The sequence below is a fragment of the Gossypium arboreum genome, chromosome 10, assembly GCF_025698485.1.
Source record: "Gossypium arboreum isolate Shixiya-1 chromosome 10, ASM2569848v2, whole genome shotgun sequence".
Classification (NCBI taxonomy): domain Eukaryota; kingdom Viridiplantae; phylum Streptophyta; class Magnoliopsida; order Malvales; family Malvaceae; genus Gossypium; species Gossypium arboreum.
Window position 1 is genome coordinate 49,151,061 of NC_069079.1, and position 72,089 is coordinate 49,223,149.

The 72,089-nt window shown below is 34.2% G+C and overlaps 1 protein-coding gene and 1 long non-coding RNA gene across 3 annotated transcripts; one reads left to right on the top strand and one right to left on the bottom strand.

The window, feature by feature from the left end:
* The first annotated feature begins 28,124 nt into the window (after positions 1 to 28,124).
* On the top strand, positions 28,125 to 29,997 carry LOC108456521 (uncharacterized). The gene is made up of 3 exons (XR_001866950.2): positions 28,125 to 28,252; positions 28,726 to 28,810; positions 29,653 to 29,997. It is a non-coding gene; the product is annotated as an uncharacterized LOC108456521 (long non-coding RNA).
* A 2,378-nt stretch (positions 29,998 to 32,375) lies between these two features.
* On the bottom strand, positions 32,376 to 36,692 carry LOC108454761 (protein PHR1-LIKE 3). Of its 2 annotated transcripts, none has more exons than XM_017753328.2 (6): positions 36,226 to 36,692; positions 34,104 to 34,180; positions 33,774 to 33,828; positions 33,294 to 33,357; positions 33,143 to 33,212; positions 32,376 to 32,975 (listed from the first exon to the last, which is right to left on the bottom strand). In XM_017753328.2, exons 1-6 carry the CDS (start codon positions 36,413 to 36,415, stop codon positions 32,538 to 32,540), a joined length of 894 nt encoding a protein of 297 aa, XP_017608817.1. In that variant the 5' UTR covers positions 36,416 to 36,692; the 3' UTR covers positions 32,376 to 32,537. The 2 variants fall into 2 exon arrangements, with proteins under 2 accessions (XP_017608817.1, XP_017608816.1); XM_017753327.2 differs by having other exon boundaries at positions 33,294 to 33,372; positions 36,226 to 36,691.
* Positions 36,693 to 72,089: the final 35,397 nt, after the last annotated feature.

A 72,089-nucleotide genomic window follows, 5' to 3' on the forward strand; every position in this document is an offset into this window, starting at 1 on the left:
ATCAGCAGTAGTATAACTTTGAAAAATCACCAAAAATTTTGAAAATCAAATTAGAGGTTGAATAAATATTAAATTAAATCCTATTGAGTCTATTTTTACATAGAAGAAACGGTGCAAGTAAAAGAATTTCATTTTATGAGATATTTGAATTTTTATGAGATAAGGTTAGAATGATATTAGGTTCCCCTATTATGACTTTGGAAAATCATAAAAAATTGTATAAAAATATTTGTGGGTTAAAATTTATATGTTCAAATTCTTATTGAGTCTATTTTCAAGAGAAACAGACAAGAACATCATCTGAATCCCGTAGTAAGAGAAATTAATTTTTAGTGAAGAAAGGTCGAAACTGTCAAATAGCAGAACAGGGATGAATTTGAAGAATTAACTGTACTTATTGGCTAAACCATAAATTCTAAAAATTTTATGGTAGGAATATATTTTAGTCTAGTTTCAGGAAAATTAAGCGGATCTTAATTTATAGTTCTGTAGCTCAAGATATAAATAATTTAGTGACTATGACTCAAGTGGACAGTTTTGTTATGAACAGTAAATAATTGTTTTGATATGTTTAAGCCTTGATTATGGTTGTGTTGGTAGCTTAATTGGCCCATGTTAAGTGCAATTGAAAGTGTGTATGTGAGTGTGCAAATGAGGGTGGCAAATGGCTTGGTAAATAGCCATTTTCTTGGCCATAGGATCAGAGACACGGCCATGTGTCTCAGTTGTCTGAATGACATGGCCTTGGGACACGGGCGTGTGACTTGGCCATGTGACCTTAAATTGTGCATGATGTCATAAACAAAGAGTTACACGGGCTGAAGACGAGGGCATGTGTGACCACACGGCCGTGTCCCAAGCCACACAGGCGTGTGACCCCTATTTTGATGAATTTTTTTGAGTTTTCCAAAGTTTTTGGTTTAGTCCTGAACCACACCCAACATATGTTTTGGGACTCGTGGGCCTGTATAAGGGACGATATGCATGTGATTGGATGAATTTGATTTGGTCCAAATATTACGGCCCGATTTTGTATGAATGTTTATGTTTAAGTTCGGTAATGCCTCGAACCCTATCCCGAGGTCGGATACGGGTAAGGGGTGTTACAGTGAAAAAGGCATAATCTCCTTCCATCTTATCTCCTAGAGATGCCTTATTACCATTAGGGGTGAGTGTTTGATTGAATGGTGTAACGCCCTAAAATTTGTCAATTTCGGCTTTTGTAAATTGGACATAAATGTGTATCTACTTCAGTGGGGTCACAAGTTCAAGCCATGACTTTGGCTAAATTTTGGTATTTTTCTAAATCAAGCCCTATCTCTGGTCAGAAGGCTTTTTGTTAATTGTTTGTAAGTATATAAGAAAATAGGCCTGCTAGTCTGGTGGTTAGGTTGAGTGTTGGGATGTTGGAGGACTTGTGTTCAAATCCCTGCATAAGCAAGGAGGTTGATTTTTGCTCGGTGGACTATAGGAGTTTCAGTTTAGCCGAAATACTAAGGTGGTTGTGAGTAGTGGGGATTGTGGGAGTGAAAGTAGGAGAGAATTTAGGGATTTGTGATTAGAATGTTAGTTTCCTGATAATCTTTCTTTCTTTTTCAAAATTTTGGGTGACTCTTGGGGAAAAGTCATGATTTTTTCTTCATTTCTTCCCTTCTTCCATATTCGACATTTATTCTTTTTTATCCCATATTCTCTTTGATTCCGTTTCTTTTTTGCTTACTTTCACCGTCACCTTCGCTAGTTGGATTTTCGTCACACATTTTGGTAAGTAGGTTCTCGTGGTTTGTAAGTATGAATATTAAGTTATTTATTAGGGTTATTGTCGCTTTGGCAGCAGTATATTATGAGGATCTAGGTTCTCCTCGTGCTGTTTTGTGATCGATTGATTCGAGGTGGTTGGGGTAAGTTTCATCGCTTTAAGGATGAGTATCTCGATTTTCGTTTAGTTTTAGTTCGATTTCTAAGTGTTTAATTCAGTGCTTTATTGGTCGATTATAGGTTCTGGAGTGGTCGGAAGTGGTTCTACATTGAAATCGTACCAGTGTATACTCGAAAATACAGAAAGTAAGGTTTCGACGAAAGCCAAAAACCTCACTGTCGATGCCACATGGGAGTCTGGTCGTCAGTGTGGTAGGTCGTGTGACATAACACGAGCGCGTAATCAATGAGGCCAGGCTTTGCACACAAGACACGGTCATGTGATTGCTAGGTAGGCCGTGTGCGACGCACCGGCTAGACTAATTTGTGTCGTGTAGGCCACACGACCGTATGGGCCCACATAGGTAGTCTACACGAGCGTGTGGTAATTTTTGTAAGGCTATGTGATCCACATGGGCCAAGGCCAATCTGGACGTGTGGCCACATAGGCCACATGTGCGTGTGATCCCATTTTTACTGAACTGATTTCAAAGGTTGCACGGGTCGCCCAAGTCGACTGTGAACCTACTGTAGGGTCGGTAAGCACTACTTAGACCTCAAAAAGTGTGATACTGATTGTATGATATCTATATTGAGCATGTTAATAATTTTCATGTAAATTCAATTAAGTGTATATACTGATAATCACCTAATAGCATGTCATCTATTGTATGTTGCATTGCATTGGTTTGGGATAATATTATTTGGAGGAAGTGTACTAAAAGGCTCTTAAGCCTAATATACTGGCAGCTCAGTTGCAAACTACTATTTGTGCCGCATTCGATACTACCTGGAGTGTAGGGATGGGTGGGTTGATTTAATCCCCACATAGAGTGTAGGGTTGGACGGAGATGGTGTGTAGAGGCTGGTTGGGTAGGACTTTGTTACTGAATACTGTATATCTATTACTGATACTGTGATGGGCTAAGACCCTTGTGCATACTGATACTGATATTGAAAGGGGCTTAGGCCCAAAACTATTTTTCACTGTGCACTATGTTTACTGTTGTTCGGTTTCTATGGGATTACGCACTAAGTTTACGTAAACTCACCCCTCTCTGTTTAACGCGCACAGGTAATCCCCAGACTTGACAAATTGGTGCAGCGAAGGACTCGACGGTGACAACACGTATTTTATGTTGTTTTAAATTTCAGTTTTGGTAATTATTTCTTAATTATTTTCTGGGTTATTTTTTATGTAAATTGGACTTTTTTGGACTGGCTGCTTTTATTTCAGATTTTAGACTGCTTTCATCGATTTAATAACTGCACAAACTCAATGAACTAACGGTTTTCTCTAAAACAAAGGGGTTTTCCTAAGATGGACGAATTTAACTAATTAAATCTTTTTTCATAAAATAAATGATTTCCAAAGCTTCTGCAATGAATTTTGTTTTAAAACAGTCGATTATAAGAAAGCAATTATGGAATCAACAAGAGTAAATAAATGAAAACAGTTTTATCGTAACAACTTAGTTTCAACACGCTATCATGTGACATCACCAGATTCAGCCATAACCTCTAGACTGGGTTTGGGGTGTTACATTTAGTGGTATCAAAGCTAGGTTGCAAAACTCGACTGTGGATTTGGGTTTTAAACATTGGATTTTAAGAACTAATTTTCAAATGATTTGAAGTGATTTGCCTGAAAATATGGTACATCGAGTCTCCGGCACTGATCCTGTAAGTATTCTGATAAACTGTTATCAATAGTCTGTTCTGAAACACTCTAGTTAAGTGTATACTAAAACTGTAGTAAACTGATACTGTATTAAAACTGATAGAGACTGCGATTTACGAAAATCACTCTGAATTACTGAAACTGTTTACATAAAATATCTGTTAATATATACTAAAATTATAACAGATTCATAAAATTCGTAATACAGATAAATTCAACTAGACATGAATACACGAGGTATCCACGAACGAGGTGCTAGAGGCCATGGAAGAGGCCATAGCGGGGCTTGAGCTGAGTCCTTGTCATCTAGTAGCATGTCTAATTTCGACACGAGTGAGACGCCAGTATCGTCTGCTACTGAGACTGGGTCTCAAGATTGCATGGTTAGGGAAGACACATTGTCCCAAGCTATGCTAAGGATATTAGAGAGGGTCGTTGGACCCAATACTGGATTTGGGGGCCGAGAGTTGGTTACGAAACGACTCTGATCCAATGGAGCTGAGCTCTTAAAGGTGTCACTAGGGTCGCCCCTAATGTGGCCGAATACTGGATTGAGGCCATCGAGAGGATCATAGATGATCTAGATTGCACCCCTTAGCAGAAATTAAAGGGTGCAGTCTTACTGCTGTAGGATGAGGCTTACCGGTGGTGGCCGACTATTAAAAAAGGCACTCAGTTCAAACGTCTGACCTGGGAATTCTTTAAGATTGCCTTCTAGGGGAAATATGTGGGGGCGAGCTACATGGATGCCTGTAGGAGGGAGTTCCTGAACCTTACTCAGGGAGATCGATCTGTGGCCGAGTATGAGGCTGAATTCCTGCGACTGAGCCTCTATGCCCGAGGTATGGTGGCGACTGAGTAAAAATGATGTGTCCGCTTTAAGGATGGCCTCAAGGATAATTTGAGAGTCCTAATAGCTCCGCAAAGGGAGATTGATTTTTCTTCACTGGTTGAGAAGGCAAAGATCACCGAGGAAGTTAAGTGTGCTAAGTGCCAAAACCATAACAGAGAGAGGTAAGAACAAAAGGGATTCAGAGCCCTCGAGTTCTATACTGAGGCCTAAGAAAAAGGCCAAACCTGATGGGCTAGTAAGAGCTGGACCTCCTTGTTAGTGCTTCTGGATTACAGCCATGTGTTGATTGTGGTAGACGCCATCAGAGCGAGTGTTGGACGAAGACTGGGGCATGTTTAAGGTGTGGAGCATTGGACCACCGTATTAGAGAGTGTCCGTTGAGGGCTGATCAGATGCAAGCTTAGGGTACTAGTACTGCATAGCCATAGAGGATGGTACAGCAGCCACCGATAGGCCGTGGTTAGGCTAAAGGTGGTAATGGTATGGGTCATGGACAGAGAGCACCGGCCAGAGGTGCTGGATAGACTGAGGCGAGGCAGCATGCTTTAGTTTATGCTGCACATCGCCGAAAGGACAAAGATGCTCCAGACGTCATTATGGGTAGGTTTCTAATTCTTGAGGTACCATATCTTACATTGATAGATATAGGGTCTACTCATGCATACATAGCTAGTAACATATCTAAAAATTTGGGGCTTTCAGTTGAGAGCACTACGAGTGAGGTTACTATACTGAGTCTGTTGGGACAGTCTGTAAGGGTTAACAAGCTATTCAGAGATGTACCATTAGAGGTTTAAGGGGCGATCTTCTTGGCTGACTTAATGAAGCTTCCGTTTAGGGAGTTTGACCTAATATTGGGAATGGACTAGTTGGTCAAGCGTCGTTTCAGCTTGAACTGTGTGACTAAGAGGGTTGTATTGAGAACTAAGGAAGGTAATGAGGTGGTCATGATTGGAGAGCATCGAGATTATCTGTTGAATGTGATTTCTGCACTGATAGTTAAGAAACTGGTTCGTAAGGGATGTGAAGCGTTCTTGGCCTATGTTAGTGTTTCCACTTTGGGGAACTCTACTGTAAAGGATATCTGCACTGTAAGGGATTTTCCAGACATCTTTCCTAATGAGCTATCGGGTTTACCTCCAAATCGAGAAGTGGAGATTGGGATTGAGCTTTTCCATGGTACAGCTCCGGTGTCTATCGCCCCCTATCGAATGGCACTGAATGAGCTTACAGAGCTTAAGGCTCAGATTCAAGAGTTGTTGGATCGTGGGTTCATCTGCCCTAGTGTGTCTCTGTGGGGAGCACCGGTACTGTTTGTTAAGAAAAAGGATGGATCCATGAGTATGTGTATTGACTATCGGCAACTGAATAAGTTGACTATTAAGAAAAAGTATCCACTTCCAAGGATTGATGATTTGTTTGACTAGTTTCAAAAGGCGTCTGTGTTCTCCAAGATTTACTTGTGTTTTGGGTATTATCAATTGAGGGTTAAAGAGACCGATATACATAAGACGGCATTTAGGACTCGTTATGGTCACTACAAGTTCCTAGTGATACCATTTGGACTGACTAGTGCAACGGCAACTTTCATGGATCTAATGAACCGAGTGTTTCAGCCCGACCTAGATCGGTTGGTAGTGGTGTTCATCGATGACATATTGGTTTATTCTAAGACTGAGGATGAGCATGACGAGCACCTTAGAATTGTTCTTCAGATTTTCAGGGAGAAGCAATTCTATCCTAATTTCAGCAAGTGCAAGTTCTGGTTAAGTGAAGTAACATTTCTAGGCCATGTGGTGTCTGCTGAGGGGATTCGAGTTGATCGTCCAAATATTGAGGCTGTACTAGATTGGAAATAGCCGAAGAATGTGTCTGAAATTCGTAGTTTTCTGGGACAGATGGGTTATTATCGATGGTTTGTGGAAGGTTTCTCACTGATTGCAGCGCCCTTAACTAAGCTGCTACGTAAGGGTTTACTGTTTGTCTGGACTGCTGCGCAGCAAGACAGCTTCGAGAAGCTCAAGACTATACTAACTGAGGCTCTTGTTTTGATACAGCCAGAAACTGGAAACGATTTCACTATTTATAGTGATGCATCACATGTTGGTTTGGGATGTGTGTTGATGCAGGATTGTAAGGTGGTAACATATACGTCTCGTCAGCTCAAGACGCACGAGGCAAACTATTCGACGTAGGATTTGCAATTGGCCATCGTAGTTTTTGCTTTAAAAATCTAGAGACACTATCTGTATGGTGAGAAGTGTGTCATCTACATTGATCACAAGAGCCTCAAGTACCTTCTTACTTAGAAGGAGCTAAATCTTAGGCAGTGTAGATGGATTGAGCTGCTTAAGGACTATGATTGTACTATTGAGTACCATCCTGGCAAGGCCAATATGGTGGCCGATGCACTGAGCCGTAGGGCTATGACTGATCTGAGAGCGATCTTCGCTCGACTTAACTTGTTCGACGTTGGGAGTTTGTTGGCTGAGCTGTAAGTCAAACCAACTTGGATCGAGCAAATTAAGGGTAAACAACTGGAGGATGAGTCTTTGGGTCTTCGGTTATGACAGATTGAGAGTGGTAACACTATGGACTTTGGGTTGAATTTTGAGGGTGTGTTTTGGTTCCGAGGCCGGATATGTGTGCCGAATGATTCTAATTTGAGACAGTCTATACTGAGAGAGGAACATAGTAGCGTTACACTATGCACCCTGGTGGGAATAAGATGTATCGAGATCTTCGAGAGTTGTACTGGTGGCCAGGATTGAAGCAAGAGGTTACTGATTTTGTGGCTAGATGTCTGACATGTCAGTAGGTTAAGGATGAGCATCAGTTACCTTCGGATTTGCTGCAGCTGATTAAGATTCTGTTATTAAAATGGGAGTAAGTAACGATGGATTTCATTAGTGGGTTACATTTAACACCCACTAAGAAGGATTCAATGTGGGTCATCACGGATCGATTGGCCAAGTCTGCACACTTTATACCGATTAGGACAGATTATTCTCTGCAAAAGCTGGCGAGACTATATATTTCTGAGATAGTGAGACTGCATGGGGTACCGGTTTCAATTATCTCTAATAGGGATCCTCACTTCACGTCTCAGTTTTGGAAAAAACTACATAAGGCTCTGGGTTCAAGGTTGGACTTCAGTACTGCGTTCCATCCTCAGACTGATGGTCAATCGGAGAGGGTGATTCAGATACTGAAGGATATGTTGAGGAGTTGTGCTATCAATTTCTGAGGTAGTTGGGAGGAGTATCTGCCGCTAGCAGAGTTTGCTTATAATAATAGTTTCCAGTCTAGCATTTAGATGGCACCTTACGAGGCTCTGTATGGTCGTAAGTGTCGCACTCCCTTGTGCTGGATTGAGTTGGGTGAATGACGTATTTTGGGTCCTGAGTTAGTTTCTGAGACTGAGGATAAGGTCAAATTGATTCGAGATCGTCTGAAAGCAGCACTGGGCAGAAAGAACTCTTATGTGGATTTGAAGAGACGTGAGATGATTATTCTATGGGGGACTTCGTATTTCTCAAGGTCTCGCCATGGAAAAAGATTCTGAGGTTCGTTCGTAAGGGCAAGCTAAGCCTAAGTTTATTGGGCCGTACCGGATTATGAAATAAGTGGGACCGGTCGCTTATCAATTAGAGCTACCTCCAAAGATAGACCGTATGCATGATGTGTTTCAAGTCTCAATATTGAGGCGCTACCGCTCTGATTCCTCGTACATCATCCCTGTGGAGGAGATTTGTAACGCCCCCACGCCCGAGACCATCGTCGGAGTCGAGTATGAGGTGTTACTAAGCTTAATTTAACATATTTAGAACTTTGGATTATTTATTTCTACATTCGCAGCTTTTAAGCTACTTGCATCACAGTCACAAGAAAAATCATATCTCAAGTTACGAAACTCGAAATCAAGATCCGTAAATTTTCCCTGAATCTAGACTCATATACCTATCTACTAATTTTTTTCTAGAATTTTTGGCTGGGCCATTTAGTACAGTTTATTAGTTAAATTTACCCCTGTTTCAGGACTTGACTGGTCTGACCTCTGTTTACTACGAACCATATTTCTCTCTGTAAAAACTTCATATGAATATGAGATTTATTTCTCCTGAAACTAGACTCAATAAGGATTCTGAGAATATAAAATACACTACCTAATTATATCTTTAAAATTTATGGTGAATTTCTAAAGTTGGAACAGGGGATTCAGAAACTGCTATGACCCTATTTCACTAAAATTATAATATCTTCTAACATATAATTCCTTTTCTTGTTTCATTTATTTCATGTGAAACTAGACATAATAAGCTTCAATTTGATATGTATTCCATCACCAAATTCAATTTCTATGATTTTTAGTAAATTTTCAAACTCGCGTCAGTGTTGCTGCAGTATCCTGTTTATGGCAAATTTCATCCCTTTTGATGAGTTTTTATACACTAAGTATCTTATTAATTTTTCCTTATCATCAAACATAATCTAAACTAACCATTTTCATAATTTATCATTATCAAACATTTCCTCAACCATTCCATTACCATACCATAAGATCATTTACACAAAATAGATATATTGCTATACATGCCATACTTAAATTTACAAGCCTTTACCAAAAGTCTTCCGGATAGTGTGACTGAGCCTTCGACCTATCCCGACTCCTGAGCTGGCTTGGCCAAAACTACAATGAGTAAGAAGGAGGGAGTAAGCATAAATGCTTAGTAAGTTCATATGCAAATAATAAGTAACATAACAAACAGTCATACCAATCAACATTAGCATGCATCACTAAAACACATGTCACATTTCTAATCATTTTTCATCATCTTATTACCTTATCGTGGTTGTATCAATACTGTGGGCTATACAGCCGTGTGGGCCCACATGGGCAGGCCACATGGGCGTGTGATCCCATTTTTACTGAATTGATTTCTAAGGTTGCACGGGTTGCCCAAGTCGACTGTGAACCTATTGTAGGGTCGATAAGTACTACTTAGACCTCTAAAAGTGTGATACTGGTTGTATGATATCTATATTGAGCATGTTAATAATTTGCATGTAAATTGAATTGAGTGTATGTACTGATAATCACCTAATAGCATGTCATCTATTGTATGTTGCATTGCATTGGGTTGGGATGATATTATTTGGAGGAAGTGTACTGAAATGCTCTTAAGCCTAATATATTGGCAGCTCAGTTGCAAACTACTATTTGTGCCGCATTCGGTACTACCTGGAGTGTAGGGATTGGTGGGTTGATTTAATCTGTACATGGAGTGTAGGGTTGGACGGAGATGGTGTGTAGAGGTTGGTTGGGTAGGACTTTGTTACTGAATACTGTATATCTGTTACTGATACTATGATGGGTTAAAACCCTTGTGCATACTGATACTGATACTGAAAGGGGCTTAGGCCCAAGACTATTTGTGATTGTGCACTGTGTTTACTGTTGTTCGGTTTCTGTGGGATTACACACTGAGTTTAGTTAAACTCAACCCTCTCTATTTAACCTGCACAGGTAATCCCCAGACTTGACAAATCGGTGCAGTAGAGGACTTAACAGTGGCCACACGTATTTTATACTATTTTAAATTTCAATTTTGGTAATTATTTCTTAATTATTTTCTAGGTTATTTTTTATGTAAATTGGACTTTTTTGGACTGGTTGCTTTTATTTCAAATTTTAGACTGTTTTCTTGGATTTAATAACTGTACAAACTCAACGAACAAACGGTTTTCTCTAAACAAAGGGGTTTTCTTAATATGGACGAATTTACCTAATTAACTCAGTTTTTCATAAAATAAATGATTTCTAAAGCTTTCGTAACGAATTGTGTTTTAAAATAGTTGATTATAAGTAAGCAATTATGGAATCAACAAGAGTAAATAAATGAAAACGGTTTTATCGTAACAACTTAGTTTCAACACGTTATCATGTGACATCAGCAGATTCGACCATAACGTCTAGGTTGGGTTTGGGGTGTTACAAATGGAGTGAAAAACAATTTAAGTTAATCGAGTTTACGAGTCCTTTTTTTATCATCTTAACTCAATTTGAATTTTTTTCGAATCAAGTCTAGTAAAATGAAATTTAAGTTGAGTCAAATTGAGTGAAATTGTTTGAGTTAAATTTAAAAAAAAAATTAAATATGTTAAATAAAAATATTGTTACAGTATGACTAATTCCATGTTATAGTACATAAATTTGAAACCATATATACTTGAAAAAAATTCAAAGAAAAACAAAAAATACTTGAGTACGATAAATTTGAATAATTAATTAGATCCCGAAAATTATTGTTTTAGAAAATTTTAAAATTTTAACTTTTATATATATATATATTAGAATTTTTAGAATTTTTATAATTTTAAAATATAAAATTTGAATTTTTATAAATATTTTGAATTTTAAAATTTATTTTGAATCTTTGGAAATTATTTTGAATTATTTTGAATTTTTGGAAATTATTTTGAATTATTTTGTAATTTTTGTTGAGAGAGACCAATTTGCTTATTTTCAAAGTTGATGGGACCAAAAGGGTATTTACACCAATTTGTTATTCGAATTGTCAAATTCAACTCAACTTACCCCACACCCGTACCCTACGCCAGAACGGAATACGAGGCGTTACCTAACTTGAACACATACATTCACATGTTTCCGAGTCACCAAGAATTGGTCAAATTTAAAAATTTTCCAAACTTTACCATAAACTCTTTAATATGGACCTACAAGGCTCAAAACATTCATTGAAAATCATTCGGGACCAATTCGAGTCATTTACAGAACTCTGAAAAATAACACGTGACACAGGGGCACACACGCCCGTGTAACCTTTTCATCATAGTCGTGCTGATGGCCCATATGATTCACATGGCCTAAGCATTTAGGGACACGCCGGTGTCCTTTACCCGTGTGGAATTAATTTCAATTCGAACCTATAGGGGTTTTCACACAGCCTGACACACGCCTGTGTCCTGGGCTCGTGTTCCTCACACAGCCATGACACGCAGGTGTCCTAGCCCATGTGCAAAAATCTACACATTCTGTTTATGACATCAGCAATTTTTAAGGGCCATACGGCTAAGGCACAAGCCTGTGTGCTAAGCCATGCCCTTCACACGGCTGAGACACATGGCCGTGTCTCTGCCTGTGTGTTTACTACCATGCATACTGACTTGTAAATTTTACGTACAGTGGACACACGGCCAAATTGCACACCCGTGTGGCGGACCGTGTGTCACACACGGCCTAGATACATGCTCGTGTGTCTACCTGTGTAGACAAAAAAAGGCTATTTACCAAGCCTCCTTGCCACCCTTACTTACACAACCTACACAAGATCAACCTATACCAATTCAAGAATAACTCAAATAACCAAAACAGTCACAATAATCAACATTTCATTTGTGCAATATACTAATCCATGAAAATAACATCTTTTATATATATATAACAAAATGAATATTAGCCCTCATTCAAGGCTTTATACAAAATAAAGGGTTTTAATCCAAGCCAACACATTTGGCCACTTTCCAGTGACACAAAACATTAAAGTCTAAGCCCTATACATGCCATAGTAAAAAATAAATGATTTAACTATACTGAGTGCTTCAGATGATAGTGTGACTGGATTCTCTGACGTAAGCAATTATCCTCGAACTATTTTGGCGGCACTATAAGAAAATGGAAAGGAGAGGGAGTAGGCATAAAGCTTAGTAAGTTGCATGCAAATAAATATAACAACAACTCTACCATTCATCAACATGCTCAAAATACAAAAAAAGGTATAATCACAACTTACTCATCACTATCCATCACAAATCATATGGAAAATATTGAGCTCACATCTCATACATACTAAATAGGTACCTGTACCACTCATAACAAGGTTATACTTTTCTCATTAACTTAAACCATAACTCTTACCGTTGAACAATTTGGAACACTACCGGATATTCAATAAGCCTCAAACGTGGGATAGAAAGTCGATGCCATGTCCCAGACATGGTCTTACACTGACTATCTCATAGCCGATGCATGTCCCAGACATGTCTTACACTAGCTTACATCTCGAGGTTGATGCCATGTCCCAAACATGGTCTTACATCAGCTCTCATAATGTGGCCGATGCATGTCCCAGACATGTCTTACACTAGCTCACGATAACCCATACGTCAGGGCATGAATATCTGATTTATTTCCTATGGTTCAAACAGGAATTCTACTATCTCAATTATCATTATGCATTATCACTTCCACAATCAAGCATTTCATGCTATATCCATTCAGTACAAATAATAACAATGTAGTCGTATTATTTACATACAACTTACCTCGGATTACAAAATGTGGCGACTCGTTGGTCTAATCTACTTGCTTGGCCTTCCCTCGGTCTAGGTTCGAATTTTGAATTTCTTGATCTATAATAACAAAATTCACTCGTTTTATCAGTACATTAATCTAAACACTCGAAAATTCATAATTGGGCAAAATGACCATTTTGCCCTTATGTTCGAAAATCTATTTTTATCAAATTTCTTCATGTATTAAGCTTACCCGAACCCTTTTTAATCTTATAGTAACCCCAAATTTCCACTAGTTCACACATTTATCACTTATTTTACAACTTATGCAAAATGGTCCTTAGTTAGGGTTTCCATGAAAACTTCTTTACAAAAGTTGTTTATTACACATCTAATACTCATATTCTTCCATAAAATTTCAGAAAACTACATGAACACTCTCATGGTACAACCCTATACTTTCAACCATTTGCAAAATAGTCCCCTCATTTGAAAGCTCATGTTTTAATAGGTCCAAAAATATAAGAAAATCATCAAGGAAACTATCAAAATCACTTACTTGAGAGAGGGATAAGTTGTTGGCATTTTCCAACTTCCCAAGCCCCTCTAATGGTTTATATTTTGGTGGGAATAAAGAAAGAGTAAAGAAGATGCAATTTTTATTTTATTCAATCTATCCACTTAAGACACCAACCCACCTAATTTCTTTGACTTTTTTATTTCCTTGTCCCTATGGCCGGTCATGCTCTTTTAAAAGGGTCTAATTGCCCTTTAAAGAGCCCCAATTTATGATTCATGAAAATTTAACACCCTTAGCTATCAAAATAAGACTTCTGCACTTTATGGGATTTAGTCATTTTTCTCAATTAAGCATGCAATCGCTGAAATTAATTCACCGAAATTTTTATGCACCTTCATAATCATACTATAACCCATAAAGTAATATTAAAAATAAATTTTCTAACCTCGGGTTAGCGGTTCCAAAACCATTGTTTCGACTAGGCCCAAATTTGGGTTGTTACACAACTTGAATTCGAAACTTGAATCGAGTTATTCGAGTTGACTCAAATAATTCAAATAACTCGATTCGATTAACTTGAAATTCAATTTTTTTTCAATTTTTTCAAATCGAATACCATTAATACTTTCCAAAGTATTAATTCAAGATTTCCCCATCAAAGCTCCCAGATTTGTGGCTTCGATCTTGTGAGAACCACTGAAATTTTGCCTCTTCCTAAATTCCACCAATATCCATGGATCATAGGGTTCTATCTCACCAACACTGCCATCAACCACCATCATGGTATCTGTCGTATTGTTTCCTCCATCAATCAAAGATACGCCTACTATTGATCCCAGAGTGCTTTTCTTTGTTTTGTAGAACTCTTTAGCATGGCCGTAACAACCACATGAGAAGCATACCGTAGGTAAGTATTCATATTCAATTTTTTGAATAACTCCATTAATTAAAACATGCGACACCAATGGCTTTTCAAGATTGACATAGACTGCCATATGCACGAATCGACCCCGAGCTTTGTTACCTATATTCAAATCTAATTTAGCTACTTTTCCAATCATCCTACCAATTTCTCACAAAATTTTTCGCTTATACATGTTCCCTCCCCATAAGCTCTAGAAGATGGATCCACAACATGACTACACAAGCGAACGACTTAACAAGATCAAATTCAATGGACCGTGGTTGCACCGTTAAGTATTGCCCATAAATGATCCAGGGTCCTTGAGATAAAACTCACTCAAAATACACTGAACTCTGAAAGTTAGCCAAAAAATACCAATTCTCTATGTTCATCAGATAAAAAGGCTTAGAAGGCTTCCACAGAGAATACACTTTATTTTGAAGCATAGCATACCCAATGTTTCGGCCTAAGAGCTTGATCACCACGGTATTAGTCATATCCTTGGTTAATATATAACTTAATCTCGACCATAAAAAATTACTGGCTTTGTAACACCCCTCACCCGTATTCATCACCGGAATAGGGATACGGAGCATTACCGGACTTATAACACATATAACTGTACTTTTCTTTTGCATTCAATCAAAACCATAATTCAATCTAAATCAGTTTGTCCCTTATAATAGCCTATGAAGCCTTAAACATACTTTAGGAGCAGTTCGGGACTAAACCGATAACTCATAAAACTTTTACGAGACTTGAAAATTTTTTCTCAAAATAGAGGACACACACCCGTTAGGGGAGGCCGTGTCTCTCGCACAGCCACCAGACTGACTTGGGTCACACGGCCAACCACACGCCCGTGTGTCTAGCCCGTGTGCCTTTCGAAGTGGCCACAGACGCCTGTGTGCTAGGCCATGTACTAGGCCGAGCCAAACCTGTAGGGTATACTGGCTTATGCAACACGGCCAAGTCACACGCCCATGTCCTAGGACATGTGCCAAATAAGGGATATACTGACTTGTACCACACGGCCAATCACACGCCCGTGTGTGAGACTGTATGGAGTATACTAACTTCATTTAATTTCAACACTAGGGGACACACGGCAGTGTAACATGACCGCTGCCCGTGTGGAAAAAAATAGGTTATTTACAAAACCATTTTGCCACCCTATTTTTACATACCTGCACAAGCATAAATTGCAACTCAATAGGCAGCCAATCCATAACATTTCATACACAATTTAAACCAATTCAAGTACAATCATTTTCCATTCATATGCCTATCACATATCAAGACAACATTGCATATTTCTAATTCATTTACTACTTGCCAAAACATACCATATTGAATACTTATACACAACCAAAACATTATACCAAGTTAAGTCAACTCACATAGCTTTAACTTATACTACCAAAGTCACTATCTCAAGTAACCATAACTGTCATCTTTATATCTAACCTATACATGTCATATTTACAAATATCCATGAGTTAAAAGGTACCAATCGGCAACTGGATAATGTGGTGCGTAACTCTGACTTATCCGAATCGAGTGAGCTATCGAACCTCTATAAAACATGGAAAAGAAACAAAGTAAGCTTTATAGCTTAGTAAGCCCATATAATTCAGAATTTAACTTACCATTTATACATAATCAAACAATTAAACAAAGTATATCAAATTCACTTGTCAAATGCCTATACACAAGCATTCATCAACAATTTAGTCACATAAGTGCATGTAATCATCCATTATCTCAATTTAATACTCAATATATTGTATCATATCAAATTCATATATCACATACATCATTTGTAACAATTCACTCTCAATCGTATAAACAATAATTCATTTGATAACAGTAATTCATTTGTATAAACAATACTTCATCCATATAACAGTAATTCATCCATGTAACACATAATTTTTTCCACATAACCAATAATAGAATTTACGCCCGTTGAACCTATTAGAGCATCGAGGGATACTCGAGTGATACACATAACATATAAATCAGTAATCCGTCAATTCATTATCATTTCCGCTCTTTCGAGCTATGATCAGTAAGATCCTCCTAAGCTGATGGACAGTAAGCTCTATTGAGCTAAAACGGTAAGCTTTGACGAGCTGAAAACAGTAAGCTCTTATAAGCTGATATATTGGTAAGCTCATACGATCTGCGGTGAGTCCGCAACACATGTAGGATCTCAACCTAAACGATAACCCTAGTGACATGTCACTCGTATCCTACAATTTCCTACGGTTCAAACGGGGCTCGGTAACCATCAGACTATATCAATAAGGCATTTGTATTTCAAGTAGATCAAATACTCAATTACATAGATTTATTTCAAATAATTACAAGTATTTAAAAGTTCGATTCTAATTATACGAACTTACCTCGAGTTGCTCAAATGGAAATTATTGACTATTCATCCATTTTTCCTTTTCCCCGATCTAATCCCAATCTCGACTTATCTTGATCTATATATTATAAAAATCAGTTTATTTAATCAACTATTTATTCAATTTAGTCTAAAACACACATTAGGGCTATTTTACACATTTTCCCCTAAACTTTCACATTTTTACAATTTAGTCCTTATCACAAAAAATTGCTAATTCATGCAATTTAGTACAATTTCATGCTAGCCGGATATACTACATGTTACTAGCAGCCCATATTTTCAATTTATTCACACTTTTACCCACATAATTTTACATTTTCACAAATTAATCCATTTTTGACATTTTTGTCAAAAATCACTTTACAAAACTAGTAAATCTATCAATAAACCTTCATAAGCTATCATCAATATCAAATTACTCAAACATTCAACAATGGCAACGTGTTAAATCTTTAATAGTTTCAAAAATTAAGGTATGGGCTAGCTAGAATACGAAGCAAGGATCTCAAAATCATAGAAATCATTAAAAACTGAGCAAAAATGGACTTATAATTGAAGATCAAAGTGACCGAACCCTAAATAGCTTCCATGGTTTCTTCTTCCTTCGTATTTTCGGTGATGAAAAGAAAAATGAAAGCTTTTTCTTTTGTTTAACATATTTTATCTTAATTATTAACCAATTTACTATAATAACCTTTTTATTAATAAACATAAATCACTTAAAAATTACCCATATTGTCCACTCACTATTATACTGGTTTAATTACCATTTAAGGCTATCATATTTAAAAGTCAAAGCTATTTGACACCTTTAACTAATAGAACAGCACTTTTATATTTTACATGATTTAGTCATTTTTACTGAATTAGGCATTCAAACAGTAAAATTTCTTTACGAAACTTTCATACAACAATTCTATCATGCTTTATATTTTAATAAAATAAATATTTTGACTTCGATTTTGTGTCCCGAAACCACTGTTCCGATTTGACCAAAACTAACTGTTACAGGCTTTACTCCTACTTATTAACTTATTTTCAATACAAAATTTAAAAACTTCATACTAAATTAAGTTACAATACTTTTTCGTTGTTCCAACATTAATGATTTATATTCACATAAAAATATTATTATAATTAATTATATCTTTCACAAATTTCTGAAGCTTTATTTATGACATATTTCATTATAATATTATTGGTTATGACATTAATCATTATCAATTTTGTTAATAGAGTCTTAATTTAATTGGCATTATTATTGTTGTTCGTATGCGAAAATATGAGTTCGAACTTGTTAAAGTATGCTTATCAAAATTGGAAAGAGATTATAAGTAATTATAAATTTTGTATAATAAAATAACTTACCATTTTATGTTTTTAATTTTATATTATTTTATTAGCCGAATTAATTTCATTAAATGTTTTCATGTTTAAATATAATATATTTTAATTAAAACTTACAACAAAATCCGTTCATCCCATGGAATAATATATTTATGCAGTTTTTAATTAGGAAACTTAATATATATTGTTTTGAAAGTTTTAATTGTTTATTTATTACTTTATAATCATATTTGCATATTTAGTGTTGCTTACTATTACACTGCATAATTACGAATTTACGATGGTTTATTTATTTATTTTACAAAAGGGTAAATGTCAATACAAAAGATAAACGATAACAAGGCAGAAGAAGTTCTAATGAGATTGGGTATAATAAGTGATGAGGCTTATCTAATATACCCGATTCAGCACTTTTTCCTTTTTAATAGATTCTTTATCTATTTTTTATATTATGTTCTAAAATTATCTCCAACCTATTCCTAATTCATAAATAGGGGATAATGCGCTTCAATACACTCAAACTCACGTTCTCCTGCATTGGCAACAATATCATGCCTATTAGTCACTTGATTGTTTTTATTTTGATCACTCATAAAAATTATTAATTTAATCACCACCGTTAAAAAATTGACCAAATTAATCGTTCCATTGTTAAATTTAACAAAATGTTTTCATTATTTATTTATTTATTATTTAATTCTTTTTCTTCCTTAATATTTCGCATCTTCTCACTTCTAACCTAAATGACATCTTGTTACAATATTATTAATTTCATATTAGAGCACACAAATTTGAAACTATATATATATATATATATAACTATATATATATATATATATTTAAAACTCTTTCAAAGCAAAGTAAGAGAAAAAATACGATACTAGTATGATAAACTTGAATTTATAATTTCTTTATTTAGGTCTTTAAAATTATTATTTTAAAATTTTTAAAAATTAAACAATTTTATATATTCTTTAGATTTTTAGAATTTCTAATTTTCTAAATTTTAAAAATTATGATTTTTTTTTGCAATTTGAAGATTTTTAAAATTTTTATAATTTTTTATTGAGAAATCAATTTGTTTGTTTTAAAATTACTAGGAACTAAAAATGTATTTACACCAATATATTATTTTAGTCATTCAATTTAACTCGACTCGGACTCGAAAAACCGAACAATTTAAATAATTTAATTTAATTAACTCAAAATTCAAAAAAATTCTAGAGAAGATAAAAGAAAAAGAAATTTAAGAAAATATATAAAAAAAAAAGAATTCAACAGTAAGAGAGATGAATTCAAAGGCTAAATGATGAAATTTTAGGAAAAACCAAATTAATAAAAAAAATCAACCTAATTTTAAACCGACTACCAGACTTTCAAATTTTCCAAACTTGAATACATAATAACAAAGTACCAATTACAGAACGTCGTCAGAAAAACTTCTAAAAAACCTTTGCAAGGATATTTTTCTATATATTTGATCAATATACATAATTACATGCAGAAAATTATGTTGTAAATATACCAATTACAAGAGATACGGGAGACAGTAGATAATATTACGAGTTTACAGCATAAAACTAGTAGAAAGGAAAAAGTTTTTTTTTTTTTTTAAAGAGAAAGAGAGGCTGGTGGATAAAAATAGATATGAAGAGAGGTTGGTGGATAATAAGTGGATAGAAAAAGGTTTTCTAAACTTTTTTCGATGCCCCCTTGGGCTTCCTTCATCTCCCTTTTATAGGAGAATTCTTGAATTCTATTTAATTTCCTTTGAATCTTGTACAATTTTTCTGATAAGGATAATGTCTCATCATTTATTTGACATGGTTACTTTCACATTGCTTCCTTTTTTGTCTGGATGTCGTTTTTTCAAGTTGCTTTCGTGAATGTCATTTTCCCACGTAGCTTCCTTTTTCGTTTTCAATTGGATGTCGTTTTTCCAAGTTACTTCCTTGACATTTTAATTAGTTTTTTCCAATTGGCTTTTATCCTTCCTGAATATTAACTAGATTCATTTCCTCCATTTCATCTAGCTGTAATGAATTTATTAAAAGTCTTGGTGAGTTCCAATTTTCCCACATATTCTTGATTTCTTCTATTATGTGTGATGGAAAATCATCAATTTCCATGTCAGCTATCTTTTTTAATAGTTGCATGGATTCTTCATCTCTATCATCCTGAGTGTTTCCAGTATCATATGCCAATATTCTTCTTCCATCAATCCATAGGCTATAAGTTTTTTGTTGAAGTAAATATCGAGCTTTGGTCATTAAATCTATTCCTGTTTGGATCTGATAATAACTTGGATTATTATAACACTTGTCAATATTTTTTTGTCAAGTGTCTTTTTTCTTCTTTAACTGCTGAAAGGTTGGGACCTCCAATCATTTTTTTTAATGATCCAAATTTGCTATGGCTGATAAAATTTTTCTTTTTCAACTATACCAATAAGACTATTGATTTTAAGATGAAAATAATGATAAAAATCATCTTCATATATCATTCGTAATAATATAGATTTAAAAATGCAAAAAAATCTTTTAATAAATGGAAAGAAAAATTTTGAATTGTTATTTCTTTAACAAAACCCCATTCAATACTACTTATATCAAACGGTTCATGATCAAGTCTAAATTTTGTACTAGGAAATTTTTCATTTAAATCATTTGTAAAAACATAGGCTTGTAAAAAATATTCTGAAAAAGCTTTTTGAAATTGAACTTGCTGAATCGCAGATAGCTCTTCCATTGGTAAAATTTTTCTAGCGTTATTATATAAACTTAACCTAAACATTTTATTCATAATAGGGCTATTTGTTCCTTTATTAATAAAAATTGAAATATATCAAGAAGATTGTTTATCTCTTTAATATCTATATAACTGATTTCTAGTTCTTCCCAATCTCGATATAAAATGGATTTTAATAATAAATCATGAGCTTCTTGTTCTTTAATTGTTTTTTCAACTAAAAATTGTGAAAGATTAGTAAGAGCTCTCTTGAAATTAGCTCTTTGTTCAGTAATATGGGTTTTCCATATATCATTAATAAAATTATATAATTCTGACGGTAAGCTTGGATTTTAAAAAGCATTTATTTCTTGATTTTGTTGTGGTTTCAACAAATTTTCTGATGCACAAAATTTTTCTGCTCCTTTAATGATTTCAACATAGCTAACTTGGTTTGCTGAATTTGGATCTTGAGACCAAGGAAATTGATTTACCAATTGTAGTGTAAATAATAAATGAGTTCCAACTGGTTGTTTTACCATTGGATATAGAATATAATATCCTTGGTTAGGATAAAAAGATACTTGAGAAGGTATTGTCACAAATCCTTGATTAGGATTTGTCGATTTGAATGTTTTCCCTTTGTTGGGCCTTTTATAAACAGTTGTCCATTCATCGACTTTTTCTAGAGGTTTTTTACCTCTATCCATATGGCTTGCTAAAATAATCAGCAATAATATTGTTAGTTCCTTTTACATATAAAACTTCAAAATTAAAAGTACATAATTCATTACACCATTTAATTCTTCTAGGTACTGTTTCCAAACTTTTATTAGTAAGGAAATGTTTAACTACCTGATTATCGGTTTGTATAATAAATTTTTCAGGTGCTAAATATATAAAAAGTTTTTTATTTCTCTCTTTATTGCTAATAATTCTTTTCATATATGACATAATTAATTTCATTTGGTTTAAATTTTCCAAACTATATCCACATATTAATTCTTCTTTATTTATTGTTCTAGCTTTTAAAACACAACCCCAATAATTTTGTGAGGCTTCTGTTTCTAAAATTAATTTATGACCTTGTTTAGGTAAATAAACTTTTGGAATTTGATTTATTTCTGATTTTAAATTTTTTTATGATTATCAAGTCTGTTTTAGACCAGATAAAGGGTAACACCCAAAACCTAGCCTAAACGTTATGGCCGAATCTGATGATGTCACAAGGAATGGGTTTTGAAAACGGCGCTGACTTTAAAAACCTTTCAAGTTTAATACCACGAGTTTGTTCACGAATAAACTGATAATGTTATTTAGTTAATTAATTTTGTCAAAACACTTATTAAAGCAGAAGTTTAATAAATTCGCCATATTTTAGAAACCCAATTTGTTATTTTTAGGAAAACCTCTTTTTGCGTAAAAACCGTCAATTTCATAAAATAATTTACCAAGCATGCAGAAAATCAGCAAACCGGAATCAACAATTTAAAACTCAAAATAAAAGTCTAGAGAGTCCTAAAAATTACAACTCTCAAAATGACTACCTAAAACCTAAATAAACCATAAATTGCAAAGTTTAAACCATTTACAGTCGAGTGGTAACCGTTGAGTCTCTACCGCACCGATCTGCCTAAGTCTGTGGATTACCTGATAAAACAGACAACAGATGTGAGTTTACGAAAACTCAATGTGTAACCCAACAGAATTAAGCACGCAAATATATAGAATTAAATGCACAGTCAGATACAGATACAGATTTAGTTTCAAATTCAGATCCAAATAACAGATTCAGTTTCAGATATGCAGAATCCAACCCCCAACCTCTACACACCAACTCTGACCAGCCCATCACACCATGTAGGGTTAAAACACCTACTCATCCCTACACACCACATTGTGCCATTAAGACACATATCATATAATATGCAGCCAAGCTGTCAGAATAAAGACAATTAACGCTGAACAGAATACTTCCTCCTCATATACAAATCCCAACCCAATAACAGATACAGAAATTCAGATACAGATATAACAAACTAAACATGCTCAACATGCTTTATACAAATAATAGATACACATATATCAGCATAGTCAGGCATACATCTAGTATCCTACTCAGATCAGTCTATGAAAATATCATAGCATAAGAATCAGGGTTTATTTAGCCCTTACCGACCCTACAATAGGCCCACAGTTGATTGAAGCGACCCGTGCGACCCTAGGAAAAGTTTCAGAATTATGGGCCCACATGTCCGTATGGCCCACAAGCCCAGATTAGCCTAGCCCGTGTGGCTCACATGGCCACACTCATGCCATCACACGGCCATGTGCTGCTCACGGCCAGACCTTCTTCGACCACACAGTCGTGTCTCGCATACAGCCATCCACATGGGTGACCACACGGACCAACAGGCTAATTCTGATATGATTTTACAGAAATTTTAATATAAGCCCACTGAACAATGATAAGGCTTGGATCCAAAAATAACAAAATTTAACAAAGATGAGGCTTGAACCCAAGACTTCTCACACACACTCATAACACTTAACCATTGAAGCAAATACACATTTTGTGTCTGGTTTTATAGAAGCAGAAATAAATTAATTGGGGCATTACAATTTATCGTTTTTAAAATTTTCATATAACCTACCTATTTTTTCAAATAAGTTAGGAAAGAAATTTCTTCCATAATTAATAATTCCTAAAAATTGTTGAAACTGCTTTTTATCTTCAATTTTTTCAGGAAATACTTTTATTTTCACTATAATATGATCTTGTAGTTTAAGACCATTTGCAGATAATTTTAATCCTAAGAATTCTATTTCTGTTTTTCTAGCTTTATTTTCTTAGGACTTAGTATAATTTCATGTTTTATGAATTCTTGAGAAATAATATTTAAATGTTTTCTATGTGATTCTAATGTGTCTAAAAATATTAAAATATCATCTATATAAACTACATAAATTTTTTTATATTTATTAAATATAGAATCCATCCATCTTTCAAAGATTTGTGGTGCATTACATAATCCAAATGGCATTACTTTTCATTAATAATGTCCATTAGGTGCATTAAAAGCTGTCAAAAGGTTGGACTCTTCTGTTAACATGATTTTCCAGAATCCTGATTTACTGTCAAATTCACTAAAATATTTTGTTTGTTTAGCTTGATTAATTAAAATATCCTTTCTTGGAATAAAATATCCATCAAAAATAATATTTTGATTTAATCTTTTATAATTAATAACCATTCTAGCTTTTCCTCTTTTTATTTCGGCATGATTTCTAACCATAAAGGTTGGACTAGCATGTGGACTATTAATTGTTTCTATTAATCCTTTTCTAGTAATTCTTTAATTTGTATATCAAATTGATCTATATCTTGTTTAGTATAGATCATTGGTTTAACTCTAATAATTTTATTTGGATTTTCTAATTTAATTTCACAATATCTAGGGCTATTTCTATATTACATGCAGAAAATTTATGTTGTAAATATACCAAATTCCAATTAGAAGAAAAACTTCTAAAAACATAAAAAACAAATATGTAAATGTTTTATATGTGATGAAGAAGAACATACAACATCAAATTGTCCTAATAAAGGAAAAAGTGCAAGAAAAATGATTAAAACACTTGAAGAACAAAATTTAGAAATATGTTCGAAGAGGAAATAAATCTGAGGAAATATTATACAATTAATATCGAAATGATTCTAATAAAGAAGAATATATATTTATGTTTAATATAGGAAGTAATTCTAATAATCAATTAGAAGAAATTCCTAAAATGAACAACAAGATATAAAATTAGGAAATATAATCGAGAAGAAAAGGACTTTTCTAATGAAATGATAAAAATTAATAAAAATCATATTTCTAAAGAAGAAATTTATAAAATATCTAAATATAAGATATGGAGTCAAAGACGGAGAAAAATAAGTGGTAATACAGTTGTTAAAGATACTAGAAGTGGATTAACAGAAATCCCACTATTTAATAAATATAAAATTAAGAGGATTAAAAAATATATCCTTAATTTAGATATATACATTTAGGAATAATAATGATAACTATAAGAGCTTTGTTTAGAAAAGGTCATGATATACCAATAATAGCAGTTTTATTAGATAAAAGATTTGAAAATCCAATAAAAGCACTTGTTGGAGGAATTCAATCAAATTTACACGCAGGAGTAATTAGATTTAAAGTTAAACCAAATTACTTTATATCTGTTACAGATCCTTTGATAGAAGAATGTTTATGTGTTAGAATTTAAACAAAAATTTTGAAATTAATGATTTAGCAAAAGATCTAGCAATCAGTTGGACTTCTATTAATGAATATACTAATACAAGAGAAGTAGAAATCAAAGAAATTAATAACAAAATTATTAAACTCTTTGAACCCAATAAAATCACTACTAAAATACAACCAAAATTATTACATTTAAGAGATTTATCAATACTAAGAGATTGGATGATAGAAAGGATAAGTAGTGCCAATACTTATAAACTTGTAAGTACAATAGAATATATGTCATCCGGTAATAAATTATATTTTAAAAATACAGCTATAACAGATGCAAATGATAATTTGGTTTTACCCTCAAATGCTCAAGTAAAGGAAGATGAGGAAAATCTAAGTAGAAGTTCTATATCTTCAACACCGATAGGAATGAAAACAGTTCATATTCCTATTTTTCCCACAGAACAAAGTAAAAATTATGTATCTTCTAGAAACACTAGAATGAAAGAAATACAAACTTCGATAATAATCCAACAAATGAAACTTGGAACAAGTGATGTAATTACATTTTCAAATTTCGAATCCAGGAAATATTATACATATATTGAAATGTAATTTCAATTTAGAGAATATAAAACATAATCTTTACATGCTTTATTAGATACTGGAGCTACAACTAGTAGTTGCAGAAAGAATGTCATTCCTTTAGAAAAATGGGAACCTATGAAACATCCAATAAAAGCCATAGGAATAGATGGTAATGAAACCATAATTCAACATAAAGCTAGAAATATACCAATCTATATAAATAATGTAAGATTTGTAATACCTAAAATATTATGTTTTCCAACAATACATGGAGATATATTATTAGGTAATAATTTTATATATCAACATTTATCATTTTCTATTGATAAAAATTTAATTATGTTATTTATAATAAAAAAAACTTCTTTAAAAATATCATTGGTAGAAAATCATAAATTTGTTTGTGATTAAAATTTTACACCACCAAAAAGAACAAATTAAACAACTTGAAATAATTCATTGGTTGTTTAAAATATTAGAAAATAATTTTAGTGAAGAACCATTAAAATTAGGGCAAAATAGCCCTAGATATTATGAAATTAAATTAGAAAATCCCAATAAAATTATTAGAGCTAAATCAATTATCTAAACTAAACAAGATATAGATGAATTTGATATACAAATTAAAGAATTATTAGAAAAGGATTAATAGAAACAACTAATAGTCTACATTCTAGTCCAACCTTTAGGGTTAGAAATCATGCTAAAATAAAAGAGGAAAAGCTAGAATGGTTATTAATTATAAAAGATTAAATCAAAATATTATTTTTGATGGATATTTTATTCCAAGAAAGGATGTTTTAATTAATCAAGCTAAACAAGCAAATTGTTTCAGTAAATTTGACAGTAAATCAGGATTCTGGCAAATCGTGCTAACAGAAGAGTCCAAGCTTTTGACAGCTTTAAGTGCACCTAATGGAATGGAAAGTAATGCCATTTGGGTTATGTAATGCACCATAAATCTTTCAAAGATGGATGGATTCTACATTTAATAAATATAAAATTTTTTGTGTAGTTTATATAGATGAAAATTTAATATTTTCAGGCACATTAAAATCACATGGAAAACATTTAAATATCATTTCTCAAGAATTCATAAAACATGGAATTATACTAAGTCCTAAGAAAATAGAGCTAGAAAAAACAGAAATAGAATTCTTAGGATTAAAATTATCTGCAGATGGTCTTAAACTACAAGATCATAATATAGTAAAAATAAAAGAATTTCTTGAAAAATTGAAGATAAAAAGAAGCTTCAACAATTTTAGGAATTATTAATTATGGAAGAAATTTCTTTCCTAACTTATCTGAAAAATAGGTAGGTTATATGCAAAATTAAAAAGGATAAACCCTTTATCCGGTCTAAAATAGACTCGAAATCATAAAAAATTAAAATAAAAATAATCAAATTCCAAAATTTTATTTACCTAAACAAGTTGATAAATTAATTTTAGAAACAAGAGCCTCACAAATTTATTGGGGTTGTATTTTAAAAGCTAGAACAATAAATAAAGAAGAATTAATATGTGGATATAATTTGATAAAATTTAAAGCAAATGAAATTAATTATGTCATATCTGAAAAGTAATTATTAGCAATAAAGAGAGGAATAAAAACTTTCTAATATATTTAACACCTGAAAAATTTATTATAAAATTGATAATCGGTAGTTAAACATCTCCTTAGTAATAAAAGTTTGGAAATGATACCTAGAAGAATAAATGGTATAATGAATTATGTACTTTTAATTTTGAAGTTTTATATGTAAAAGGAACTAATAATATTATTTCTGATTATCTTAGCAGGCCATATGGATAGAGGTAAAAAACCTCTAAAAAAAGTCAGTGAATGGACAACTTTTCATAAAAGGCCCAACAAAGGGAAAACATTCAAATCAACAAATCCTAATCAACTATTTGTGACAATACCTTCTCAAGTATCTTTTTATCATAACCAAGGATATTATATTCCATATCCAATGGTAAAACAACCAGTTGGAACTCATTTATCATTTACACCACAACCGGTAAGTCAATTCTCTTGGTCTCAAAATCCAAATTCAACATATCAAGCCAATTATGTTGAAATCATTAAAGGAGCAAAAAAATTTTGTGCATCAGAAAATTTGTTGAAACCACAACAAATTCAGGAAATAAAGGATTTTTATAATCTAGTCTTCCCATCAGAATTATATAATTTTATTAATAATATATGGAAAACCCATATTACTAAACAAAGAGCTAATTTCAGGACAGTTCTGTAACAGCTCGATTTAGACCCTATTCGGAACGCTGGTTTTGGGACCACGAATCCGAGTCACAAAAAATATTTAAAAATTATTTTCAGTGTTTATTATGTGTGAATTAATATCTGTGAAATTTTTGTGATTTAATTTTTGTCGGTTGAGTGTCCGATTAAATAAAAGGACTTAATCGCATAAAATAAAATTTGATGGTTAATTGTAAAAGGATCAAATTGTTGTTGTTCTTTTACTATGGAGGTTTTATGTTGCAAATAGACCATAATATTGGTGTTGGACGGTTGTAGACAACCATTATAAAGAATCCATATTGTATATTAAAGGTTAAATAAATAATTAAATAATATGATAATATAAGTTATAATATAACATAATTAAAAAGCCATGGTCATACGTTTCTCTTTCACCGAATATGAAAATAGAAAGAAAAATAAAAAGAAGCTAGGTTTCGGTTATATTCAAGCTTGATTAAGGTATGATTTTAACTCGGTTTTTGATAATTTTTACGTTTTTGATATCGTTGCTTCGAATACTATCCGACCCATGCTAGGATTTCTGATTTTGATGAATGTTTTGAGTTGTGTCATTGATGAATATTTGTGTTTTGTGATGTTTGATGATGAAATAGTAAAGATATGTTTTAGATTAACATGTTTTGTATTGAAATTTTTGATGATTTTGAGTAATTAGGACTAAATTGTAAAAATAATAAACTGAAGGAATAAAATGTGAAATAAATGAAATATATGGACTATTATGAGTATAAGGAATATTCGGCCTAACTATGTTGTTGTGAGATTGTGCATATTTTGTGTTTTATGCAATAGGGACTAAATTGTGAAAAATGTGAAATATCAGGGGTAAAAGTGTAATTTTTTCATTTGTATGTTTTTGGATGAATTTGGTTGAATAATTGATTTAATAAGTTTAATTTATACGAATATAGATCAAGAACAAAAGAAATCAGACTTGGATCGGGGAAAAACAAAAATAGTCGAATAGTAGATTTACATCGTTCGTCGATATCCGTGGTAAGTTTATAAGCAATAAACGTTGTTAAATTTGAATGTATATGATCTTTATATGCTGAATTTAATTGTGTGAATTTCTATAGTTATAGCCGAATGTAAAAATGTTTATGAGATTTGAGAATAAGTTCGGTTCAATTGAGATATGATGTTTGAAAGGCTTCGTATGAACTTTAAGGAATAATTAGGATTTCCGAAATATGAATTATGTGTAAGATCGACTTTGTAACTGTGATATATCAGTCTTATTGCCTAGCAGGATTTGATACCGGTGTATAATATCAAGCTTATTGCCTAGCAAGCTTTATGCCGGTGTATTAAATCAGGCTTATTGCCTAGTAGGCTCTGTGCCGGTGTGTTATACTAGGCTTTATGCCTGACAAATTTTATGAGAGCAACACTAAAAGTAATGAATTGTATTAAATGAGCTAAAGTGACTAGGTACGTGAATGTAATGTGGTTTACTTATTTGAAATGAAGGTAAATTGACTAAAAGATGTGTTATAAAAATGTAATGTGATGCTATTGAAAATGTATGAAATTATGAGTAGTGTATTCGTTTTTATGATAAGTATAAGTATGTTATTTAAAACTGATTCATGAGTACGTATATATATGAATACATATGTATAATTGATTATCTATGATATTATGACTTTGAAATTGGAGAATATATTGATAGTTTATATATGTGTATATTCAGCCATGGTATATTTTGTGTATAAATATATGTTTGATTCGGGTTATTTTATTAATCTATCGAGGTTGTTAATTTGCTTAAATTGCTTATAACTTACTAAGATACAATAGCTTACTGTGGGTATGTTTATTCTTTGTTCTTATAGATTTTGGAAGTTAGCATAGGCTCGGGGATCGTCAATGAAGTCATCCACACTATCACCAACTTTTGGTACTATTAAAAGTCTTATTTCGAACTTATGGCATGTATAAGCTAATATGTATTTTGTCCGATCTTGGATATGTATAAATTGAGCCATACGAATATGGCTTGACTCCTATGCTTGAATTTGGTTTTGCTTGATTATAGTTTAAGTTCATCTTTGGTTAAAATGCTATGTGTCTTGGTTGACTTATGATATGTGTTTGGGATTTATTTTGGTATATGTGTTGTATGATATGTTTTGTATTTGAGATTGGTTTACTAAATTTAGATTAGTATTGAAGTGAAATGATTATGATATGTGTGTATATATATATATATATATATATTTGTATGAGTATATATATTTATATGTGCATCAGTCATGAATATTAATGTAATGAATCGGCCAAGTAGAGTCAAGTTGAATATGTTATTTAAACTTATTAATATGCTATATATGTGGTTCGCAAACGTGATTAAAATAGGTCATTATATGTTCACTTGTATGCTTATGTTAAAAGTGAGGTATTTTATATTTATGATTAAATATATATGTTATAAAGGTATGGTAATATTGATAAATGAATTGAACATTATGACACATGATATTTATATAAAGCATAATGATGTGTTTTGGTTATGTAAGAATAGGGAATGTATATGGTGTTATAAAGAATTATGCATTATTAAGTTAAAATGCATGTTATTTATAGGATATTATTCAGTGTATGCTTAATGTGCATATTAGAAATAGGTATTGATTTATAAAATGAATGAACAAGGTTGGGAGTGAACAATTGTCTAACTTATTGGAGAATGTATTTATATTTGGCTTGATGAAATGAAAATGACAAAATGAATGGTTTATAAATGTGTACAAGTTTATGCATGTGATTATTCGAATACGTGTTCTAATTGTAATACCTTGTAACCCAGTCTGGCGACGGAAACGGGTTAGGGGTGTTACAAGCTCTTACTAAACTTTCACAATTTTTAGTTGAAAAAACAACTAAAGAACAATAAAGCTCATGATTTATTATTAAAATCCATTTTATATTGAGATTGGGAAGAACTAGAAATCAGTTATTTAGATATTAAGGAGATAAACAATCTTCTTGATATATTTCAGTATTTTATTAATAAGGGAACAAATAGCCCTATTATGAAGAAAATGTTTAGGTTATGTTTATATAATAAGGCTAGAAAATTTTTACCAGTGGAAATATTTAAAAAAACAAATGGAGCTATCTGCAAACAACAAGTTCTATTTCAAAAAGCTTTTTCAAAATATTTTTTACAAGCCTATGTTTTTACAAACGATTTAAATGAAAAATTCCTACTATAAAATTTAGACTTGATCATGAACTATTTGATATAAATAGTATTGAATGGGGTTTTGTTAAAGAAATAACACTTCAAAATTTTTCTTTCTATTTATTAAAATTTTTTTGCATTTATTAAGTCTATATTATTACGAATGATATATGAAAATGATTATTATTATTATTTTCATCTTGAAATCAATAGTCTTATTGGTATAACTAAAAAAAAAATTTATCAGTCATATCAAATTTGGATCATTAAAAAAATGATTAGAGGTCTCAACCTTTCAGCAGTTAAAGAAGAAAAAAGACACTTGACAAAAAATATTGACAAGTGTTATAATAATCTCAGTTATTATCATATCCAAACAAAAATAGATTTAATAACCAAAACCCAATATTTACTTCAACAAAAAACTTATAGCCTATGGACTGATGGAAGAAGAATATTGACATATGATATTGGAAACACTCAAGATGATAAAGAGGAAGAATCTATGCAACTATTAAAAAAGAAAGCTGACATGGAGATTGATGATTTTCCATCACATAATAGAAGAAATCAAGAGTACGTGGGAAAATTGGAACTCACCAAGACTGTCAATAGATTTATTATAGCCAGATGAAATGAAAGAAATGAATCTAGTTAATATTCAAGAAGGATAAAAGCCAATTTGAAAAAATCAATTAAAATATCAAGGAAACAACTTTAGAAAACGACATCCAAGTGAAGACAAAAAAGAAAGTTACGTGAAAAAGTGATATCCAAAAAGGTAACTTGGGAAAACGACATACAAATGCAAATAAAAAAAGAAAGCAATGTGAAAGTAACCATGTCATATCAATGATGAGATATTATTTTTACCAAAAAAATCTATGCAAGATTAAAAGGAAATTAAATAAAGTTCAAAAATTTTCCTATAAAAGAGAGATGAAGGAAGCCTAAGGGGGCACCAAAAAAAGTTTGGGAAACCCTTCTCTATCCACTTCTGATCCACCAACCTCTCTGTCTACTTATAAAAAAAAAATCATTTTACTTTCTACTAGTTTTATGTTGTAAATTTGTAATATTATCTAGTAGTTTTATCAAATTATGTTGTAATTACGTAATTGGTTCTGGTATATTTCTATATACCAATTTGATGCTATATAATTTTTTTTGCATGTAATTGGTTTATTTTTCTCAAATGTAAACCCAGAATCATATTTTGAAAATACTTAGATTTTTTTGTTTTACAAAAACATAATTTAGTAGATGAAGTGAAGTGCATAGAAATCCAGTTCCATAACACTGCAACCAATTTTCCCAATCACAAAGATGTTAGAATGATGATCGCATGAACCAATTAAGCTAAATTCCGCATTCTAAAAGAGATCTGCTTTAATAATATACATAGTTGATACAAGGGGGAAAATGCATTTAGATTAACTAAACAAGGATTAAAACAGAAAGAAAAAAGAAAATGGAAAATAATAATAATAAAAGAGAGAAGGTACCATTTCTAAGAAGGAAATGTCCTGCAACTCAACTAATATTAGGCATCCCCCATTCTATTTCTTGCCTTATATTGCCATCCAAAGGCAGAGGCTCTCCATTTCCAAACATGGATCTTGGCCTCTTCTTCATGATACCAGCCTGTGAACTCACCGGGCTTCCACTCGAAGTCAAGCAGCTTTCGACCGAGCAATCACCAATCCGACCTGGCATATTGGATGTTCTGTTGTTCTCTAAAACTACTGCAAGTTCAGACAAGGAAGGCAGTTTAATGTTATCATGAGGAGGGATCATCCCTTGACAATCATTGGAAACCTTAATAGCCAGTTCCGATAGCTCTTCTCTTGCAGCTTCCAGACCTGTGGAAGCAGCTTGATCTTGATCGTTCAGAGCTTTGCAGGCTTTCTCGAGCATTGACTGTAGGTATTTGCTTTGTGCTTCAATCCGAAGTTGAAGGCGATGTTGTACCTGCCAAGTGAAACCATTAGTACACAGAAATCTATCCTACAACGAAAAAGAACACCCTTTCAAGGTCACTGAATTTCAGTATCTGCATGTTGCTTTACAGGGCAATAATTAAGTAAACAACCGTGGAAAACTGACGCTAACCAAAAGTCTAGGCAACTATAACCAACCTCCAACTGTTCATGCAGTTTTCGTTGCACTTCCATTTGTGCTCGTAGAGCTTCAGTTACCTGGTAACCACTGTTAGGAATATGAAATTCAGCATTCATCCGAGGACCAAGCAACAAGTGAAACTGTCAAACAAGAGAAAATATAACATACTCGTTCAGATCTTGCGCTACCATTCTTGACGACGATGTTGTAGATGAACCAGTGTCCTGACTTTCTGCAACACAAGATGCTGAAACACCAATCACATATCCAATTATCAGTCGATTATGAATAGGATAGCCTATGATGGTATTTTTATAATAACCCCAAGACCTCACGTCTAAAAAGATCCAGTTAAAGTCCAAGATGAACAAATCAAGAAATTCATATCAAAATAATTTTTATCAAAACCCCAAAAGCTTATGCCTTCAGTCTTCTTGAGTGTGGTTACTTCTCTTTGAAGTGTCGTAATAAACAGGGTGAATATATTAGAGACCTTTCTTCAATGGTCTTTTCTTGGCAGAGTCAAAAAAGTGAAAGAATCATAAGTACATCAAAGGTACAAGACTTAAAAGGGTATAAGTTATCATATTTGTTATTAAATGCACAGGCTCTAAAGTAATAGTAATTTAAAGAGACTAAGATGCATACCATCCTTAGAGTTATCAATTGATTCCTTGCACGATTGCTTCCCCAGCCGATATTTCTGCAAATATGGGGTAATGAGTGAAGGAAATAGAAAGTTCTGATTATTAGAACTCCAAATAGCTTAGTATGTAGACTCCCTTCCTCCCAACACAAATATGTGCAATATTAATGGGCACAGGAAATCGGATATTAAGCTTACTGAATATGGTAAATCATGATTTAAAACGAGATCCATCTTTGACATGTAAAAGAGAGGGGACAAAGACATGACATCACTAATATAAAGTACGGAAAATCTTAATGATCATTGAAGAGATGGCAGTGATGACAAACCTGAAGATGTGATTTCAAGTGATAGAGGGTAAGGCCTTTTACTCCCATTGTTCTCATAATAGTCTTTGGGGTTGCTTCTGCAGTGCATATGAAGACAAAATAAGCTATCTACAACTTTAGAATAACAAAATGCAAGAGCATACAAGACATAACAGAAGGGCGCATGAACATTGACTCTTATAATGCCATTGTCAATCAGCTAGGTTTGGTTCACAAAAAAAAGGAAAACACTTTGGCATTCAAATAGGGAAGCATGCATGCTATAAATGGACAAGACATTATATTAAACTATGGCACAGTTATGATTAGAGAAGTCCGGAAAATAATCATCTATATCTTCGGTAGAATATGAACCACAGTTGCACCTGGAAATAAAGCCCCGACTTCCAACTCAGAGCATACAAAGCCTGATAAACTTTTTCTCTCAGCAGTGACAAGCCTCACCGAAACATAAAGATGCCAGAAAGTTTAACAGTCAGACACTAGTTGCCTACAGATTTAGGTGGTTGCCAATTGGCCATCAAGAAATCACCCATAGTGCTCTTAGGTTGTCATCCATATCTTACTACATTTTGCTTCCTCTATTCAAATGAGCAAATTAGTCCATCTATCTTAACAGCAAAGAGAAAATTGGTCCTTTATGTTAAAAATTCCATCTATTTGTACTATTTAAAACTGACGTGATTGATGGAATAACCAAACAGTGTCACGTGGTGTGCCACCTATACCTCTTGCTGATGTACAAAGACTAGTTTTTTTTAACAATAAAAATTGATAGAATTTTTAACAAAGGACCAATTTGCTTTTTGACTTAATATACAGGGATTAAGTTGCCCATTTTTTTAGTTAGAGGGAGCAAAATGCAGTCTAACTCCTAGTATAAGGACCTCCATTATACTTTTACCTGCTACCATCTTATCTGAAAATCACTCACAAAATCAACTATTTTTTATGGTGGTTCCCCAAATCTTTTGACCTCGCATACCAATGGGATTTCAGTTTTCCAAAAGCATCATTATTGCAATTTCAAGCATATAGATTTCTTGAGCAATATCCTCAGAAATCCAATTTAGACACCAAAAATTGAACTATTCATTTAAAGAGACAAGTCCAAGCATTGCATCTAAACCGAACATTGCGTCTTCCAAAAAGAAGGAAATAACATCGCAGCATCTTACAAGCTATGCTTAAACACCATAAAAAAACTTGCTGCACAAGCCCCGTAACTTAATCATTAGGCAGAGTTTTTACACGAAAAAGAAAAACACTAAAACCAAGAATATTCTTCCCAGGCCAAGACAAAGTACCATACTTACACTAGTTTGTCTTCCAACAAAAGCAAGCTAAGTTGCTGACCAAATTATTGAACTCAATGGCTCCAAAACAAGGTTTTGTCTTTTTGGTTGTATTTTATCATAACAGAAGTACACAAACAACATATGGTGGGCTACCGAATTTGACCAAAACTAGGCTTAATGAATCAACTAGACAGTATCTATGTGTTTATATGCAAATGTAAGTTGTGTAAAAATATTAGCAAGAGGTCAAAAATATAGGATTGGCAGATATGATGAAGAAAGAAACAGCCAATAGCAATAAGGTAAAGTTCCTAGACAGTCATGATTCATTTTGAAATGATGTTAATGGAGGTCATGATTCTAAACCATTGCAGTGATATTGTGGCTGCTTATTAATATTAAGTCATAGCTGATATGAAGAACACCCTAACAACATATCTTCTTCATCCAAATAGGGAAAAAAAATATAAATTTTATGAACTGAGGGATTCATGAGTAGATAAAAACTAGAATTACCAAAATAATAATTGGAAAAAAAAGAAGCCCAAATCTCAAAAGCAAGACTAAAACAAAGAAACCAACCCAAAAAAAAAAATTCAGCTATCAATCTAAAAGATCCCGATATGACCAAATCTCATCGCATGAACCCGCCAAGTACTAAAAGTGTTCCAAAATCCTAAACGCTCATTAATATATAACACATTATATAAAATAAAATGATATAAATCCAAATGCTTAAGAAAAAGGGGAGGGGGGTTGGGGAATCACATTTTTAAAGTTGAAAGCAAAAGCAAAGAGAAGCTATAAAGGGGAAAAAAACTGACTGTCAGGGCCGCCAAGTTGAGTAACAGCATCGACGAAACGTTCATGGAGCTCGGCGGTCCATCGGAGTCGGGGCTTAGGATCGGTTGTTAAGACCAAACAAGCATCACCAGGCAAGTTTGTACCATCAAGCGAGCCTTGATAATCTCCCACCCTTCCATCTAATGGTAACGACCGAATAGCCGAGTACATTTCTTCTGGAACCTTGTTCCCAGATAGAAAAAATGCAGTGGAAAAATGAATGGGGGGTGAAAGAGTGGAGCTCTTTGTCCGGGTCTCCGGTTCGGGTACGGAGGCCCAAAGTTAGATGGAGAGAGGAAGAGGAAGGAGGAGAAGATGAGAAGAGAGAGAAAGAGAGAAAAGGGGAGTGAGTGAATATTGAGGCATGCAGAGGTTAAGACAGCGATGTATTGTGTCCTTGTCTTTGTTCTCTCTCTCTCTCTCTCTCTCTCTCTCTCTCTTTTAATTAAATAATTTATTATTGTTTTTGGATTCACTTAATCTGTTGAATTTAAATTAAATAAATTTAATTAATTTATATCACTTGGCAACTTTTAACAGAGCAAACAGTTGTAGCGATGGGTACAACCTTGATTTTCTTTCAAAAATGATATGTACAGATTTTGTAGGTCTCTCTATTCCATTATTACCGACAAATGGTTGATTGAAATGGTTCTATAAAGAGAAAAATGGTAACACCCTATTCTAGTTAAAGTGAAAATATAAATTTTAAATTTGAAAACCACATCTCATATTTCAATCCTGCAAAACATAATTTCAAACACCTTAAGTTTAAAATAATAAAAATAAAATATTTAATACATTATTGGTGAAATTTTAAATTTTAAAAAATTGCTAAAATAAAAAATGAAAAAGTAGAAATTATCTATATTAAATGAAAATTTTGCTTGAGATTTTTGTGAAAATGACAAATATAGGGCTAAGTTTTGATTAAGACTTTTGAGGTTGAATTGACATAAATATGAAGTTGCTTGAGATTTTAGAACAGTTTAATACCTAATTAGATTTTTAAATTAATTTTGAAGTAAACTATTCAAGTTAATCAACTAATTGGCAGTTTTTTTAAAGTTGATTGCATATTTCTATACTTGCATTATTGGTTGGTACGGTTAGCTCACTTTGAATTTCATAACTAACATTTGAAATAAAATTTAAAATTACATACATTTTAATTTAATATATAATATTATACAATTTTAATTTTATATAATTATATACATAGAATTCTAATTTTATTCAATTTAACAAATTATTAACACTATTTTAATATTTTATGTTTACATATTACATATATAAAAACTTATATATATCTGTCTAAAAAAACTTTACAATTCAATAAAATCCAAAGCTTATAACCTGAAACACAATATTTGCTCAACAAAATGAGCTAGCTGGCTCGAAGTATGAAAATCCAAAGCAATAATTCCGCCCAAACAATATTGGAACAGACCTAAGAGCCTTAACACGAAATTTCATCCCGACAAACTTAAAATGATTACACATGTGGCACCCTCCTTATTCTTCTAGATTAACAGAAGATGCTTTTACAAGAAACTCGACCAACTCGGTTGCTCAACAAAATAAAGCATGGGCGAATGCCCCTAAAAGTACAGAGAAATTAAGGTGCAATATTTAAATCCTAACACAGTTTGGACAACTTTGGGCAACCCCACAGAGATCTATAAATACCATGACTATGGAGTTGATTTGGTATGATTTTAATTTATTTTGTACCATTCTTTCCTTTTCCCTTCAAATCTTTGCTGACTTGAGTATCAGAGGGTACTTTGAAGTACAAACTCTGGTGTGCTCTAACTTGTTTTCTACTTTGCAAATAATTTGAAATATCAATTTAACCCATTTAAACCATTTTTTTTTTTGGTAAATAAACCATAACAAATTGATGTCTTTTGTGGGAATCCATGAAAAAAAAAACTATAGATTCTCCCACTAAACAACCCAGCCTAACCATTGCAAAAACCCAAAATCTAGAGCCACGACCCCTAATGCAGTTAATCGCCTAACATTCACCCATTGTAATCTTGAATATAAGAGATCCACCTAGCACAGTAACCAGCGGAATCGCTAGATCAACTTTAGTTGCTAATCTCTCTGCGCAATATGTCTACTCTTAAGATTCCTTTAGCCTCTTTCACTAGTTGGGTGCAACCAATCCTTGAGCAAAGTAACTTAGCTACCAATCCTTTTTTCTTTAAGTTCACTTATCGACAATAGAGACAACATAAGTTAGCTTGAGTACTTCACATTCAGTTGCATCTAGCCTGCCAAGAACAAACACCTTATTGATCACATCTAGGTCACAAGATATAAATAGCTTCCCACAAATTTTTTCTTTTACATTTTAGGATCTAGTGCCCTTAGTGTAATGATTTTGTCTATGTACTTGTTATTTTTCAAAGAAATTGATTTAAAAAAATTCATCATTATCATTAATATATTTTGTATAATGTCCTCAACGTTTTTTGTATGTAAAACAAAATGAAAGCAAATATTAGCTCATTGATTATTTAATGTTTAAACTAATATTAAGCGGCATTTCATGTTCAGATCGTAATACGAGAAGATAACTTATATTAGTAGACAATCTAAACATGTCCTTAGTCTAATCAGAATTGAGAAAATCGATGGAAAGATCGATATGTTGTCTATCAAGTCCAAATCAGCAGATATCTCGTCTTGGGTACCGGAGCAGATGACTCCTAGAATATAGAGACATAGATGTGACTGATTTAATTGACAGTACATCGAATAGGACCCAAGTAGAATAAACGCTAGACTCGTTTATAAATTTATTCACTTGTGGCATTCATAGTTTGGCATACCTTAATTCTGAGTAGATGATGGACTATGCATGTGTGACTCAGATACTTTGATGTAAATCAAATCTTGAGTTCAAAATAGATAGAACTAAAAGTTCGCATGTTGGGTTTACGATTTCTACATGATGTAGCATTATTCCATAATAGTGGAATTCATAGCCCAATAAAAGGTAAATGATATCCTCTCATCGGCATTACATGATAGATGAAAAGTAATGTGGCCAGGATCATTTGTCTTAGAGATAAATTACTTAATTACTATTTGTTATTAATTGACTTTTCATGAAGGAAGATGTAATGGTTACCAAGAGATAAAATAGGATCATATTAGGAGAATCTAAAATATTTATTATTATATTCTATCTTTTGATGAGAATTTTGTTTTTCGTTTCTAGCTCACAAGTTTCACTTTAAAGTTTTCATTGAATTGTCATTAGAGCCCACACTCTAGCAAACCTAAGTCGAGGATAACAGAGAAGATCGATTTGTACAAAGTTGGGAACGATTCATTCCGCTTCAAAGAAAACTCAAGGATAATATTAGTAAATAGATTTATTGTCATAAACATCACAACTAAACGATTTTGAAATATATATTTTTTAAAATTCCACTGTGCATTATTCCACTATTTTCAAATCGATTTTTCCAACATCCCAATCATCAACTACAATTACTATATCGTCCATTTCACAACAACTTGACCCCTACTCTCAGTGTGCATCATAGTTCCAACTCATCTCGAATGCCTTTGAATCATATATGTCGAAACCATTTTTTGAAAAGGGTCGACTTTTATTTTGAAAATGAAAATGAAAAACGGGAGTCGTCACTAATCTTTTTTTTTTTGAGGTCTGATTGGATCACCTTGCAATTTAATCATTTTAATAAACGGTTTACTTTATTAAAATAATAGTTTTGGTCCACGAAATTCAGAAGATGGGTTTGGGAGTCGGTTATGTACGAGGAAGGATTAGCTCCCTTGCAATTCCCAAAATTGGTACTTAATTGATTAACTAATGTCTTAATGTCGAAAATTAAAAAATTTGAAAAGAACATAAAAATGCGATTCACCTTTGTATTAATGCTATTTTACTTGAAAATCGTTTGAATAAATCGAAATGTATGTTAAAAACTTTCTCGCCCCGAAGTAGCAGAATATCACGTCCCGTAAGTTAGGACACGAGACCTTGAACCTTTGAGAATGAGCTTGCCTGTATTATTTTTATTTTTATTTTAAATGTCTTGTATTTTAGTTTTGAAAGGATATTTGGTTATTTAAGTTCAACAAGAGAATCGAAACCCTATAAGTTAGGGTACAATTTCTCGAAACTCCAAACACGGAACATTGCCTTATTTTAAAAATTATTTCTTTTTACATAGTTGGGTAAGAATTAATGTAACATTTAATTTGATATATATGAATTGTATTCGGATATAGTATAAAAATGGCTAAAAGAAAATGCCATGCTTGGCGAGTAATGATAATGCATCATAAATTTGTGGTGATAATGGCATAATATAAAATATAATAGAAAATCATGATACTAATATCCATAATGGAAAAATGATAATAATGAAAATGACCATAATAGTAATAATAACAATAATAATACTAATAACAATAACAATAATAAATAACGATAATAAATAACAAATTTTTAAAGTTTATACAAAGTAATAAATAAGCAAGTAAACGGGTAACAATAATAACATACAAAATATAAAATAAAATAAATATATAAAAATAAAAATATAAAAAGAATACACAATAAAGAAAAATATGAGCCAATTTGAAATATTAAGAAACAATAATAAAAGAGATAATAAGTAAATAAATAAATACCAATAAGCGTTTGATTAAAGATTGAAAGTATATGAATAAATAAATAAATTAAATAAAATAATACATGAAATAGTTTAAAATATATAAAAATTGAAATTAAATAGACTGTGGGTTAAATTGAAATTAGAAAGAAGTTTTGAGCTTAAATTATAAGAAAATAAATGCTAAAAGGACTAAAATGATGTTTAAAAGGAATTTTTGGGACAAATCGAGATAAAACAAAAATACAGGGCTAAATTGAAATGTGTAAAAACAAAACAGGGACCGAATGGAAGAATATCCACTTATCCCTTAAACGCACCATTTCCAAGAGGTCAAACAGTCAAAGGACTGGAATAAAAAACAAAAAAAAATAAAAAAAATAGAAGGATAGATCTTTAAAAAAGGAAAAAAAAGCTAAAATTAGGACCAAATTGAAAAAATGTCTAAAAGCGAAAGGGTTAAGGGCGCAAATAGCCCTTTCGCCCAAAAACACGCATATCCTAGTGGATCTTGGGTCGGGTCGGATCAGGTTAAGACCAAAATGACGTCATTTTGGTGCTTCAGAGGCCTGCCCAAAACGGCGTCGTTTTGGAGGCCTATTTAAATCATTTTTTTTAAATTTTCATTTTAGCTTTTTTCTTCAAAAAACAAAAAAAAACTTTATCAAGCTCTCTCAGCCCTCCCCTCTTCCGGTCATCGGACTGGCCATCAGCCGCCGCGCCGACCACCGACCACCGGCGGCAGCGCCACCATCAGCGGTGGTCAGAAAAAGCCAAAAGCCTCTATTTTGAGCGCTTTGATGTTTAAAGCCCGGATCTGGGGTTATTTTCCACAAGGACTCGACCAAAAAGGAGAAAATTGAAAAAGAACCCTTCGGTTCCTCCTCCTTTTGCCGAAGAAAAACCGTCCATCATTGGGGATGGTGACCTTCCCCACTCGCGACGATGGGGCTAGAAACACGCATGTAAGTCTTCACTCCCTTTTTTTATTTTGTTCATTTCTTTGAAAACAAAATAAAAAAAAAGAAATAATAAAAGATTATTTTTTTCTTAGAACAGAAGTATATACAAAATAGAAGAGAAAAGGAACACCTTCGTGAAATTTTGATTGATTCTCTGTGTATGTGTTCGTGTGTAAAAAATTACATTGATGATTCATGGCTTTTATAGCCGAAAATACAATGTTTTTTGCTACTATTTTTCTGTGTTTATGCCTCTGTGTCTGTTGCACTATTGTCGTTGCAGGTACAGAGGTTGACGTGGCGTGGTGGAGGCGGCGACATTAGGGCTTTTGTCTTTTTTTTTTGGCTGAAAATGTTAAGGTTGTGCGCTTATTGGGCCGTCTAGGGTTTTAGTTTGGGTCATATTTTTGTTGTTGGGTCATATTTAAATGGACTTTGGACTGATTATTATTTTTGTTTCTATTTGGTTTTATTTATTTTATGTTTGGGTTATTGGTTTGGACCCAGGAAAATTGGGCCTATTATAGTTGCCCCTCTTTGCTCGTTGTCGTGTAACGAGAATGGAGCAAAGACTTCAAAAAGGGCCAATTTTGCCCGATCTTTGTAGAATCTCGACCTCTTTGGTGCTTCTCTTTTTCAAGTAGCTTCATTCCATCCCACTGCATCTTTAGGGGTATCAAAATTGGTGATTCGATCCTCTATCTTCAACCTGCTTCACTGTAACTTCAAGAAGATGAGACTCGCTTTCTTCAATCTGCTTCACTACAACATCAGAGAGATCAGATTTAATTTGTAATCTTAATTTGTTCCACTGCAACTTTAGGGAAATGAGATTTGCTATCTTCAGTCTGCTTTATTGAAACTTCAGGGAGATAAGACTTGCTTTCTTCAATCTACTCCACCGTAACTTCGGGGATTGAGATTTATAACTTTTGACCTATTCCACTACAACTTCAGGGAGATAAGATTTGTAACTTTTGACCTGCTCCACTGCAACTTCAGGGAGATAAGGTCTGCCATAATAACTTTAATTTACCCTACTATAACTTCAAGGGTATGGGATTTGTGGCTTCAATTTACTCTACCATAACTTCGGGGAGATAGGATTCTCCATGATAACTTCAATCCGTTCCACTGCAACTTCAGAGGTATGGGATTTGTGGCTTTAATCTGCAACTCCGGAAAAAACGATTCACCATGATAACTTCAATCTGTTCCACTGCAACTTCAGGGGTATGGGATTTGTGGCTTCAATCTGCTCCATCGCAACTTCAGGGAGATAGGATTCGCCATGATAACTTCAATCTGTTCTACTATAACTTCAGGGGTATGAGATTTGTGGCTTTAATTTGCTCCACTGCAACTTCAGGGAGATAAGATTCGCCATGATAACTTCAATCCGTTCCACTGCAACTTCAGGGGCATGAGATTTATGGTTTCAATTTGCTTTACCGCAACTTCAAGGAGATAAGGTTCGCCATGATAACTTTAATCCGTTCCACTGCAACTTCAGGGGTATGGAATTTGTGGCTTCAATCTACTCCACTGCCACTTCGGGGAGATAAGATTCGCCATAATAACTTCAATCTGTTCCACTACAACTTCAGGGGTATGGGATTTGTGGCTTCAATCTGCTCCACTGCCACTTCGGGGAGATAAGATTCACCATGATAACTTCAATCCGTTCCACTGCAACTTTAGGGGTATGAGATGTGTAACTTGTAGCTTAAATCTATTCCACTGCAACTTCAGGGAAATAAGATTCGCTATCTTCAACCTGCTCCACTACAACTTCAGAAAGATAAGGTTAATGGCTTTAATCTGCTCCACTGCAACTTCAGGGAGATAAGATTCACCATGGTAGATTTGATCCGACCTACTGCAATTTCAGAGGTATAGGATTTATGGTTTCTCTGATTATTACACCGTTTTCTAGGGAACATGACCTGTAGAATCCATTTCATGGGCCTATTTATGCCAAGCAATTAGGATGTCATGATCAGAATGAATCAAATGCTCCTTTTTGGGCGTGTACAAATGATATTTGCATGAATGAAGAATGTCATTTTTCAATAATGATCCCCTTTTAATGCTTAGGTTGTCATTGCTCATTGTTCATCAAGGTTCTATCACTGATATGCTACCGTGCTTTCCTGTTTAGCCAGTATCTTTGACAGAAGATCTGAAGAAATGTCACAATTTAAACTATTTTTTCTCAAATATTTCCAAGTCCTAAATTTGGTTAGTTCTAACTTTTGGTCTTGTTTCAGGTCCTTGTACCATTTAGAAACTTTTCAGAGTAATATGCAGAACTTCTTTTATGTGAATATTATCAGTACAATAATAGTTGTTTCAATGAAAAATGCTTGAAAAATATTATCACAATGGACAAGATGAAATTTTATTAAGAGCAAAGCTCGAAGTGGATAAATCAACTAAGATAGAAAATTTTGCTAAGGTACAAAATGCATAAGATGAAAATAGGTGCCCCAGATATCGCAGCACGAGCTTTTCTATTCAAACTTCTCGAAGACCATTTCGAGCTAGATATGTGTTTAGGAGATCTAAAGTATTCATTGATGCCCCAAGATTTAACATTCCTCCTTCTTGTTAATTCTGAGAGGACAAGACTACCACACACCCCATCTTCGATCAAAATTTGAGCCGCTCATTTTCTAGATTTCAACTTAAAACTCCTTTGGTCTCAAAGCACCCTTTGCGGATTTTCGCCTTGGCCTCTCTATTTTTTTTGAAAATGTCTCAAAGAGCCCTTTACGGGTTTTGCATTGGCCTCTCCCCTTTTTTAGGTGAAGTACTTCTTGACTGGATCCGAATTTACAGGATTAGACAAACTTTTCCTATCCATCTCGATCAAAATTAGTGCTCCTCCGAAAAAAGGCCTTCTTTGCTACATAAGGTCCTTTCCAGTGATCGCGTGATTCGTAATAAGTAATAAATATTTATAATGAAGATCAAACCTAAACTAACTATTATCACGACGAAAAGGCAAGCACACCTATTGAACAATAGTATAGTAATGGCAAGACCGGGATATCGTACCTAAGGGAACCAAAAATACTAGTAATAACTATCTTTTTATTATCTAACCTAGAAATAAATAGGGGTTGTTTATTAAACTAATTAAATAATTAAACTAAAGTAAAGAGAAAAAGTTGGAAAAAGACTTGAAGAAAATTAATTTGATAAAGACGACACCCAAGGAGGAATCCACCTAGATTTCACTTGTTATCTGACTCTGAACCAGACGATTTATTGACTTGACTTAATCCGTGAGACTCTCTAACCTATGTTATTATCCCTTTTGAGACTAATAACGTCTAACCCTCAGTTGAATTAATCGAAATTTCTTTCTTAATTAAAACCCCTAGGGAAGCAGTAAATCACTCTATGGACTCCCCATATTAGGTTTTACCCTAATTCGGCAAAATCTCGTAACCCTATTTCTAGGCGTTCAATCAACTCCGCTTAATTATGCCAAATCTACTCTTAGATAGGGACTTTTGCTCCTTTGCATAAGCAAATCAAATCATGAATTAATACCCGAAATATTAACTCAAGCATTAGAACACATAATTAAGAACAAATCAAGTATTTATCATACAGTTCAGATAATAATAACAAGATCCATCATAGGTGTCAACCCCCTTAGGTATCTAAGGGGTTTAGTTCATAATAAGATAAGAGTACATCTCAAAAGTATGAAAATAAAAAAACATAAAGAAAACTCTAAAAACCCCTGAAGGAATTCTGAAAGAGATCTTCAGTCTTGGAGTAGCTCCGGCTTTTGGGATGGATCGTCTGGCTTCCTTCAAGTAATTCCCGGCGTGTGGTTCTGTATTCCAGAAAAGTTCTAGAAAAGGCTCCCTTTCTAGGTCATACTTAAGGTGTTTATATAGGCTTTGAATTGACTTTCTTCCTCCCTAGGTACCCTTTTTGTGTAAAATACAACTCTTTGAAAAAGGGACACGCCCGTGTGCCATGGCCATGTGACGTATTTGCCAGGCCGTGTTCGACCCGTTAAATTGTACACAGCTGTGTGGGTCAATGGCCAGGCCGTGTGTATCATGAGAGCCTTGGTCGACACCCTAGAAGGGGATGGGCGTGTGAGCAACCCGTGTGGCAAGGCTTAGGCCGTGTGATCTTCTCGATTTGGTTCGTTTTATCCCTTTTTAGCTCATTTTTGGCTCCTTTTGACTCTTGGTGCTCTCCTGAGTACAAAACATGAAATAACCAGATTAAGAGCACCAAAATCCACAAATCTAGTAGTAAACATCCATAAATATGCTAAGTATTTGGGGTAAAACTATGTATAATTTGGCGTTTATCATCCAGTTTGACATCCATTTCCTTCTGAAATCTTTTTGTATGGGAAAGATCTTTTTCAATACCAGGTCCCCCTCATGGAATTCTCTAAAGCGAACCTTTTTGTCATAAGCTCGCATCATTCGTTTTTAGTACATCTGACCATGACGGATAGCCCTTAGCCTATTTTCTTCAATCAAGTTCAACTAATCGTATCGAGACTAGACCCATTCTACTTCATCTAACTTCACCTCTGACAAAACTTGAAGAGATGGAATCTCGACTTCAATGGGCAAAACCGCCTCCATTCTATAAACCAATGAGAAATGTGTTACCCCGGTGGAGGTCTTGACAGACGTTTGATAAGCATAGAGGGCAAATGGTAGTTTCTTATGCCAATCTTTATAAGTCTCCATCATTTTCCCTACGATCCTCTTAATGTTTTTATTGGCTGTCTCCATTGCCCCATTCATTTTCGGGCGATACGGTGACGAGTTGTGGTGTCTGATCTTGAATTGATTGCAGACCTTCGCTATCGTACTATTGTTCAAGTTTAGTGCATTGTCAGATATGATCCTCTTCGGCATTCCATATTGACATATGATTTTCTTCTTCAGGAATTTGCTGACTGCCGACTTTGTAACATTGGCATATGAAGTGGCCTTTACCCACTTGGTGAAGTAATTGATGACCACAAAGAGGAATCGATGCCTATTGGAAGCTTTTAGCGATATTGGCCCAATCACATCCATGCCCCACATAGAGAAAGGCCATGGAGAGGTCATAACGTGAAGAGATGAAGGAGGCACACGATTTTTGTCTCCATAAATTTGACACTTATGACATTTCTTGGCGTAATTTATACAATCCCCTTCCATGGTAGACTAATAATACCCGAATCTTAAATTTTGCCTGGTCGTTGTAAAGTCATTAGCGTGTGTCCCACAGACGCCTTCATGGACTTCTTCAAAGATTTTCTTAGCCTCAATAGCATCTGTACATCTTAATAGCACCTGATCTTTTCTTCTTTTATATAAGATTTCCCCATCTAAGACATAGTCATTGGCCAGTCTTCTCAGCGTTCTTTTATCATTCTCAGTTGCTTGGTCAGGGCTTTCACGATTTTTCACATATCGCAGTATATCGTAGTGCCAAGGGTGATCATCCTTTTCTTCTTCTTCGATGTTGTAACAATAAGCCGAAACTTCATAAATACTCATCTGGATAGGTTTTACGTCTCTTGTTTGTTCACTTTGATCATGAGCGCTAGAGTAGCCAATACGTTAGCCATATGGTTTTCATCTCGAGGGAGGTAACAGAAAATAATGTTATCAAACTCCTTAATTAACTCCAAAATTATCTTTTGATAATTAATTAATTTGGGGTCTTTTGTCTCCCATTCGCCTTTGAGCTGATAGATTACTAGTATAGAATCCCCATATACCTTTAGCACTTTGATTTTACATTCTATGGCTCCTCGGATACCCATGATGCATGCTTCATATTTTGCCATATTATTTGTACAATCAAAATCCAATTTACTAGTAAATGGATAATGGTCTCCATTTGGGGATACCAAGACTGCCCCGATTCCATTACCTATAGCATTTGAGGCTCCGTAAAAATTTAGTTTCCAAGGGTGACCTTCTTGAGAATTTTCTTCGGTGGTTGCAACATACATTAGATCTTCATTCGAAAAATCAAAGTTCAAGGGCTCGTAATCTTCTAGAGCTCTTCTGGCCAGAAAATTTGCTATTACACTCCCTTTTATAGCTTTCTGGTTCACATAGACTACATCAAATTCAGAAAGTAGAATTTGCCATCGGGTCATTCTTCTATTCAAAGTTGTCGAAAAGTTTCGAAATGAGCCAAGTGTATGATACAGCATGTACTGTCTTAGTCTTCGAGTTGTCCAAATTAAAGTGCAACATAATTTCTCAATCGGTGAGCACCTTGTCTCACATTCAGTGAACTTTTTACTCAAGTAGTATATTGCTCTTTTTCTCCTTCCTGACTCATCAAGTTGGCCGAGCATGCACCCCATGGAATTCTCAAATAACGCCAAGTATAGTATCAGTGGCTTATCTGGATTAGATGGCACTGGCATCGGGGCATTGAATAAGCAATGTTTGACCTTGTCGAAATCTTTTGGCATTCTTCATCCCATACAACTGGATTGCGTTTCTTAAGGAGACGGAATATGGGATCACATTTCTTAGTTAGCTGTGAAATGAACCGGGTGATGTAATTTAGTCTTCCTAGGAAACCTCGAACTTCTTTTTGAGTACACGGTGGAGGCAGCTCTTGTATACCCTTGACTTTTCCTGGGTCGATCTCAATCTTTTTTTCACTGACTACAAATCCTAGCAGCTTTTTGGACTTGGCTCCGAAGGTACATTTTGTTGGATTGAGCTTCAGCTGAAACTTTCTCAACCTTAAGAACAATTTCCTCAAGACTTGAATGTACTCCTTCTTTGTTTGAGACTTGAGATCATGTCATCGACATAAAATTTGATTTTTTGTGTATCATATCATAGAACAGGGTTACCATAGCTCTTTGATACGTTACTTCGGTATTTTTCAGTCCAAATGGCATCACTTTATAGCAAAATGTTCCCCACACGGTTACGAATGTGGTTTTCTCCATGTCTTCAGGATGCATCTTAATCCTGTTGTATCCGAAGAAACCATCCATGAAGGAGAACAGTGAGTAACCTGTCGTGTTGTCCACTAGGGTGTCAATATAAGGCAGTGGGAAATTATTTTTTGGGCTGGCTTTATTCAAATTCCTGTAATCTACACACATTCGTACTTTTCCATTTTTTTTAGGGACGGGGACGATATTGGCTACCCATTCTGAGTATTTAACCACTTTCAAGAATCTAGTGTCGAATTGCTTCTTAACCTATTCTTTTATTTTCATCAAAACATCGGGCCTCATCCTTCGGAGCTTTTGTTGAACTGGCTTACACTCTTCCTTTATGGGGAGTCGGTGTACCACGATATCAGTATTTAACCCAGGCATGTCTTGATATGACCATGCGAAAACATCATTGAATTCTTGGAGTAACTCAATGAGGTCTCACTTTGTCTTTGTAGTGATACAACTCTGATCTTCACCTTTTTTTCCTGTCCTAAACTCACAATTTCCACTGGTTCTTTGTGAGGTAGGATTTGCTTCTCATCTTGTTCTACCATCCTCAACCAAATCAAGAGATAGGTTACAGCCTCGATCATCTTCAAAATCTTGAGAATTCTCCAAACACACATCTTGCTCAAAAGGAGACTCTAAGTCATTAGCAGCATCGCTCATATCATTGATATCTGGAGACCTGTTATAGGGATGAAGGAAGATCTAAAGAACAAAAGAATCTAAGAATAATTATTTGTATGATATGATCATGAATGAAGAATAAAATAATATTTGAAAGAAGGTCCAAAGAATAAAAGAATCTACGAACAAGTATTTGTATATTATGATTATGAATGAAATGGAAAGAATATTTGCTCAAAATGATAGCAAAAATGCATTTTATTGAAATAAATATTTTGGACATAATTATATTTCACAAAAAGATTCTCATTACTCTTAGGCTTAAAGCAATAAGTGTATTCTGAACATTACTCTGAATTAGCTCTAAAAACCACAGAAATCTTTTCCGCAGCCCAGTTGTTCAGAACACTTCCTAGTACATAAGGGCAAATGCATGATAAGTTTTCCCTAACTCCTTCTTTAGATATGGCGTTGATGTTCAAATTTCCTAACATTCCTTCAGGGCTTTTGATCTCTTCATAAAATTCAATTTCTTTATTATCCATCAGGTTTTGTACTAAGGCCCTGAACTTGCTACATTCTTGGATCTCATGATCCTCTTCATCATGGAACTCATAATAATTCTTTGCTTCTCGAGATTTGTCCCCTGAGTCTTGCATGATTAACCCTCTTTCTACCATTCTCTTCCAAACTTCCCTCAGTGGGGTTTTCACTGCTACGACATTCATCTTGATTTTTTCCCTCGTACTCTCGATTATTGGATTTACCCCATTGTTTTCATGGTTGGGTAATGGATTTTCTGCACTAGATGTATCATCAAATTTCACAGTGCCCATTTTGATGAGTCTTTCAACTAACTTCTTGAAAACGGTGCAGTTTTCTATCGAGTGTCCCGTGATTCTCGCATGGCATTCGCATTAGGCGTTTGCACCATACCATTTAGGGTATGGAGGTTGCATTGGTTTTAGGTAGAAAGGGGATACAACATGTGCATCAAATAAACTTTGGTAAAACTCCTTATACGTCATTAGAATGGGCGTAAACTGGAGTTTCTCCATATTTTGCTTTGTGTTGGGCTCTTTTCTAGGTGGGCCTTGATGACCAGTGGTTACCGTTCTCGGTTGGCTCACGATGATTGGTTTCGAATAATTCTTGTGATACGTTCTCATATTATTTACCTCATTTTCTTTTCTTCTCGAAGCCGACCTCTTGGCGCTTTCCCTGGCCTCTATTTTTCCATACTTTATTACATTTTCTATCATTTTACCAAACATCACTATGTTTAAGAAACTCATAGTTGTGCTTCCCATCATATGATTAATAAAATGTGCTTTCAGGTTATTAATGAAGAGCATGGTTGTTTCCTTTTCTAGCAGTGGCAGTTGGACTTGCGTGGTGACTTCCCTCCACTTTTTAGCATTTACCTGAAGCTTTCGTTTGGCTTTTTCTCATATTCTGTAATGTGATTCTGTCAGGTGCTATATCTGTCACGTGGCCATATTGTTTTATGAAGGCTTCCACAAATTAACTTGGGCACGATTTAGATGATTACACCATTTGGCCGCAGCCCCGGTCAAGCTGTCTTAGAAACAGTGAATCAATAACTGATCATTATTGACATATCCTGTCATCTTCTGACAGAACATTATAATTTGAGCCTCAGGGCAACTGGTCTCATTATATTTTTCAAACTCCAGTAGTTTTAACTTTGGAGGGAGCACTAGATCTGGGACCAGACTCAATTCCTTAGCATCAATTCCACAATGGTAATCAGTGTTTTCCAACACCTTGAATTTCTCTTTTAGCCATCTGCAACAATCTTCAAATTGATTTGGAAGCTCCACCCTTGCCTTTTCCATTTCAGCTTGATCGTCAAGATCAGGGACAATGAGATTTGCTGGATTGTCCCCTGGGTTTGAGCCTGAGCCTGTCTGGTAGTTCATCGGTGCCGAGGTACCGATTTGATACTATTAGGGCCTGATGTTAATGGACACCCTTTGTGGATATACGTTTGGCTGTGCTTGAGTGTTTGTTGGGGTAAAGCCTGAAGGATAAGCAGGGTCCTCGTTATCGTCCCCGGAATTGACCATAGAGCTCTTTCCTTTTTCTAGCCTTCTAGTCAGTAACTGGGTTAGTTGGTTCATCATATTCTTTTGGGATTCTAGCATCTAATCCTTCATGTCTTGTTGAATTTTGGTCAATTGTTCTTGCATCTGTGCTTGTAATTGATCTTGCATATTTCTTTGCATTTGTTCTAATCTTTCCATCTCTGATCCATTGCCTTGGTTTTGGTGCAAGTACCGTAACGATGTTTAGTTGGTAGACTTTTGTCGGTTTCCTGATTAACTGAAATAATTTTAATTAATTAGGGGTCTTTTGTGAAATCTAATGCATATGATGCGATGCAATGCAAATGTATGGGATGAATACAAAAAGAGGCGTTGATTCTGATTTAATTCTATTAGAACAACTTTATTAGAAGATAAATATCTTTACATAAAATGGATACATATATGGCCTTGCTCGTATACTCCAGGCAAAGACATCGATCCTTTTCTTCATATCCGGTTGTTAAGATCAAATCTTGTGAATTTTCCAAAAGATGTCTCTGTTATCTTCTTTTTGCTTGATCCAGGCTGCGACCCATTGCTCACTCATCCTCGTGATGCTCGTTAGCTTCTTTAAGTAAGTCGGGACATTGACGGCTCCTGAATAATCTTTGTTGGCTTGAATCCTGAAGCAAAGTCATGTACTCCTCCCTAGACTCTCACCCTTCTCTCGTTGTGTTTACTCGGACCATATTCGGACAGCTGTATTGTATTACACTTTATCAAGATATTCATTTTCCATGACAAGCTCTGGATTTAGTAATTGAACGTGAACCAACACCTATTTTCTATGATGAAAATGCAATGAAATCATAACCAAAACAAAAGAAACACGTCAGTAAAACATAAATAACAAATAGAGTATATATTTGGATGACCTCTAGGGATTTGGTGTGGTTTTACCTAGGGTAGGCTCTTAGGGCTCACTATAAGCAGTTCGATTTTAAAGTAAAGGTACTCGAACCGGCAGATTCCTCGATCCTCACCCATTATAAGCTCATATGAAATGAGTTCAGTTTAAGGGAATACATTTCCCTATGGCTATACGGAGATGAAAATCTCACAAAGACATAGGTACAGATGTATTCCGGGAGCGATCCACTATCCTATATAGAGGTGAAGACCTCACGAAGGAATAGTTTCTCACTCCCACTTAAGATGGTAAAATCGAGTGATTATGCAATATGATACGCGAAAGTATACTAAGAGACTCGAACCAAAAACAAACATGTCAAATGACGCAAACCATGAAAAAGAAATGAAAAGATCGTAATTTTAAATCGGATTTCTAATTTTTGACAAAAGGACAGGAAATAATCAATTTACGGCTTGACTCTCTTATTTGTCCCCAGTGGAGTCGCCAAGCTATCGAAACCATTTTTTTGAAAAAGGTCGACTTTTATTTTGAAAATGAAAACAAAAAACGGGAGTTGCCGTGATCGGATCATCTTGCAATTTAATCATTTTAATAAACGGTTTAATTTATTAAAACAACAGTTTTGGTCCAAGAAGTTCAGAAGAGAGGTTCAAGAGTCGGTTACGTATGAGGAAGGATTAGCACCCTCGCAACGCTCAAAATTGGTACCTAATTGATTAACTAATGTCTCAATGTCGAAAATTAAAAAATTTGAGAAGAATTTAAAAATGCGATTCACCTTTGTATTAATGCTATTTTACTTGAAAATCGTTTGAATAAATCAAACTGTATGTTAAAAACTTTCATGCCCCGAAGTAGCAAAATATCATGTCCCGTAAGTTAGGACACGACACCTTGAACCTTTGAGAATGAGCTTGCCTTTATTATTTTTTTATTTTTATTTTAAATGTCTTGTATTTTAGTTTTGTAAGGATATTCGGTTATTTAAGTTTAACGAGAGAATCGAAACCCCGTAAGTTAGGATACGATTTCTTGAAACTCCAAACACGGAACATTGCCTTATTTGAAAACTATTTCTCTTTTTTTGCGTATTTGGGTAAGAATTAATGTAACATTTAATTTGATATACATGAAGTGTATTCGGATATAGTATAAAAAATGGCTAAAAGAAAATGCCATGCTTGGCGAGTAATGATAATGCATCATAAATTTGTGGTGATAATGGCATAATATAAAATATAATAGAAAATCATGATACTAATATGCATAATGGCACAATGATAATAACAAAAATGACCATAATAGTAATAATAACAATAATAATACTAATAATAAAAATAATAAATAATAATAATAAATAACAATTTTTGAAAGTTTATAAAAAGTAATAAATAAGCAAGTAAACCAGTAACAATAATAACATACAAAATATACAATAAAATAAATATATAAAAATAAAAATATAAAAATATAAAAAGAATACACAATAAAGGAAAATATGAGCCAATTTGAAATATTAAGAAACAAAATAAAAGAGATAATAAGTAAATAAATAAATAAATACCAATAAACGTTTGATTAAAGATTGAAATTATATGAATAAATAAATAAATTAAATAAAATAATACATGAAACAGTTAAAATATAAAAATTGAAATTAAATAGACTATGGGTTAAATTGAAATGAGAAAGAAGTTTTGAGCTTAAATTATAAGAAAATAAATGCGAAAAGGACTAAAATGAAGTTTAAAAGGAATTTTTTGGACAAATCGAGATAAAACAAACATACAGGGGTAAATTGAAATGTGCAAAAACAAAACAGGGACCGAATGGAAGAATATCCTCCTTATCCCTCAAACGCACCATTTCCAGGAGGTCAAACGGTTAAAGGACCGAAATGAAAAACAAAAAAATAGAAGGATAGATCTTTAAAAAAGGAAAAAAAGCTAAAATTAGGACCAATTTTAAAAAAAGGTCCAAAAGTGGAAGGGCTAAGGGCCCAAATAGCCCTTTTGCCCAAAAACACGTGGATCTAGTGGATCTTAGGTCGGGTCGGTTCAGGTCATGACCAAAACGACGTCGTTTTGGTGCCTGAGTGGCCTGCCCAAAACGGCGTCATTTTGGAGGCCTATTTAAACCATTTTTTTTAAAAATTTTCATTTCAGCTTTTTTCTTCAAAAAAGAATAACAAAAAAAACTCTCTCAAGCTCTCTTAGCCCTCCCCCTCCTCCGGTCATCGGGCTAGCCATCGGCCGTCATGCCAGCCACCGGCCACCGGTGGCAACGCCACCATTAGCGGTGGCCAGAAAAAGCCAAAAGCCTTTATTTTGAGCGCCTCGGTGTTTAATGCTCGGATCTGGGGTTATTTTCCACAAGGAATCAACCCAAAATGAGAAATTTGAAAAAGAACCCTTCAATTACTCCTCTTTTTGTCGAAGAAAAACCGTCCATCATCAGGGACGGTGACCTCCACCACTTGTGGTGGTGGGGTTAGAAACACGCAGGTAAGTCTTAACTCCCTTTTTTATTTTGTTTGTTTCTTTAAAAAGAAAATAAATGAAAAAACAAAGAAATAATAGAAGACTATTTTTTTTCTTAGAACAGAAGTATATACAAAATAGAAGACAAAAGGAACACCTTTGTGAAGTTTTGATTGATTCTCTGTGTATGCGTTTGGGTGTAAAAAAAATGACATTGATGATTCATGGCTTTTATAGCCGAAAATACAATGTTTTTTGCTACTATTTTCTGTGTTTATGCCTCTGTGTCTGTTACGCTATTGACCTTACAGGTATGGAGGTTGACGTGGCGTGCGGTGGTGCGTGGAGGAGTACTGAGGTGCTAACGTGGCGTGGTGGAGGCGGTGACATTAGGGTTTCTGTCTCTTTTTTTTTGTTGAAAATGTGAAGGTTGTAGGCTTATTAGGTTGTCTAGGGTTTTAGTTTGGGTCATATTTTTGTTGTTGGGTCATATGTAAATGGACTTTGGACTGATTACTATTTTTGTTTCTATTTGGTTTTATTTATTTTATGATTTGGTTTGTAACATCCTAAATTAGGGTCTAGTCAGAATAGTAGTTTCGAGACCACAAATTCAACATAAGAAAATTTATTTTTTTATTATATTTTTATGGTTTAAAATTTCACGGGATGATTTCGTGAAAATTTCGTTTGAAAGTTTCGACGTTTGGGCACTCAATTTGGTCAAAAGGACCAAATTGTAAAAATTCCAAAAGTTGAGTTCTACATGCTAAAGGTGTCTTATTATTATGAGTTTTTAGATTGGAGGTTCTTAAATGGTAATTAGACCATTGGTTAATTGTTGGACAAAAATAGACATGAAATGGGTGAAATAGAATATTTTTAAGTTAAGGGCATTTTGGTCTTTTGATAATTAAAATAATAAAAAGGGAAAATAAGCCAAATTCATGCCCATCTTGTTCATCCAGCAAAAAATACCATGGAAGCCATGACTAGGGTTTCGTTCAAGCTTCCAAGCTCATTTGTAAGTGATCTCGAGCCCCGTTTTTAATGTTCTTTACATTTTTGAAGTCCCGGTAACTTGATTTACCTATTTCTACCATTATTTTGAGCTAGGGTTTATGTTAAAAAATTTACCCATGAGTGACATGCTGGTATTTTGAGGTTTAATGGTAGATTATGCATGTTTATGGTTAGAGGAACGACTTTTACTAAGTGATTTTCAATGAAAACGTCCGAAAGGACCGTTTTGTAAAAGTTATAAAATTGGTCATAAAAGGGTGATTTAGTGGAAATTAGAGGCTTCTATAGCTATGAAAATGATTCGTCTAAGCTTAAAATGAAAGGAAATTGAATAAAAATCATTTTACGAGCCTATGGGCAAAAGTGTAAATGTGAAAAAGTTTAGGGGCAAAAATGTAAATTTACCATAATATGATTTTTGGTTCACAATGAATAATGTGACTACTAATTAAGCTAAATGTGATATTTTAGGTTAAGGAAAATGAGATTCGGGCTTAAAACGGGAAGTTACGAGATTATGGACTAAAATGGAATAATTAGTTGTGCTTGGATTCGAGGTAAGTTCGTATGGTAATAATAATGCAATAACATGCCTGAATTGTAATTATCTATTATTATGGCATAAAATGTATGATTTAATATATTAGAAGAATTTATGGATGATGAATATGATGTGGAACATGTGATGAATGTTAAATTACTATTACATAAGTTGTGTGAATTGCTACACGGTTGTACCCGACGAGATTTCGACAAGTAAGTTGTGTATAAGTAATTCAATAATACTGTGATCATTAAGTGTTTAATGTTTGACATTGTATGATACATGTATGTATGACCTAATGAAATTGGCTTGTGTTGATTCAATGAAAGCTTGGCGATAGCCTTGTATCTCGGAAGCCCTGAGTGACCGAAGGAATACTTAGGACTTGGATATCATGGCACTATGATTAATGATATTTGTGCTTGTGTAAGACCATGTCTGGGACATGGCATCGACACTAACATGAGACCTTGTATAAGACCATATCCGGGATATGGCAACGATATGAGGATCCATGTATGACCATGTATGGGACATGGCTTTGGTATTCAAATTGGTGTATGATAATCATAATCATCCTTTAATATTCCGGGTGATTCAATGTGCAATTCATGATTTTTAGGTGAAGAGTTAGAATGATATGATTAAGAATGTATGGTACAGGTATGTACACTAAGCTTATGCTTATTGAGACCTCGAAATGTCGGGACCTTGGTGAGCTAAGATGTAAGAATTATGATTATACCTTTTGTTGCAATACCATGCTAGCTTACATTGTGAAATTGAACATGGAATCATGTATGGTGAGTTCATGATTAGTTGAAAAGGAACTTATGGTAGTTATCATTATATTGCATTAAAATAGTTTTAGATAGCAGTCATTATGAGATTCTGAAAAATCACCAAAAATTGTGAAAGTTGAATTAGAGGCTTAATAATATATTAAATTAAATCTTATTGAGTCTATTTTCGTATAAAGGAAATGGTGTAAGAAAAAGAATTCCATAATGCAAGATGTTTGAATATTTGTGAGATAGAGTCAGAATGAATTTGGATTCTTATATTCTGACTTGGGGAAATCATTAGAAATTATAAAAAAATAATTATGGTATAGAATTCATATGATTAAGTCCATGATGAGTCAGATTTCAAAGGAAATAGACAGGAACAATATCTGAATCCCGTACTAAGAGATAAATAAATTTTAGTGAAGAAAGGTCGAAGCTGTCAAATAGTGAAACTGGGGATATTTTAAATAATAAACTGTACTTATTGGCTATACCAAAAATTCTGAAAAATTGATGGTAAGAAGATATGTGAGTCTAGTTTTAGTGAAAATTAGTGTATCTTAATTTGGAGCTTCGTAGCTCCAGATATAAATAATTAGGTAACTATGACTCGAGAAGACAGCATGACCAGAATATAAATATAAGTGCAATTATGGTTGTATTATCTTAAGAAGCATGTTAACATGTTGCTTATTATTTTCATATGGACTTATGAAGCATAAAGTTTACTCCCTCTTCTTCATTTCTTTAGTGTTGATAGGTTAGCTCGGGGTTGGAGATTGTCAGAGGCAGCGTCACACTATCAAGTCGTCAGCTGACATATATATATGTTAAGCATTTTCAAGTGAGTGGCATGTATAGAGACTTAGTTTTTATGATAGATGTTGTTATGAATAGCAAAATGTATTGGCTTGTAATGATTTATTGTATATAGCCATGAGAGGTGGCTTATAATGATTGTGGCTTGTAAGCCAAATTATCCATACGGTGTCCTCATGCTTTGTGATGTGATTATGTTTATCTGCTATGAATGGGTAATGTATGGCACATGTACATGATGAATGCTTTAGGACCATTTGGTGTGGTCATGGCTATGGAATAAACGCGTAAATTAGCATTAAGTTGTTGATGATTGAACATGGACATTTGAGGAATAAGTAGAGATTAGTGATTGGGTAATATGTTATGGTTGATTGTTAAAAACGTGCCTTAGTGAGACATGCTAAATCATTAATTGATGCTATAATATGTGTCTTTAAAGTGGTTAAGTTAGTGAAAAATTAAGGCAACAAAAAGGCTTGGAAAATAGCTTGAGTATTGGCCACACGGGTTGAGACACGGCCGTGTGTCTCAACTGTGTGGGGGATACGGCTTGGGGACATGGTTATGTACCTAGGGCGTGTGGAGTCTGTAGCATTTTCATAAGAATTTAATTCATCACACGGCCTTGCACACGAGCATGTGGCTTGGCCGTGTGGTCTGATTTGCTTACTGACATCATAGTCAGAGAGTTACACGGCCTAAGGACACGGGTGCGTCCAGAGCACACGGACGTGTTCCTGTGTCCACACGGGTGTGTGACCGGGTTTCATGGAAAATTTTTCCAAGTTTTCTCGAAACTTATAAAGTGTCCGGTGTAGTCTCTAACTACTCTCAAAGTATGTTTAGGGCCTCGTAGGCTCATTCAAGGGACATCATGCACATGTATGAATGTTTTTACAGAGAATGAAATTTTATGGCTCAGATTTGCATGTTTGTTTACGATTATGTCCGGTAATGCCTCGTACCCTGTTCCGGCCTCGGATACGGGTAAGGGGTGTTACAGGGTTACTGGTTTGCGCCCATGCAAATTAGGCCTATTACAATATTAAAAGATATTAGATAAAGCACAGAAGTAATTTGTAATAGCCCGTTTTTGGGTCAAATCAAAACAGTGGTTTTGGGACCACAAATTTGAAATAGAAATATCTATTTTATTATTTCTTTAAGGTATATTGCATGATAGAATAAATGTGTGAAAATTTCGTTAGGAAATTTTATCGATTGAGCGCTCAATTTGACTAGAAGGACTAAAATACAATAGGTGCAAAATTTGAATCCTATAAGTTAAAGGTTTCTAATTGTCATGAACTTTTAATTAGAGGTCCTTAAATGGTAATTAGATCATTATACTTTTGGATGGACAAAAATGGACATGGTTAGGAGAAATATTAAAGTTATGCATAAAGGGTATTTTAGTAATTTGGTAAATAAAGACAAAATTAACAAATAAAAGTGTTCGTCTTTTTCAATTTAGTCCCTCATAGCCGAAAATTGCAAGGGAAGACATAGCTAGGGTTTGGCCAAGCTTTCAAGCTCGATTGTAAGTCCGTTCTTGTCCCGTTTTTAATGATTTTTACATTTTTAAAATTATTGTAACTTGATTTAGCTATTTCAAGGACTAATTTGAAGGAAAGTTAAAGTCTAAAACTTTGCCCATGTTGAATATGCTTGTATTTTGATGTTTGATGGTAGAAAATGCATGTTCGTTGTTAGTTAAACAACGTTTGTAAAGTGATTTTTGATAAAAACGTTAAATAGGGACTTATTTGTAAAAGTCTATAAAATGTGTAGAAAGGTGTGAATAAATGAAAAAAGTAACACCCAAAACCCGGCCTAGACGTTATGGCCGAATCCAGAGATGTCACATGGAATGGGGTTTGAAATCGTGATTGACAAGTTAAAACTGTTCCAGTTAATTAGCTTTTATTTAATTCGGAAGAACATGAACTAGCTGATTTGCCTTAAAACATGTTTAAGCAGGAGCTTTTGAAACCAATTATTTTACGAAACCGAAAATCTTAGTTTTTAGAAAAAATCTGTGTTTTGTTGAGTTGTAGTTTAAAAATCCATAAAACAATATAAAATCCCAATTTAAACCAAACAGTCCAAAGTCCCAACATTACAATAATAAATACCCAAAGATAATATAAAATCAAAAGCTGTAATAAAGTAGTTCAGTAGTGATGGTTACCGTCGAGCCTTTCGTTACACCGATTTGCCTAAGTTTGGGGATTACCTATACAGATTAAACAAAAAAAGGGGTTAGTTTTTGCAAACTCAGTGTGTAATCCCCATAGAAAACATACATACAGATACACATCAGAAAATAATCAATTATAGTCTGGGACCTGAACCCATTATAGATTCAGTTTGGGCCTTGGCCCATTCGAATATAGTCTCAGATACAATATGTAATAGCAGAAAATAAGAATCCTACCCACCAGCCCTTACACACTATCTCCGTCCATCCCTACACACCATGTGGGGATTAAATCAACCCACCTATCCTTACACACAATTCTGTACCAAAATGCGACACATAATCAGAAATTTGCAGTAGAGCTGCCAGATAACATGCTTAATAGCCTTTCAGACACTTCCTCCAAATAAAAATAACCCACCCCGATGCAATGCAACATACAAAGATGTCATACTATTATGCCATTACAGTACATACATTCAGATATCATAATTCATGCTCGGTACAGAAATCAAACAGACAGATCACACATATAGGGGTCTAAGTAGAGCTTACCAACCCTTCAATAGGTCCAGAGTCGACTTGGGCGACCCGTGCAACCTTAGACAACTTTTCAAAAAAAATGGGTTCACACGTCCGTGTCGCCCACACTGCCCAAATTGGCCTTGGCCATGTGATTCATTTTTAATGTAACCCACGCTAGCTAAATATTCATATATGTTTTCACTGTTTACTTATATGTTCTTTCAAAGCTGTCTACTTGAGTCATTGTCACTAAATTATTTATATCTTGAGCTAAAGAATTCTAAATTAAGATCTGCTTGGTGTTTTTGCAACTAGACTCAAATACCTTTCTACCATAAAATTTTTAGAATTTATAATTTATCAAATAAGTACAGTAAAATCTTCAAACTTATCCCTATTCTGCTGTTTGACAGACTAAAAATTATTTATCTCTTAGTACAGAATTTGGATGATGTTTCTGTTTGTTTCTCTTGAAAATAGACTCATTAAGGATTTGAACATATAAATTTAAGCCCTTAATTATATTTTTACAATTTTTTTATGATTTTCCAAAGTCAAAATAGGGGAACCTGAAATCATTCTGACATTGTCTCACAAAATTTATTATATATAATAATTTACAATTCCATTGCTTGCACTATTTCTTCCATGAAAACCTAGACTCAATAAACTTTAATTTCATATTTTACTCAACCTCTAACTTAATTTCCACTATTTTTGATGATTTTTCAAAATTAGACTACTGCTGCTTTCCAAAACTATTTTAGTGCAAAATGTTGATTTCCAAGTTTATAACACCCTTATTTCCTTTCTCTATAATTTTTCGCATCATTTTCTCTTATTTCTCTTATTTCTTGACAGCAAGAAAATTTTACTTTTCGCTAAATCCCATTTTCTACGTTTTGGGTACACACCTGTTATCGATTTACTGTGTAAAGTAACCCAAGCCTTCAAAAACTGCGACGAGTTTGATAACCAGTCTTCTCCACACACTGGAATATCCACTTAAAACCTTTGAGTAGCACCAAAACGAGAGTAAAATGAACCCTTTGTTAATTGCCTAATCGAAATACGATAACTAAGTGGAAAAATTTCACTTACCGAAACAGATGAAGTCGAAAATTGCACCCAAAGAGATGACTCGTAAAAAATACAGAAACGAAAAAAGTAGGGAAAAGAGAAGAGGATTTCGGCTATAGAGCAAGAGATGAACCTGTGACAACCCGAATTAGGGCCTAATCGGAATAGTGGTTTCGTGACCACAAATCCGAGATAGAAATAATTGTTTTTAATTATTTTGGGGTTTATGATATGATTGCATGATTGTGTGAAAATTTCGTGATGAAATTCTATGCCTAAAGTGCTTAAATTGAAAGTAGGGACTAAATCGAATAAGTTGCAAAATTTGCATCCCGGAAGTTTTTAGTATGAAATTGTTTTGGAATATTAATTAGGAGGTCTTAAATAGCAATTTGACCAATTTTAAGTTCATGGACAAAATTAGGACATGGAAGGAATTTTGAAAGTTTAGTAAGGAGGGCATTTTGGTCATTTGGATATTAAATGAAATAAAATGGGAAAAATAACACAAAATTGATCATCATCCTCCTTAGTTGCTGATGAATTCTCCCTCTCTCCATAGCTAGGGTTTCTTCAATTTTCAAGCTCCATAGTAAGTGATTCCAAGCCCGCTTTTAATGTTCTTTACGTTTTGGAATCCTTAAGCTCGATTAAGCTTATGCTAGTAATAATTTAACCTAGGGTTCATATTTGGAAAAATACCCATAGGTGAAATTTGTGTATTTTGATGTTTTATGATAGAATATGAGGTTTTAAATTATGTTAAATAACTTGTGCTACTCGGTTTTAAGTGAAAACGAGTAAAAGCAAGATAATCGGTAAAAATACCTATTGTTCATAACTATATGATAGAGTGAGAATTTGATGTTGTTGTAGAAGAGAAAATGTTCAGCATATCATAAAATATAAGAATAAGGGCTGAAATTAAATTCCGAGCCTAGGGGCAAAATTGTAATTTTGTAAAAGTTAGGGGCAAAATGTAATTTTTCCATGATGTGATTTTGGATTGAAATAAATAGTATGAGTATTAAATGAGCTAAATGTGTTATTATAGATCAAGAAAGACGGAATTGATCTCGAGCGGGGAAGGAAAAGTTTTGGACTAAATTGCAAAATTTCCACATTTTGTACCAAGGTAAGTTTGTATGTAAATATTACAATAATTTCATGTACATTCTTATATTTCAACCTATTATATAAATATACTAGCTGATGTTAAAATATAAATCGACTATTGGAAGAATGGAAATAAATATAGAGAGAGATCCGGTTGAACATTCGGAGAGATCGAATGAAATAGAGGGCGTAGCTAGGTCACATGTATGATGCTGAGTGCACATCATGTGTACAAGAAAGCTACGAGACACCTGTAGTAGCTAGGTCACATGTGTGATACGAGATGTATCCCATGTAGACAAGAGAGCTACGTGAAAGATAAATGTAGCTAGGTCGCATGCGTGATTCCAAGTGAAGGACACCATGTAGACAAGAGAGCTACGTGAAAGATAAATGTAGCTAGGTCGCATGCGTGATTCCAAGTGAAGGACACCATGTAGACAAGAGAGCTACGAGACAAATCGGCTAGGTCGCATGAGTGGTACTAAGTGTTCACCATGTGTACAAGAGAGCCGAACTAAATGAAGTATGATGGTGGGGATGTGTGCTGAAACCATTAAATATCGAGGATTGATCCGAATTGTTCAACGGGATGGTTTTGTGGTGATATTATGGTTTGGACCTACGCTTATGGTGAATGAAATGTGGTGAAAATAATTTGTGGTATATACATATATAAGATAAAATGAGGTTAGCATAAAGAATGTGTGAAAGAGTGAAATTAGCATTAAAACTGTTTTTAGATGGTAGCAGTGACGTGATTTTGAAAAATCACCAAAAATAGGAGGAATATAATTAGAGGTTGAATGAGATGTGAAATTAAAGTTTAATGAGTCTACTTTCATATAAAAGAAACAGAGCAAGCAAAGGAATTCTATATTTTGAGATATTTACAATTGTATGTGACTTGCTCAGGATGAATACGTGATCCCCTGTTCCAACTTTGAAAAATCATTAAAAATTGTACTAAGAAAAATAAGAAATATAGTTTACATGCCTAAATTCCTTATTGAGACTAGTTTTAAATGAAACAGACTTCAGGGTTGTTTGAATTGTGTACTGAGAGAAATTCAATTCGTAGTGAACAGAGGTCAGATCAGTCGAGCTGTGTAACAGGGGAAACTTTAACTAATAAACTGTACTAATCGGCTGAACCAAAAATTATAGAAAAAAATTAGCAAAAATCTTTATGAGTCTAGATTCAGGGAAATTTTACGGATTTGAATTTCGAGTTTTGTAACTCGAGTTATGATTTATTTAGTGAATATGACGCAGCAGAGACAGCTTAATCAAAGTGGAATGAATAGTGAAGTTAAAGTAGATATACTTGAATTGTTGTGTAAACATGTTAGATTCTTTAATTAGTATTTACATACTTACTTACTAAGCTATAAGCTTACTTTGTTTCTCTCTTTTGTCTTATAGTGTCCTTCGGCTTGTTCAGAGTTAAGGATCGTGAAGATCTACCCGCACTATCATACTTTAGGGTATTTGAACTAAACGTTTTGAATTATGGCATGTATAGTAGGCTTAATTATTTTGTTACGTGTCATATTTGTCTAGGTTTAAAATATTAGATACAAGATTTTCGACCAGCTACTTTGTACAAGCCATTAAAGTTGGCTAATATTGTTCAAGACATATGTTATAATGATGCACTATCAAATTGGATGACATATTTATATCTCTGTTATATTTAATGGTATGTGTTATATTCGGTAATACCTTGTATCCTGTTCCGCGATGGTAACGGTAAGGGTGTTATATTTAGTGGTATCGAGCTATGGTTTAGTCGGTTCTCGGACTAATAAAGTGTGTGTAAAAGTCTAGCTATACATGCCGAAAAATATTGTGATAGTGTGGTGACTCTGATTATTCTAAACTGTGTTTTATTTTAATATAGTAATGGATCCTGAAGGAACTGCGGTGATGATGTTTGCTAGTAATGTGCCGGCTCCCTTTACAAGGGACCGCTACTGTGGAAAGTAGACCTGAGACATTGAGACAAGGAGATGAGGCTCGGATGCCTTTCTCCAAATGATGAACAATTGGTATATTGAATTTATTCGAGCAAATCCAAATGCTCAACCTCCTCCACCCCTCCTATACCTCGGATTTATTCTTGTAGTGCTCAAGGTATAGATTTGGTAAGAATGAACAAGCCTCCGGTTGACAAGATTCAAAACAAGGGGTCAAGAGTTTAGAGCAAAGGTCGATGATGATCCCGAGAAAGCGAAATTCGGCTTGAAAATTCTACCCGTATTTGATGAGCTCTCATGTACACCCGAGGAATGCTTAAAGTGTCAGATCACTTTTGAGAGATTCGCTTACCACGGTGGAAGACTTTGGTTGCAGATGGTGCCAAAAGAAAAGTTACTTGGGATTTCTTCCAGAAGAATTTAGAAAGAAATACATAAGTCAGCGATTTATTGATCAAAAACGGAAGGAGTTCCTTGAATTGAAGCGGGGAAAATGTCTCGTAGCAGTATGAACGCGAATTTGTAAGACTCAGCAAGTATGCCTGTGAATGTGTGTCCACCGAGGCCATTATGTGTAGAAGATTTGAAGATGGGCTGAATGAGGACATTAAAGTGCTTGTAGGAATTTTGGAGTTGAAAGAATTTGTAGTATTGGTTGATCGAGCTCTTAAAGCCGAAGAATTGAACAAAGAAAGAAGAAAAGCTACTATTGAGGCTCAAGATGTCAGAAAAAGATAGATAAGCAAGCCATTTCAATCTCAACCAAAGAGGTCCAAAGAGACAAACCCTCGAATGACAGTTTCAATTGGGGATTCACACAGAGATCGTGGTAGAGCATATTCGGGGTCTAAAGCTCAAGCTACTTCGGTGTCAAGTGTGGGTAATGTGCGACCTAGAAAGCCCGAGTGTTAGCAATGTGGCAGGCAACATTATGGTGAGTGTTGGGGGAACCGAGCGAGCTTGTTTCAGGTGCGGTTCTCGCGAGCATTTTATTAGAGATTGTCCGGAGAAAGTTAAAGAAGAAAGATTTCAGAGTGCTAGATGAATACCACCGCTAGTAGAGGTAGACCACCGAGAAATACAGGAGGTGGGACTAGTAGTAAAAGCGTGATGAAAGATTTAACGGCAAGATCGTGAAGCTAGAGCACTGCTAGAGCTTATGCTATACGTGCTCGAGAAGATGCATCATCTCCGATGTCATTCTCGGTACATTTTCTCTCTATGATACTATTGTTATTGCATTGATTGATCCCGGTCCACTCATTCCTATATTTGTATGAATTTAGTATCCAATAAAAAGTTGCTGTTGAATTTATGAGTTTACGATTAAAGTGTCGAACCCTTAGGCCAATATGTGCTAGTTGACAAGGTTTGCAAGAATTGCCCATTAATGATTCAAGGTCACTGCTTTTCCTACCAACTTGATGTCATTACCATTTGGTGAGTTTGACATTATATTGGGAATGGACCGTTAACATTGTATGATGCTAAGGTAGATTGTAAACAAAAGACACTAGAGTTGAAATGTGAAAATGGAGAAATTTTGTGGGTTGAAACAGATGAATCAAATAAATTGCCTATGGTGATTTCGCACATGTCCGCACGTAAATACATGAGAAAAGGGTGTGAAGCTTATCCGGCTTATGTAATGAATATTGAGTTGCCTCAATGAAATTTGAATCGATCTGATAGTCTGTGAGTTTCGGATGTATTTCGGAGGAATTGCCTGGTTGCCTCCGAACGAGAGATAGATTTTGCCATTGATTTGTTGCCGCATCTTGCACCGATCTCGATTGCTCCATATAGAATGGCTCATTGAATTAAAAGAATTGAAGGCTCGATTGCGGGAGTTAACAGACAAGGGATTTGTGAGACCGAGTTTCTCTCCTGGGTGCTCTGTATTATTCGTAAGAAGAAGGATGGTTCAATGAGACTTTGCATTGATTACCGTCGACAATAAGGTGACTATAAAGAACAAGTACCCATTGCCGAGGATTGATGATTTATTCGATCGCTTAAAGGGGCCACAGTGTTTTCAAAGATTGATTTGAGGTCCGGTTACTACCAAATGAGAGTTAAGGAGTCGATGTCTTAAAACCGCCTTTAGGACAAGGTATGGACATTATGAGTTTCTTGTGATGCCTTTCGCTTAACAAATGCTCCAAATATATTTATGGACTTAATGAATCGGATCTTCCTACCATATTTGGATAAGTTTGTAGTAGTGTTTATAGATGACATTTTAATTTATTCTCGAGATGAGTCTGAACATGCCAACACTTGAGAACTATATTGCGAGATCTTGAGAGAAAAGAAACTGCTTGCCAAGTTTAGTAAAAGTGAGTTCGCTTCGTGAAGTCGGATTTTTGGGGCATATAGTCTCGGTGATGGTATTCGGTGGATCCAAGCAAGATTTCTGCGATCGTTGATTGAAACCGCCAAGAATGTATCCGAGGTTAGAAGCTTTTTAGGCTTAGCCGGGTATTATAGACGTTTTGTTGAAGGATTTTCGATGATTGCCTCTCCTATGACTAAGTTGTTGCAAAAGAATGTTAAGTTTGAATGGACTGATAAATGTCAACAAAGTTTTGAAAGGTTGAAAGCACGATTGACTGAAGCACCAATTTTAGTACAGCCCGAGTCAGGAAAGGAGTTCAGTAATTTATAGTGATGCATCATTGATGTGCCTTGGATGTGTGTTGATGCAAGAGGGTAAAGTGGTAGCTTATGCTTCGAGACAGCTTAAAACCGCATGAGAAGAACTATCCTACACATGATTTGGGCCGGCATTGTTGTTTTTGCCTTGAAGATTTGGCGACATTATTTGTACGGTGAAAAATGCCGAATTTTTACCGATCACAAAAGTTTGAAATACTTGATGAATCAAAAGGATCTGAATCTGCGACAAATAAGATGGCTTGAATTATTAAAGGATTATGATCTAGTGATTGATTACCATCCGGAAAAGCAAATGTAGTTCTTGACGCCTTGAGCGTAAAATTTCTTTTTACTTTGAGAGCCATGAACACGGGTTAGCATTGTCGATGATGGGTCAATCTTAGCAGAGATGAGAGCTAAACCGTTATTTCTCCAGTTGATTTGTGATGCTCAAAAGAATGATAGTGAGTTGCGAATCAAGAGAACTCAATGCGAATCGAGTTACAACTCGATTTTCGAGTTGGACCGGATGATGCTTGATGTTTCGAGACGGGATATGTGTCTTGAAAATGATAAATTGATTCGAAAAATATTACATGAGGCGCACAATGGTCGTTTATCGCTTCATCCCGTAGCACAAAATGTATAATGATTTAAAGAAGTATTGGTGGCGTGTATGAAAAGGACATTTCGAATTTGTAACCAAGTGTTTGATCTCAACAAGTAAAAGTGAACATCAAGTGCCTTGAGATTACTTCAACCGTAATGGTGCTGAGTGGAAATGGGACAAGATTACCATGGATTTTGTAACCGATTTGCCTTTAACTCCTAAAAAGAAGGATCTTTGTTTGGGTAGTGGTTGATAGATTAACAAAGTCAGCCCACTTTATACCAAGACGCACTGATTACTCACTTGATAAATTAGCGAATTATATATTGCTTGAAATTGTGAAGTTGCACGAGTACCTATATCTATAATATCGATAGAGATCCAAGATTTACCTCGAGATTTTGGAAAAAGTTACAAGAAGCTTTGGGTACAAAATTGAACTTTAGTAATCGCATTTCATCCACAAACAGATGGTCAAACGGAAAGAGTAATCCGTACTCAAGATATGCTTAGATGTTGTGTTTTAGAATTTGGAGGTAGTTGGGAGAAATATCTATCTTTGATTGAGTTTGCCTACAATAACAGCTTATCAATCAAGTATACAAATGGCACCGCATCTGAAGCCTTTTATGGTCGTAAGTGTCGGACTCCTTTATATTGGACCGAGCTTAGTGAGAAACAGATTCATGGAGTTGATCTAGTTAAAGAAACCAAGAGAAAATAAAAGTAATTCGGGATTGCTTGAAAGTCGCTTCAGATCGACAAAAGTCATATGCGATTTAAAAGAAAAGAGATTGAATTTCGGTGGGTGATAAAGTGTTCTTGAAGGTGTCACCATGGAAAAGATTCGAGATTTAGTCGAAAAGGCAAGTTGAGTCCGCGTTTTATTGGGCGTCACGAGATTCTTGAGAGAATTGGACCAAGGCATATCGGTTGGCCTTACCGCAGAGTTAGAAAGAATCCATAACGTGTTTCATGTATCAATGTTGCGACGTTATCGTTCGATCCTTCACATGTGATTTCCCAACGAAATTGAGATTCGATCGGATATGACCTATGAGGAGAAACCAATAAAGATTTTGGCTCGAGAGGTTAAGCAGCTTAAGAAATAAAAGTATAGCTTTAGTGAAAGTATTGTGGCACGACATGGGATAGAAGAGGCTATGTGGGAACCCGAGGAAGCTATGAGGAAACAAGACTCAAACCTCTTTACGGTAAGATTTTCTGGGACGAAAATCTCAAAAGGGGGAGAATTATGACAACCCGAATTAGGGCCTAATCGAATAGTGGTTTCGTGACCACAAATCTGAGATAGAAATAATTGTTTTTAATTATTTTGGGGTTTATGATATGATTGCATGATTGTGTGAAAATTTCGTGATGAAATTCTATGCCTAAAGTGCTTAAATTGAAAGTAGGGACTAAATCGAATAAGTTGCAAAATTTGCATCCCGGAAGTTTTAGTATGAAATTGTTTTGGAATATTAATTAGGAGGTCTTAAATAGCAATTTGACCAATTTTAAGTTCATGGACAAAATTAGGACATGGAAGGAATTTTGAAAGTTTAGTAAGGAGGGCATTTTGGTCATTTGGATATTAAATGAAATAAAATGGGAAAAATAACACAAAATTGATCATCATCCTCCTTAGTTGCTGCCGAATTCTCCCTCTCTCCATAGCTAGGGTTTCTTCAATTTTCAAGCTCCATAGTAAGTGATTCCAAGCCCGCTTTTAATGTTCTTTACGCTTTTGGAATCCGGAAGCTTGATTAGGCTTATGCTAGTAATAATTTAACCTAGGGTTCATATTTGGAAAAATACCCATAGGTGAAATTTGTGTATTTTGATGTTTTATGATAGAATATGAGGTTTTAAATTATGTTAAATAACTTGTGCTACTTGGTTTTAAGTGAAAACGAGTAAAAGCAAGATAATCGGTAAAAATACCTATTGTTCATAACTATATGATAGAGTGAGAATTTGATGTTGTTGTAGAAGAGAAAATGTTCAGCATATCATAAAATATAAGAACAAGGGCTGAAATTAAATTCCGAGCCTAGGGGCAAAATTGTAATTTTGTAAAGTTAGGGGGCAAAATGTAATTTTTCCATGATGTGATTTTTGGATTGAAATAAATAGTATGAGTATTAAATGAGCTAAATGTGTTATTATAGATCAAGAAAGACGCGAATTGATCTCGAACGGGAAGGAAAAAGTTTTGGACTAAATTGCAAAATTTCCACATTTTGTACCAAGGTAAGTTTGTATGTAAATATTACAATAATTTCATGTACATTCTTATATTTCAGCCTATTATATAAATATACTAGCTGATGTTAAAATATAAATCGACTATTGGAAGAATGGAAATAAATATAGAGAGAGATCCCTGTTGAACATTCTGAGAGATCGAATGAAATAGAGGAGCGTAGCTAGGTCACATGTATGATGCCGAGTGCACATCATGTGTACAAGAAAGCTACGAGACACCCTATAGTAGCTAGGTCACATGTGTGATACGAGATGTATCCCATGTAGACAAGAGAGCTACGTGAAAGATAAATGTAGCTAGGTCGCATGCGTGATTCCAAGTGAAGGACACCATGTAGACAAGAGAGCTACGTGAAAGATAAATGTAGCTAGGTCGCATACGTGATTCCAAGTGAAGGACACCATGTAGACAAGAGAGCTACGAGACAAATCGGCTAGGTCGCATGAGTGGTACTAAGTGTTCACCATGTGTACAAGAGAGCCGAACTAAATGAAGTATGATGGTGGGGATGTGTCAAACCATTAAATATCGAGGATTGATCCAATTGTTCAACGGGAAGGTTTTGTGGTGATATTATGGTTTGGACCTACGCTATGGTGAATGAAATGTGGTGAAAATAATTTGTGGTATATACATATATAAGATAAAATGAGGTTAGCATAAAGAATGTGTGAAAGAGTGAAATTAGCATTAAAACTGTTTTTAGATGGTAGCAGTGACGTGATTTTGAAAAATCACCAAAAATAGGAGGAATATAATTAGAGGTTGAATGAGATGTGAAATTAAAGTTTAATGAGTCTACTTTCATATAAAAGAAACAGAGCAAGCAAAGGAATTCTATATTTTGAGATATTTACAATTGTATGTGACTTGCTCAGGATGAATACGTGATCCCCTGTTCCAACTTTGAAAAATCATTAAAAATTGTACTAAGAAAACTAAGAAATATAGTTTACATGCATAAATTCCTTATTGAGACTAGTTTTAAATGAAACAGACTTCAGGGTTGTTTGAATTGTGTACTGAGAGAAATTCAATTCGTAGTGAACAGAGGTCAGATCAGTCGAGCTGTGTAACAGGGGAAACTTTAACTAATAAACTGTACTAATCGGCTGAACCAAAAATTATAGAAAAAAATTAGCAAAAATCTTTATGAGTCTAGATTCAGGGAAATTTTACGGATTTGAATTTTGAGTTTTGTAACTCGAGTTATGATTTATTTAGTGAATATGATGCAGCAGAGACAACTTAATCAAAGTGGAATGAATAGTGAAGTTAAAGTAGATATACTTCAATTGTTGTGTAAACATGTTAGATTCTTTAATTAGTATTTACATACTTACTTACTAAGCTATAAGCTTACTTTGTTTCTCTCTTTTGTCTTATAGTGTCCTTCGGCTTGTTCAGGAGTTAAGGATCGTGAAGATCTACCCGCACTATCATACTTTAGGGTATTTGAACTAAACGTTTTGAATTATGGCATGTATAGTAGGCTTAATTATTTTGTTACGTGTCATATTTGTCTAGGTTTAAAATATTA

Coding starts and splice junctions, on each gene's coding strand:
- LOC108454761 (XM_017753327.2), bottom strand. CDS start 36,415: ATGTACTCGGCTATTCGGTCGTTACCATTAGATGGAAGGGTGGGAGAT. Junction 34,181..36,225: donor TCAACTTGGCGGCCCTGACA/GTCAGTTTTTTT, acceptor TATGCACTGCAG/AAGCAACCCCAAAGACTATT. Junction 33,373..33,773: donor AATTGATAACTCTAAGGATG/GTATGCATCTTA, acceptor TTGGTGTTTCAG/CATCTTGTGTTGCAGAAAGT.